The sequence below is a fragment of the Lepisosteus platostomus genome, chromosome 5 (assembly GCF_059453375.1).
Source record: "Lepisosteus platostomus isolate fLepPlt1 chromosome 5, fLepPlt1.hap1, whole genome shotgun sequence".
NCBI classification, from domain to species: domain Eukaryota; kingdom Metazoa; phylum Chordata; class Actinopteri; order Semionotiformes; family Lepisosteidae; genus Lepisosteus; species Lepisosteus platostomus.
In genome coordinates, this window is record NC_142615.1 from 62,165,241 (window position 1) to 62,237,167 (window position 71,927).

Sequence of the window (71,927 nt, forward strand, 5' to 3'; positions counted from 1 at the left end):
ATATACTTTTTGTTTTCAACCCAAAATGCTGCTATTGCATTACACATTATATGAACAGTACCAGTTTTGGTAGCTTCTCTGCATGATTTTTCAAAACTGAAACTAATTACAAAATTATTTAAGATCAACCATGACAAAAAATTATAAATCAGGACTAATATTAATATCAACTGATGTTACTACAGAAAAAAAATATTTAACTGAAATATTAATAAGACTATGCAAGCCTAAAAAGTAGAACAATTAAATTTATATAACTTTTTTTTTTGGAGAAATGGGCTCACACACCGGAAGACACTAACGTTTCTCTTCGTTAGAGTATGTGAATAACAGTTTAACCCAAAATGTTTGGAGTCCAGAGGGAGGACTTGCTCGCTGAATGATCTCTCAAGAAATCCCTGGTGAGATTCAACAGGTGTTTTCTTCAACAGCCACTAAAAGTCTGATGACCTTCTCTGGATTTCCTGAATATGACGTTCAATTAGTTCAAATCATTTGGTAGTTAACAGAACGAAATGCTTTGGAGGTACATTTAAAACAGCAGAACAAGACTGTAGCACTTCGTGTGTGACTGAATTTAATTGTGTAAACCTGGCTCTCTATGAACAGGAGCAAAGAGTTTTCACTCAACAGAAGATTGCGATGAGAGCACAATAACATAAGACATCTGGAGATGCCAGGGAGTGAACTCAGGACTTCATACATGAAAAGCATGCACTTTACCACTAAGCTACATCCCCTACGGCACAGATGTGTGATCAGGTAACACATCTCCTGAAACTTTCATTCGAGGTAGGAAGCGTGCTCTTTAACACCAAAACACTCAAAAAGGAAGAAGCAGATCTCTGTACACAAGACGGTAGTGCGATATTAGAATTTCTGAGTTCTTGACGGATTCAAGCTCCTTCTCAGAGGTCTTTGCTCCCCAAATAACTTTGTATCTGAGGAAGAGCACCACGGAAAAAACCCAACTCAACAAGAGAGCGCGTTGGTTGCTCTTGCTCTTAATGCAAGGAGCTGTTTTTTTTTTTTCTCGCAATAAGCATTATTAACCAGAAACAGCAGCACAGGTAGGTCGCATTTGTGATTATGTCACTTCTCTGCTTCAGCAAGGTCAATAAAAGACTCTGAAAGTAGTAAAGCAAAACTGAACTCAAAATCATATTAGGAATTCTGAGTGATATCTCCATACAGGTAATCCAATAAGAACGTTGAAATATTTGAATATCATCTCTCTGTATATTGCGCCGCTTTTTACCCAGAGTAAAACTATTGGATTGAAAGAATGCTAACCGCTGGGTTAAAATGTATAGTTGTTATTTGGAGAAATCTGTAAACTCGTGATCTTATATGTTTTAAAAGACAGCACAGGAAAAAACACACACACACAGGTACTAATACACGAGGATACATTTATTAATACATAGAATATGCATATAAACCTAACAGATCTTATCGAGAGGGTTATCAGAATACAAAAGGTATATATTCAGTCAGTTACAAAGAGTTACATATATCAAGAGGACATACGTTCAGTATATAATTCATTTAGACCGTTTCGTAAATGCACTTGGTTATAACTTCTACATTGGATACTCAAAACAAGTACATAACTCTTAGGAATTAAATTGATATTAACTGGTTGGAATAACAATTGAATTCTCGAGTTGTAATGCATTGAAGTTGAATACTCATCCAATCTCTGGGGATTCAGATCTCCTGCGGGCACAAAGAAAATGTTGCAGGCTGTTGCTATCCAATCCGCGCTCTCTGGCTAGGTGCCAGACTGTGCTGTGCAGCTTGCAACGGTGCGCTGCTGATGCTCACTGACCGGCTAGTTAGTGTTGGCTTTAACTAGCAAAGTTTGTGCACAGGAGAAAAGATGACTGTGGATCCCAGCAAGTCAGGAAAAGGACCGGTTTGTTCCTGATGAAGAGCTAGTTCTGAATAGTGATTCAGCTGTCCACAGTTCTGACCTGTTCACGAGGCCTGCTGCTGGTGCTAACCTCGGGTGGATCCTCTGGTTACTCTCTGCCAACCTCCGCTCTAGACTCTTAGAACAAAGGAAAGTTCTGGCACTCGGACACACTGGCCGTTCGGTTGGTGTCCAGGCTGAGTCTCAGGATGGTCAGGAGGCGCGCTGCGAGAATGTCCTGCCCTTGGGAGCCTTCTGCTCCTGGGCCGTCCTGCCCTGGAATTCTCCTTTGAATTCCCTTTAGAAAAGTCCACAGAACCCTCTCCAGAATCTTCCTGAATCTCTCAGGCTCTCTGTGTTGCCTGTTTTTACCTGGAGGAACTTCAGCTCATTGATTGGCTGAAAGTTCCATGGGCATCAGAGTCCCACGTGGGTTACTCGGCCCTACCAGTCCCTGATTGGTTGATCAAGGTGAGATATGAGTCACATACTCCTGACACTTAGGAATGCAGTCCAGATGTCCATCTGGCACTCCCTAGACAGATAGGCGCCAATGGATGACCATTGATCATGATAGCCAGGCTTAGCTAAGTGTATCCCCATTTGGGAGCTGTCCTAGGAAACCTTATCAAAGGAAACCTTAAATCAGCCTGCATGAATAGTTTCTCTGTGGCTGCACCACAGAGATGAACAGAGCGATGAGGCCTAATTTGGGAAAGCTCAGAAACACTTAATTCTGCCTTATTAATAAGCCTCGCCGCTACACCGAGCTAATTGATAAAGCCCACCCAGTGGATACTCTAGCAGAACGTCAAAGAACATTCACCTTTGTACCCAAAGAAACCACAGGAACAACATCAGGAAGCACAATCAATTGCCCTTTTAAATCTTTCCTGTAAGGTATGCTATGTGAATTCATGAAGTTAATCCTCTGATCTCTTTTGAGCACAAACAAAGTATTTCTGATGGAGCGCTATGTTCAAAGATTTAATAAGCTTTACCCCTGCCAACGATTCGGCATGAAGAATTAAAAGTTTCACAGACAAAAGCAGCTCAACACCACAGCCAATATTACAGTAAATGTACTTGCCGGTATACTATCATGTGCACTGCCAGAAAAGTGATCTCGGCAGACGTTGTTCCCTACATAAAGCTGAACGTGCCAAAGAGAATTTCTGTAGAGAAAACAAAATATTTTTTCTGCCTTGATGTTAAGCTGACAGCCTGTCTTTTAGAAAGTCTATCTCTAAACACCTACGCAGCCTAACAAAAAGCACTTTTACTGATCGTATTGCAGGTCTTAAAACATTAACATTTGGCAGCAGTGGGATTCAAACCCACACCCCCAGAGAGACTGGAGCCTAAATCCAGCGCCTTAGACCGCTCGGCCACGCTACCTTCCCATGCTTAGCTTCCTCACATTGCTGGCTTGGGAAATGCCGGGGGCTTCAGCTCTTGTCGTTGGATCTAATGATATCATGTGGAAGTGACTGCACCTTTATCTTCCGAGATGCTTTCAATAGCACAAACGCTACTTTCACCGGCACAACCAGCAATAACGAAGGAGGTGGGTTTCATCCTTTGTGCTGTTTATAGGGGTGCAACTCTACAGTGATCTACTGACTTGAAGAGCAAAAATCAAAATCCTCTGCTACTACAGTTGCTTTTTTCATAGTTTCTTCAAATCCTTCATTTGAACGTAGATTTTGAAGGATATTGATGATAATACCACATAAATTGTGGTTTTCTTATGATTGCCAATTTTTTTTCAAATACCAGCCTTTTTTACAGTTCCTTGCGTGTTTCACAAGGTATAATAGCCCTCCTCGCATCCTCAGCTAACATATTTTAAAATTACAATAGATTATACAGCATGCATGTTTACATTTATATTAAAATTAAAGTAAATATACAAGAATACATACAGTGCTAACCCAATAATTCTTGTCAGGTTCTCCAACAAATCTGCGTTGTTATTTTAACATGTTTCAGCTGAGGGTGCAACAGGAGTATAAATTAATTTTTCCGCCAGCCATTCAAAGACCAAATTCCATGAGTGAACATTATTTTCTCAGAAGTTGCCGGCATTGGACTTTGCTGGTGGTGTTGAATTATGTCCACAACTGTTGTAGTAGTTCCTTCTTGAAGTTCGACACGTGCAAAGCACTCGTAATATCATAGGTGTTAAAGTTCGCTGAGTCTATTCGAGTCATGGTGTGTATCCCTGCCTATCACTGGGAGACAGGTAGCTTTTTTACACTCAGATTCCAATCTTCAATGCTTTGTGTGAGAGCTTACATAACTTTCAGTTTCTCACATTTTCTGACGACTGTTCCAAAGGGGCACCCTGTCAATTCCGAATACTTTTCAAAAATCTGCCTACATGTTTGATTATTGTCATTTCATTTCGAGAAAGTTCAATATTGATCATAATTAAAGAAAATAATGATCACGAACAAAAAAGGGATAAAGATGCGAGTCAATCTTGAATCACAGCTGGGTGACACGGGCTTCTGTTCTGATATGGTTGTACGAGAAACAGGAGGAATCGCTAATCTCCTATATAACATGAGTTGAATCAGGAGTGACACATTTCGTATACTCGTGCATATGTCAACGCCTGACCTACATCGTAAAACTAACATTAAGTTGTCAGAGATGTTCATTTATATACAAACAAGAGACCAAGTAATAATTCTACATTAGTTCAGGTGGGTAAACCTGAACTAACTAATAAACCTATTAATAATTCTACATTAACGTGTCCTACACTGATCAGACTAATTGACATGGTCTAATTCTGAGCCTGTGCAGTTCATGCTAATTACAACAAGGACAGTTCTGAACCCTCATCACCGAACTGAGCACAAGTTCAGCTGTTCTCCAGTTTTGTTACGCATGGTTTTTCATTGCAATTGAGTTCAGAGCTGGAGCTGAACTCCAGACAGTACAGTGTTTTGGGTAAGTTGTCGAAATTCGCATGAGGCTGCAGACAACTTACCCAAAGTGTTTTCTATAGCTTTCAGGTGCAGTTCATTTATATAAAAGAATGTAAGTGGTATAAACGCAACAAGCCAGACGGCAGGCCAACCTATAATCTTCTGACGCAAGGCCCGACGCGTTATTCATTACGCCACTGACCCTGCTATTGAAGTGCTAAAAAAAACACGTTTTCTAAATTTTTGTCTGATTAAAAATCACTCTCTAAAAAAGACAAAGGGTTTGTGTGTCGCCCTAAAATTCCGCTTCATTTCGAATGCAAATAAAAACCGTTTTGTTCCAAGAAATCACAAATTTGTCACATCCTTCATACTATACTTCTCTCTTGTATTAGTAAAGCATTTTGATTAAAACTGAATAATATATGAAAGGTTTCATCTATACACTTACACATAATAAGTATACGAATACATTCTCAGAAGAAGCCGCATCTCAGGTATTAGATTTAAAATCGGATCGGAGGATTTAGAGCCCAGACTGCAAACCAACAGCTGACACAGGTCTTTTATAGAACCGTTTTGATTTCCTCTACTTTGTCCCCGTGATGTCTTTGTCCTGATGCAGCCGAGCCCGACACACGTCTAGTTTCTGTCGCTGGGCGCACACCCTGCGGTCCATGCAGATTCTGATACCGCAGTACAATGACGGGGACACTACACTGTAAATAGGTGCCGTCCTTCGGCTGAGACGTAAAACCGAGGTCCTGAATGTGATCATTCAGGAGAATGGTGGTGGTGGAGGGGAGTCCCCGTTACCTGTGAAGCGCATTGAGTGGAGTATCCAGAACAGCGCTATATAAGTGTATGCAATAATCATGATGATGATGATGATTATTATAATGTAAAATGCAATAAAAAAATCAAACTTTGATTCAAAATAGATTAATGTAAAAACTGATAAAGCTAATGCTTTTTCAGGGCTATATCTACTTTTGAGAGTTAGAGAAGGTGTACCACCGGATGCCTTCATATCGTGAGCGTCAGTCTCGCCCGTAGCTGCGAGAAGGTTAAAAGCGCCCAAGTGATCTGTAGACGATGTTCGGGGAAGAAATAATTCTGTTTTCAGCACAGGGAGTGAGAATGAGCTCAGCCCGGCTCCCAGCAGAATCCATTCTGGTTTGGTTACTGTTAGACTGTGCGTCTGAGCCTCTTTGGATCGCAACGTAAAAAAAAAAACAATTGCTCACAACGTGTGACTTCCACGACAGGAAGGAAAGATATCACTTTAAAAAATCAGAACTGAAGATTTGGATCCTTGGCCTCAATTTGATCAAATTATTAAAATAATAATTATCAAAATATCAGATTGTGTTTCTGCAACATTTCGTGCATAGTACGCCATTTTAATCTAAAACAGTCACAACGAGGGCTTTACATGCAGTCTGGGGTATTTTCCCCTTTTAGATTTTTGCCACTTTATATCAAACCTGTTATACTCCCAGAAGTGCACAGTAGCTTGTACTTAATAAAAATGTACAATTCACCGCTGGTATGAACAGATGTGTGCCGTTTTTGCCTTTGTAAGCATTTGTTTAAAAAATAAGTTCACAATACGATAAAAACACAGAAAGCACAAACTTTATAATACAACGATACCAAATCAATACCAAATCATTATACCAATTAAGTAACTATCCTTTGAAAACAGAGAACACCTTTATATCTACAAAAAACTTGACATTTGTATGTTTTTTTGAATTACAAAGCAGACAGTGTAGTCCCTTAATTCAAAAATCAGATCTTGGCCAAAACAAGACAATCAGACGTGGGCTGAATTCGGAACAGGAGCCTTTGCTCCGTCGATTATTGAGCTTTTGATCAATGTCTGAATAAAACAGATTCGCTTTTTTAACTCTTTGATTAAAGTACACGAAAAGCACCTTCCTTTGAGCCAGCATCGAACCAGCAACCTAAGGATTCACTGCTGATTCCACTACAGTCCTCCACTCTACCAACTGAGCTATCGAAGAGATGTCACAGTATTGCTCTCTGGCACATACTGCCCAATGAAGTAAAATGTGAAATGGGTGATTTAAATCCCACTTCGACATCAAGTTTCCAACTCGTTTCCTTAGTCTTGTTAACCTTGAATTTAAGCCACAAACCAGGATTCTACTGTATAAACTTCCATGGATATTACAAAATGTTTGATGGGGCATCAATCATTCCAGGCGGAAATGGACTCTTTTTATTTCTCGAGGGATCATAAACATTTCATTAGTATCGAGAGGAGGATCACCATGAGACACAAAACAAACAGTTTCTTTCGGTCTTTATTAGAAAGTAGCGTTTGTGCTACATTAATAATATTTTCGTGGAAATAAAGAAGTTGTAAATTTTAAAAATTTATATTTGAATCGAAATGTGGTTTTGAGTTAAATATTAGTGTGTTCATGTAATTAGTTTGTGTTTGTCATTACTATATATATTGCCATGTTACTAGAATTTGTAACTGAAGTTTACTAGTTGTGTTTTTTATGATGATTAGATATTTCAATACAATATTGTATATAATGTATAATTTGAACTACATATTGTTCAGGTGTGAATAATTGTATATTTTAAGAATACATTTCTAAAACAAATCATTGGCTTTATTTACTAGTTTCTACACCTATAAAAATCTTTCTTTGATGTATAATAGACATCAAAGAAAGATGTCTATTATACATCAAAGATGAGCAGTGTGTGTCGTGTTCACAGCTGATAACTAGAAGATGTCTGGAAGAGGCAAAGGCAGAAAGGGACTCGGGAAAGGAGGCGCTAAGCGTCACCGTAAGGTTCTCCGTGACAACATCCAGGGAATCACCAAGCCCGCCATCCGCCACCTGGCTCGCCGTGGGGGAGTGAAGCGTATCTCTGGGCTGATCTACGAGGAGACCCGCGGGGTGCTGAAGGTGTTCCTGGAGAACGTCATCCGCGACGCCGTCACCTACACCGAGCATGCCAAGCGGGCGACACTTTTTGCACATTTGTCACTGCTGAGGTTGCTTTATGGGTCTATTTTCTATACTGTGCTGATCAATTGGAAATCAAATTGCAAAAAAGACCCGTTCCCACACCTAAGGTCAAATATTAGGAATCAAAACTGCTCGAGTGTATGGAAGCACACAGCTTTTTCAAGATTTCCAAGTGCAAGATCTTTTTATTCATAAAAGACCCTATTTATGTTGTATGAGCAATATTAATATTAATACAGAATCTTTTTTCACCAAATAAATGGGCTTCCTGACTTCAGAAAGCCTTCTAGACAAATACTAAAAGAGCAAAAATTCAATTTGGTAAATGAAATGAAAACACATTCCCTACCAAACCTTGAGTACATGTAATTCAGGATGATAATACAAAACCATTTATAATTTAACAAATAAAACCTGTCAACTGGTAATCACCACTTATCATAAAAAAATAAGTAGCAATACACAGTAGGGGACTCTTGGGTGCAAGTTAAATCCATGCAAGAAGGGGGTGTAGTGTTATATTTCCAAATCAGATATGCAAATGAGAGATCTGGCCCAGCCAATCTCAAAGCTCCCTTGGTCTGGAATGGAGCTGCTCCCCTCTTCTAGTTATTCACACTGGAGTTAGGTTACATATTAGCACATTTCATCTAACAGTTGCTGCAGAAACAAAAACGTAAACAAATGACCTGGAATGTGACCACACCTATTAGAATGTAGTTCAACAGATAACTTGTAAACCTTGTCATAAGATTTTTTTTTGTTCTACAAAATATACTTTATTCCACAAAAAAAACATCTCAAAAGGAACATCTCACACATATTAACACTCCATGTAATAAAAAACAACGGCGGAACGGAGATTGATTGTCCGTTAACAATCTTTGCAAGTGGGGGCGGATTTGTGCAATTAAGAGAGTCCCTCCAAACCTACCACTCGCTATTGTCCTTTAATCCCTGTATAGGGTCCAAAGTCCTTTCCATCGCTCCCTCGCCGTGGGGAAACCCCATTTGGCGACGTGGTGCTTCGTCCTCCTCCTGAGGTCCGCCAGGATCCTCTCCTCCAGCTCCCTCGCCCCCCACTTTATGTTGTGCCGGATGAGAGTGTTCCTCGCCTTCCACAGTCCTTGTTTTGAGAGGGACAGTAGCAGCCCCCACAGGTCCTGTGTCCCCTTGTCCAGTCCGGTGGGTGCCAGCACCCAGCAGAATGTACTGGTAACTGAGCACCGCATCCTTTCCCAGGAGTTGCATAATGTTGTCCATTCTGCCCCACACCGCCTTGGCGAAGAGGCAGCTCCAGAACACGTGCTCCTGAGTCTCCTCGACATAACACGTGTACCGGGGGCAATGCGGATTCCTGGTTAGCGAGTGTCTGTAGAGGACCTCTCTGGTAGCCAGTCTCTTGTGCACAGCCATCCAGTTGAGGTCCTTCAGTTGGTTGTCAAGTTCTTTGGGCTGTGTCCTTTCCCAGACTTGTCTGGGAACCTGCAGCCTTTCGTCAGTGACCAAATGCCCCCTCACCTCTTTGTACAGGGCTCTGTGGTTGGTGCAGAGCTCTGGCTGTCTCGTGGCCTTGTACCTCCTGCTCCACTTGACAGCGTGGGTGTAGAACTTCGGTCGCCTCTCTGCCTTGGGCCCAGTGTTTGACCACTGGACCAAGTGCCTCATCGGGACGGAGAGCCACAGCCTGACAAAGTACTGGTACTTGTGGCCAATGGGCTCCTGCAGCGCCCGACAGAGGTTGCAGTAGAAGATGCAGTCGAGTTTCAGGGGGAAATGTGGGACATCTCGAACCCCTTCCTCGACCGGCTGACACATCCGGTTTCTCGTGATGTACTCGTAATTGCCGCCCCAGACGAAGCAGAAGATCATCCCTTGCAGCGCTCGTCTGAGTCTGGCCGGCAGCGGGTACACCACCGCCAGGTAAACAAAAGCCGGCAGGATGTCTGCTTTCAACACCATCACTTTCCCTGTGTAGGACAGCGACAGCGTTTTCCACAGACCCAGCTTCGCATTCACCTTGGCGATCCTCTTGGTCCAGTTATTGGTCTCATTGTCCTGGCTCTGGAAGGAAACCCCCAGTATTCTGAGCATCGCCTGCCTCCACCTCCGTCTGCTTTTCTGAAAAGAGCTCCGTGTAGAAAGCGGTGGCCGCTTCTACCTTGTCGCTCTCGTCCAGCACTTCCTCTCCATCTCCCCATCTCAGGCCGTGGATCACCCTCTTTTTTTGGGCTCCTCGGACCTGATTGAGTTTGCGGAGCCTCTCCTTCAGGTCCCCAGCCCGGGCTGAATTGAAGGCTCCTCCCCCGTTAGCCGAGCTGTACTCCTCCTCTAGTTGTCTCTGGAGTCGTGCAGCTTCCTTCCTCTCCCTGGCCGCCTTCCGTCTGCAGTACGTCTGCGCCAGGGTTCAGGTCCTGTCTTTCACCGACTCCCACCATTCCACCAGGGAGCTGTAGCCGTCTCTCAGATCGACCCAGCTCGCGTAGTCTTTACGGAACAGTGCCTTGAAGTCGTCTTCCTCCAGTATCTCCCGGTTCAGCTTCCAGTACCCACGACCGAATGCCGGCAGGTTGGTGTTAGCCACCACCGTCAAGCGCTCGTGGCTGGAATACCACTCCGGGGACACCGTCGCCGACTCCAGGGAGCAGGTCGTGTGCAGAAAGATGTAGTCCAGGCGGCTGCACACTCCCCGGGAGTTTTTCCATGTTGTTCTGGCGTCGTTAGGGCGGCACCGTCTGAAACCGTCTACCAGGGAGAACTGCTTGAGTAGCGACTCCAGCTCTGCCGAGCTAGCATCGCTCCCCTTCTCCCGGTCGACGTTGAAGTCCCCGCCAAGCACCACCTGTCTGTTGGTGGTGCAGCAGCTGGCCAGGTCAGCAAACACTTCCTTCAGGATAGAGGGTTCTGTCAGAGCATAGACGTTAATTGCTCTCAACTTCTGCCCCCTCCAGTCGATGTCTGCGACCAGGATCCAGCCCTGCACCACCAAGAAGGAGGAAACCAGCTTCATCTCTGGGTCTCCGAGGAGAATTCCCACTCCAGATGAGTGGACCCCTCCTACGCTCCAGCATGATTCTCCCTTCGTCCATTCCCTGCTGAATGTCAGCTTGTCACTTTCATCCTTCAGGTGGACCTCCTGTAAGAAACAAACTGAGAAAGACTTTGAGGCCAGATCATGAAAGACTCCCTGTCTTTTCAACGGGTCTATTAGCCCTCTCACGTTAGTTGTTAGAAAGGTAAGTTTCACAATCATGATTAAACAAGTGATAGTTGAACCTCCTCTCTTTGTGCTTACAGTGGAAAACTTGGGAGTCTACATCTGGGCACTGTTTAGCCTAGATGTAACTCCTCTCGTTCGGGTCCTGGGGGGAATATGCTGGGCTCCCTCCAGGTCTCGCTGGGGACTGAAAGGTAAACATGCTGGACAGGTCCAGCTCTACCATCAGTCCCGGCTCCAGGGCAGCTTCAAAGTAGTCCTCGTCTTCCTTGAGGATACTCTCCACCACCGCTTCGGGAAGGCTTTTTTCTTCCCTTTCTCTAGGAGTTTCGGGGACCTCCAGTTGCTCCTGGGCCTTGGGGGAGGGGGGCTCCACTTCCTGGGCTGCCTCTTCGTGTTGTTCATGGGCCTCGGGGGAGGGGGTTCCGACTTCCTGGGCTGCCTCCTCCTGTTGTCCGTTGGACTCGGGGGAGGGGGGTTCTGTTTCCTGGGCTGTCACTTCCTGTCGTCTTTGGGCCTCGGGAGGAGGGTTTCCATTTCCTGGGCTGCCTCCTCCGGTTGTTCCTGGGCCTCGGGGGAAGAAAGTTCCGTTTCCTCTAGGACGAGGAAACGGTTCTCCCTTACCACTCTTTTCTTTTGTCCTTCCTCTTCTGCCAAGAGGCCAAGGAAGGAGAGAGAGGGAGCGGATAGCGCTTCTGAGTCTCGAGGAAGAAAGCAAGCACTGCGGGCAGGCCACGAGTACCTACTCCCAGCCAAGAGGCCAAGGAGGAGAAGCAAGAGAAAGGGGGAGGGGAGAGGAGAGAGCAGAGAGAGAGAACGTTGCTTGATCTTAGCCAAAAGGCCGAAAAAATTGGATTCCAGCTCACTGGCCCTGCAAAACTTAGTTCAAGACTTTAAACTCTCAGACACATATAGATGTATATATCCCACAACAGCAGGATATACATGGTCAGGAAGGAATAGCAGCTCCAGAATTGACTATTGCTTTGTCTCAGAGAGAGTGAAAGTTGTTGGGGTCACTCTTCAGCCTGTCTTCTTCTCAGATCACCAAGCTTTAGGGTGTAGAGTGGAACTCCAGGGCGGGACTGTCTTTGGCCCAGGCCTCTGGAAACTCAACACAAAGCTGCTAGAGAATGACGGGGTAGTGTCCCGCTACAAGGAGAAACTATCACAGTGGCTGTCCTTGCAGAGTCTGTATGGGTCAGTAGGAGAGTGGTGGGAGGAGGTGAAGGTGAGGACAAGGGCCTCTTTCATGGCTGAGGGAAGGAAGGCTGCTGCCAGACGGAGAGGAGTGCTAGCCAGGAAACAGAGGCAGCTGCAGCGTCTCTACACGATGCTGCACAGTGGCTTCAATGTGCTCGAGGATATCACCCTTTTAAAAAAGGACATCCGGAGCATAGCCCAAGAAAGTAGTCGAGGAGTGCTGTTAAGAAGCTGAGTGCAGTTCTTGGAAGAAAATGAGAAGTGTACTCGCTTCTTTTTCAGGAAAGTGGTAGGCTCCAAGTCTGTCATGGAAAGTTTGGTTGATGAGGAGGGAAGAGAGAGAACAGAGCCGAGTGCTATCCTCTCCTGCATCGAGGCCTTCTACTCAAGACTGTACAGAGGTAAAGGATGAAGAAATTCATTTTTTTACCTCAAAGCTAGAAAACGTTTTGAGTGAAGAAGATAGGGAAGTACTTGAGAGAGATTTGACAGTAGAAGAGCTGAGAGGCTATGGAGAGCTTACAGAAAGGGAAAACTCCGGGTGCTGACGGGCTCCCTAAGGAATTTTATTGCACCTTTTGGGATCTGCTTCAGGATCCGCTAATGCTCCTTTTCGAGGAAAGCTATAAGACAGAATTGCTGCCTGACTCCTTAAGAGAAGGCACTATCTCTCTCTTGTTTAAGAAAGGAGCAAAGAATGACATAAAGAACTGGAGACCCCTCAGCCTGTTAGGCGTGGACACTAAGATCCTGTCCAAAGCCCTTTTCCTGTGCTTACAAAATGTAGTGACCTCACTGGTAGGGAAAGAACAGACTTGTGGGATAGCAGGACGCCTGATGAGTGACAACCTGGCCTTTGTTGAGGGATGTCTGTCTGTACTCAGAGGACCGCTCCCTCCCTCTGTGCATTTTAGGTGTAGACCTAGAAAAGGCCTTTGACCGCCTAAACCAGCAGTACTTAACATCGGTACTTGAGCACATGAAGTTTGGCCCCATCATGAGAAAGTGAATTAACCTGCTGTACACAGGTAGCAACAGCAGAGTAATGGTTAATGGCAGTAGATCACGCCCCTTTGAAGTCTGTTCAGGGGTGAGGCAGGGCTGCCCATTATCCCCCTTTTTATTTGTTTTGGCTATGGAGCCCTTAGCCTGTGCCTTGCGCCAGGATCAGGCCTTTAATGGGATACCAGTGCCTGGAAGTGGGGGGGAGGGAGAGGTAAAGACATCTCTATAAATGGATGACGTCACCCTGCTCCTCTCTGACAATGTCTCAATTACCAGAGCTCTGCAGTGCTGTGATCGTTTCCCTTTGGCTTCCTCTGCAAAAATTAACAAATCTAAGAGTGAGATTTTTTATCAGAACTGGAGGGAGCCAAAAGAAGGGCATGATCTCAGGCTGCAAGAGAAGAGAATTAAGGTCCTGAGGGTGTATTTTGGAGAAGAGATGGGAACAGTAAATTGGCAGAACAAATTGGCAATCTTAAACAGAAAACTGATGCAATGGAAGGACCGAGACCTCACAATGACAGGGAAGTGTTGGTCATCAAAGCCAAGCTCTTGCCTATCTTGAATTTTCTGGCTTCTACCTTCCCAATCCCACACCATGTTGCGGCGGTGCTGAGAAGATGGATGTTTCATTTTCTATGGGGTGGGAAGCAGGAAAGACTCAGAAGGGAAATAATGTACAGGCCGCTACTCTCAGGGGGGAAGTCTGTCCCTCATATTGTACGAAGCTGCTGTGCATTTTCCTGGCCTTTGTGCTGAGAGGCTTTGCAACAGCACCTGAAGCGCGTACCTGGACTTATTTTGCCAGGCTCTAGGTAGGTAGGGAGCTGTTCAGAGTGTGGGGTGTCAGACCCAAGCTGGATGTCCCACTCTCTGACACATGCCCTGCAATTTATGGGACAGTTAAAAGTTTTCTAAGATCTCACCCAATTGGCCATATTCCCCTCCGAGATGTCAGCGTCCAAAAACTGGAAGATTTCGTTGCACCCCAGAATAATAGGCAGACCCCTAATTTGTGATGTCCTGTATTTTTTTTTGTGAAAAGAAAATAAAGTTCTTTATAAGTTAAATCGGTTCACCCAGGGTGAGGCTCGGCCATTGCACTCCGGCTGTGCTGACCCCTGCGAATTCCCCAAATGTGGGAATGTCGACTGCATAATTTCTGGTAGTGGGGGACTGCGTTCGTGCTCTCCCCTGATGTGCTTGGTCCAATATCGGATAAGGAAAAGTTACGACACCACGAGCTGCCATAGGATCCCAGTTCGAAAGGAGTCGATGCCACTGCTGGTTCCCGGTTTCTTTCCGTTAGAGGTCCGTAGAAGCATTTCAAGCTGGTTACACTACTCCTTCCGGACATTCATTCCCTTTTCAAAGTCAGTCGTTTTGCTGTAGTCTGCATTATGTATACAAGTGAAGAATTACTCGGCTCCCAGCACTTGAAAAGACCGACAAATGACTCGTTCCCGCCGGAGCTGAATGTACCTGCATGTGTCGTGTCGTCTACTTCCCCCGCCCCACTGTGTTTGCTGTATTGTCTTTGAAGCCGGCCCCCGAGACGAGACGGGCTGTTCCTGTGCCCCAATTAACACTTTACAGGTGCCATTCCCCGGCATTGTGGCCATTGTCGGTGGTCACACGCGATAAGGTGGAGGAGAGCGGGGCATGCCCAGCGCCAGACATTCAAGGAGGGGGCTGTGCGAGGTGAGGTGAGGTGCGACACGCCGGAGCCCCGACGCTGCTAATGCGGAGTACTTGTTGAACTGGCATTGAAAGGACGTGTGCGCACGGAGCAAGCCATCCCTGAGGCGGAGCGTGGAAACCTTCTCCCCGCGCTGCAGGAGTTGTGTGCGCTGCAGCGGTGCCGAGAGAACAGCACAGAAGACAGCAGGCTCTGGAGAGCGGGTAAGAGATGGAGCCTTGTGGGCAGGCGAGCAGGCCCGTTTTTTGGAAATTGCTGAAAAGGCTCTGGTCTTTGTTCGGTGTGTGGCAGGTGCACGACGCGAGCTTGCGTAGTGATCTGCTAGTCTGGTGTTATGCAAATGAGGCCGAATTGCGTCCCGGGACATGCTGCGAATGCGCATTGGCGACTGCAGATGTGTAGGAAACGGTGCGCTCGTTTTCTCGTTTTGCCCACCCTTTTGAGTGTTAGTGTGGCGTGTGAGTGTGCGAAAGAGTGGGCCCAGCAGGAGGCGGTGGTGTGCGGGGCGAGGAGCTGGCCTAGGCTGCGCGCTTTGTGCTGTGGGTGTGGGCCGCTTGCAGGGTCTTGTACAGCTCATACTTACCTGGTAGGGGAGATACCTTGATCAAGAAGGAGGTTCACCCAGAGCGAGGCTCGGCCATTGCACTCCCTGTGCTGACCCCTGCGAATTCCCTAAATGTGGGAATCTCGACTGCATAATTTCTGGTAGTGGGGGACTGCGTTTGCGCTCTCCTCTGATGTGCTTGGTCCAATATCAGACACGGAAGAGTTACGACACCACGAGCTGCGATAGGATCCCAGTTCGAAAGGAGTCGATGCCACTGCTGGTTCCCGGTTTCTTTTAGTTAGAGGTCCGGAGAAGCATTTCAAGCTGGTTACACTACTCCTTCCGGACATTCATTCCCTTTTCAGTCAGTCGTTTTGCTGTAGTCTGAATTATTTAGGCTGATTATCGAGGTTAGCCTTTATTTGGTCATGGGGACCTCGGTACTGTATGCTAATTCTCAAGACAGTTTCACCCGTTTTCTGATTGCTAGGTTCTGTACCAGTGCAGACATGTCAAACAGTGAATGGCTGTACCTCTATTGTATCCGTGCTCAATGAATGAAATCAGTAATAAATGAATATATGTATAGTTATACAAAAAACAAGTGGTTTATCGACTCATCTTCATTTGCAGATTTAGAGGCGGCTTCGATATTCGTTTTACAAACGTTTTTTTTTATATGGGTCACACACATGCCATAGCAACAAAACATCTCTAGAAATGAGGTTATAGATCACCTTTCCATCCTCCAGGTTTTCCTACCAAAGCCTATGGCACCAATGGCGACCCCTGCTGGCCAGGAGAACAAAGCTTGCAGCACCTGGTATTCCCAGGCGGTCTCCCATCCAAGTACTAACCAGGCCCAACCCTGCTTAGCTTCCGAGATCAGACCAGATCGGGCACATTCAGGGTTGTGTGGCCACAAGCAAAAGCCATGGCGCCTGACTCGCTACTTGAAGCTGTGTGTGGCTGGGGCTCCGTGCCCCCCGAGCGGGACTGAAGGATCGTTCGTGTGCAACTCTTTGGAAAGGAGCTTCTTTCCAAATCGCATTGCGTACCTGGATGTTGGCGAATGTGCTCCCTTGTGTTGGCTTGTCCCGCACTGGAGGAGAACAAACAAACTGCTCGGAGGAGCACAAGGCAAGTCTTCACAAGACAAAAACCTCCAGTGCACAGCACTCAAAACATTTCTGGGCTGTCGCGTGTTTATTTCAGCACATAAAGCGCACCAGTCCAACACGTCGGCCGGGCGCGCGGCGCCTCCGCCCTCTTGTGGCCTTGCGGCGTCAGAGCAAGAGGCTCCTTCTCGCTGCCTTTCCGCTGTGTTGCAGAGCCCCGAGAGGGAACCTGGAGCGCACACTTTGTGGGGGGCGGGGGACCACGTTCGCGCTCTGCCCCCGGTCTCTTGCGCGAGTACTAAATCTCACAGCGCCAGCCAGCGGCCAGGAGTACAATATCGCGGGACAGGGGGGCCTCGTCATTGCTTGTTACATATGAGACGGGGATTAGGAGGAGACCCCGACTGATTGGTAAAGGGGAACACTAACACCAGAGTGACACCCCCGGCGTCTCTTTTTGAGAGACACCCTGGGATTTCTTAATGGCCAAGGATGGTCGGGACCTCGGTTTTACGCCTCCCCCGAAGGACGGCGCCTGTTTGTGCAGCAGAGTGTCGCCATCAGGATGCTGGGGCATAAGAAAGCCACACAGACCGCAGGGTGAGCGCTCCCTACTGGTCCCAGTCAGACCTCTTGCAGGAGCAGCAGCAACCTGAGCTTTTCCGGGGGGAATCTCCCATCCGGGTGCCGGCTAGGCTCACACCTGCTGCGCTGCCGTGGGTGAGCCCAGTCGAGAGTCGCAGGGTGAGATCTAGTCACCGGGGAGAAACGATACAAGCGAAGGATTACTCGGCTCCCAGCACTTGAAAAGACCGACAAATGACTCGTTCCCGTCGGAGCTGAATGTACCTGCATGTGTCGTGTCGTCTACTTCCCCCGCCCCGCTGTGTTTGCTGTATTGTCTTTGAAGCCGGCCCCCGAGACGAGACGGGCTGTTCCTGTGCCCCAATTAACACTTTACAGGTGCCATTCCCCGGCATTGTGGCCATTGTCGGTGGTCACACGCGATAAGATAAGGTGGAGGAGAGCGGGGCATGCCCAGCGCCAGACATTCAAGGAGGGGGCTGTGCGAGGTGAGGTGAGGTGCGACACGCCGGAGCCCCGACGCTGCTAATGCGGAGCACTTGTTGAACTGGCATTGAAAGGACGTGTGCGCACGGAGCGAGCCTTCCCTGCAGCGGAGTGTGGAAACTTTCTCCCCGCGCTGCAGGAGTTGTGTGCGCTGCAGCGGTGCTGAGAGAACAGCACAGAAGGCAGCAGGCTCTGGAGAGCGGGTAAGAGACGGAGCCTTGTGGGCAGGCAAGCAGGCCCGTTTTTTGGAAATTGATGAAAAGGCTCCGGTGTTTGTTTGGTGTGTGGCAGGCGCACGACGCGAGCTTGCGTAGCGATCTGCCGGTCTGGTGTTATGCAAATGAGGCCAAATTGCGTCCCGGGACATGCTGCGAATGCGCATTGGCGACTGCAGATGTGTAGGAAACGGCGCGCTCGTTTTCTCGTTGTGCCCACCCTTTTGAGTGTTAGTGTGGCGTGTGAGTGTGCGAAATAGTTGGCCCAGCAGGGGTCGGCGGTGTGCGGGGCGAGGAGCTGGCCTAGCCTGCGCGCTTTGTGCTGTGGGTGCAGGCCGCTTGCAGGGGCATGTACAGCTCATACTTACCTGGCAGGGGAGATACCTTGATCAGCCTGTAGGTGGAGTAGTTGGGTTGTTTTCTTGTTTTGTGGAAGCAGTGTTTGTTTTGCAGATCACGAAATGGCAACTTTTGGATCCTGCAAGAATGCTGTGCGTTTTGAGCTTTTGGATGATCTCTTCATGGATCGTATGCAGTTCAGCAGGAAAGTGTTGCAGAAGGAACTTGGCTTTGAACCTCGGCACTTGGATTTCATCTTCGCTCTCCCAGGTCAGAAAGCATTTGAGGTTGTTTTTGCTACCTATTATCTGTTTGAACAATGTGTGGATGTGTTTGAGGCAAAAAGAGGGAAAGTTCCTGCCCTTGAGAAGATCAACTTGCAGCCTCTGACACAGAGAGAGAGGAAAACGGTTCACCGTCCACCATGGAACTGAGGTTAGAGATGTTAGAGATGTTGACGGTATAAAAACAGGAGCAAGGAAATTCGAGGTTCGCTTGCTACCGGACAATGTAAATGGAGGCTTAAGGCACCTGCCCTCTACAATCCGGCTGGGCGCCTGCAATGGCTATGTTTTTTTTTGTGGGACAACCAAAGGTGTGTCGGCGCTGTGGTGCTGTGGGACACCTGGCATCGTCCTGCACTGTGAAATGCTGCAAGACCTGTGGCAAACAGGGACATTTAGCAGCGTTGGGCCTGGTTAGTACTTGGACGGGAGACTGCCTGGGAATACCAGGTGCTGCAAGCTTTTGCTCTCTCGGCCAGCAGGGGTCTCAAAAAAATGTTTGTAAAACGAATATCGAAGCCGCCTCTAAATCTGCAAATGAAGATGAGTCGATAAACCACTTGTTTTTTGTATAACTATACATATATTCATTTATTACTGATTTCATTCATTGAGCACGGATACAATAGAGGTACAGACATTCACTGTTTGACATGTCTAGACTGGTACAGAACCTAGCAATCAGAAAACGGGTGAAACTGTCTTGAGAATTAGCATACACTACCAAGGCCCCCATGACCAAATAAAGGCTAACCTCGATAATCAGCCTAAATAATTCAGACTACAGCAAAACGACTGACTGAAAAGTGAATGAATGTCCGGAAGGAGTAGTGTAACCAGCTTGAAATGCTTCTCCGGACCTCTAACTAAAAGAAACCGGGAACCAGCAGTGGCATCGACTCCTTTCGAACTGGGATCCTATCGCAGCTCGTGGTATCGTAACTCTTCCGTATCCAATATTGGACCAAGCACATCAGGGGAGAGCGCGAACGCAGTCCCCCACTACCAGAAATTATGCAGTCGAGATTCCCACATTTGGGGAATTCGCAGGGGTCAGCACAGCCGGAGTGCAATGGCCGAGCCTCGCTCTGGGTGAACCTCCTTCTTGATCAAGGTATCTCCCCTGCCAGGTAAGTATGAAATGTACAAGCCCCTGCAAGCGGCCTGCACCCACAGCACAAAGCGCGCAGCCTAGGCCAGCTCCTCGCTCCGCACACCACCGCCTCCTGCTGGGCCCACTCTTTCGCAAACTCACACGCCACACTAACACTCAAAAGGGTGGGCAAAACGAGAAAACGAGCGCAGCGTTTCCTACACATCTGCAGTCGCCAATGCGCATTCGCAGCATGTCCCGGGATGGAATTCGGCCTCATTTGTATAACACCAGACCGGCAGATCGCTACGCAAGCTCGCGTCGTGCACCTGCCACACACCGAACAAACACCGGAGCCTTTTCAGCAATTTCCAAAAAACGGGCCTGCTCGCCTGCCCACAAGGCTCCGTCTCTTACCCGCTCTCCAGAGCCTGCTGCCTTCTGTGCTGTTCTCTCGGCACCGCTGGAGCGCACACAACTCCTGCAGCGCGGGGAGAAAGTTTCCACACTCCGCTGCAGGGAAGGCTCGCTCCGTGCGCACACGTCCTTTCAATGCCAGTTCAACAAGTGCTCCGCATTAGCAGCGTCGGGGCTCCGGCGTGTCGCACCTCACCTCACCTCGCACAGCCCCCTCCTTGAATGTCTGGCGCTGGGCATGCCCCGCTCTCCTCCACCTTATCGCGTGTGACCACCGACAATGGCCACAATGCCGGGGAATGGCACCTGTAAAGTGTTAATTGGGGCACAGGAACAGCCCGTCTCGTCTCGGGGGCCGGCTTCAAAGACAATACAGCAAACACAGCGGGGCGGGGGAAGTAGACGACACGACAAATGCAGGTACATTCAGCTCCGGCGGGAACGAGTCATTTGTCGGTCTTTTCAAGTGCTGGGAGCTGAGTAATCCTTCGCTTGTATAAATAATGCAGACTACAGCAAAACGACTGACTTTGAAAAGGGAATGAATGTCCGGAAGGAGTAGTGTAACCAGCTTGAAATGCTTCTCCGGACCTCTAACTAAAAGAAACTGGGAACCAGCAGTGGCATCGACTCCTTTCGAACTGGGATCCTATGGCAGCTCGTGGTGTCGTAACTCTTCCGTATCTGATATTGGACCAAGCACATGAGGGGAGAGCGCGAACGCAGTCCCCCACTACCAGAAATTATGCAGTCGAGAATCCCACATTTGGGGAATTCACAGGGGTCAGAACAGCCGGAGTGCAATGGCCGAGCCTCGCTCTGGGTGAACCGATTTTCTATTTTTAAGAACTTTATTTTCTTTTCACAAAAAAATACAGGACATCACAAATTAGAAAGGTTTACATTAATATACATACTTAAAACAGTATATATGATCACATCTCATTACATTTTGACACGGTACCAGTTACATAGCAACAATTTTCTTTTTTTCTGGTGCAAATCACATTCTTAAACATGATAATTTTTTTCACAGTTTCTTGAGATATTGACCTATGCTCTCTATTTCCCACAGATATTCTGCTTCCTCCCTTTCTTCTCTCCACAGATCTCTGAGGTGATATTTCTCTCGGGTGATGAACAGGGCCAGGCTACCTACTGCCTTGACTGGGACCTCGATGCCTTTGAACAGCCCCATGTTCCTCGCTCTCCACATGGCGTCTTTCCCAGTGTTCCCCACGGCCCAGATCCTGTCAAACACGTCAGGAGGAAGTTTGACAGGAGAAATGTCGAATATGACGAATGCAGCAGTCAGGGTAAATTGGAGCGAGAGAGCTTGCAACCAATCTTCAAACTGTGCCCAGAAGGCCTTAGTAAAAAAGCAGGACCACAGGAGATGGGTCATAGTCCATGCGGCGTCTGGTACGGCAAACGCCAGTACCGAGTCCTCCTGAAAGAGGACCCAGAGGGCGTCGACAGTTTCCAGCACCCCCCGGCCCGCTTCAACATTGGATCCGACAGGGGTACCTTTACTACCCCAGGATGCCACAAGGAGAACACGTGTGACATCGTCAGATGTCACAACTGTAACAAAGAGGGGCACCTGGCAAAAACCTGCCGGGCAGCCAAAAAGTGCAACGGATGCGGCGCCGAGGGACACCTCCTTCAACAATGCATGGTAAGCAAACCTTCGTTTGCGCAGGTGGTGGAAGTCGGCCGGCAGAAACCGGTCTCAAGACAAAGGGAGACAGGTGAGAACAAAGAACCCGCACCTTCCCAGCAGAGAACCGAAACTGCCGAGGCCACACCCCCAGCCGCACGAGTGCCACAAGATGGCTGCCAGGACGACGGACAAAATGGCTGAAGGGCCCTAATAACTCCCAGCAAGAAGGGAAAGAAAAAGCGGGAGAAGAGATTCAGGGCGGATCCACCTTCGGAAGGACAAAAGAAAAGAGTGGTAAGGGGAGAACCAAGAAGGAACTTTCTTCCCCCGAGGCCCAGGAACAACCGGAGGAGGCACCCCAGGAAATGGAAACCCTCCCCCCCCGAGGCCCAAAGACGACAGGAAGTGACAGCCCAGGAAACAGAAACCCCTCCCCCGAGTCCCACGGACAACAGGAGGAGGTAGCCCAGGAAGAGGTAACCCCCTCCCCCGAGGCCCAGGGACAACAGGAAGAGGCAGCCCAGGAAGTCGGAACCCCCTCCCCCGAGGCCCATGAACAACACGAAGAGGCAGCCTAGGAAATGGAGCCCCCCTCCCCCAAGGCCCAGGAGCAACTGGAGGTCCCCGAAACTCCTGGAGAAACGGAAGAAAAAAGCCTTCCCGAAGTGGTGGTGGAGAGTATCCTCAAGGAAGACGAGGATTACTTTGAAGCCGCTCTGGAGCCGGGACTGATGGTAGGGCTGGACCTGTCCAGCATGTTTACCTTTCAGTCCCCAGCGAGACCTGGAGGGAGCCCAGCATATTCCCCCCAGGACCCGAACGAGAGGAGTTACATCTAAGCTAAACAGTGCTCAGATGTAGACTCCCAAGTTTTCCACTGTAAGCACAAAGAGAGGAGGTTCAACTTTCACTTGTTTAATCATGATTGTGAAACTTACCTTTCTAACAACTAACGTGAGAGGGCTAATTACCGTTGAAAAGACGGGGAGTCTTTCATGATCTGGCCTCAAAGTCTTTCTCAGTTTGTTTCTTACAGGAGGTCCACCTGAAGGATGAAAGTGACAAGCTGACATTCACCAGGGAATGGACGAAGGGAGAATCATGCTGGAGCGTAGGAGGGGTCCACTCTTCCAGAGTGGGAATCCTCCTCGGAAACCCAGAGATGACGCTGGTTTCCTCCTTCTCGGTGGTGCAGGGCCGGATCCTGGTCGCAGACATCGACTGGAGGGGGCAGAAGTTGAGAGCAATTAACGTCTATGCTCCAACAGAACCCTCTATCCTGAAGGAAGTGTTTGCAGACCTGGCCAGCTGCTGCACCACCAACAGACAGGTGGTGCTTGGCGGGGACTTCAACGTCGACCGGGAGAAGGGGAGCGACGCTAGCTCAGCAGAGCTGGAGTCGCTACTCAAGCAGTTCTCCCTGGTAGACGGTTTCAGAAGGTGCCGCCCTAACGATGCCGGAACGACATGGAAAAACTCCGGGGGAGTGTGCAGCTGCCTGGACTACATCTTTCTGCACACAACCTGCTCCCTGGAGTCGGCGACGGTGTCCCCGGAGTGGTATTCCAGCCACGCGCGCTTGACGGGGGTGGCTAACACCAACCTGCCGGCATTCGGTCGTGGGTACTGGAAGCTGAACCGGGAGATACTGGAGGAAGACGACTTCAGGGCACTGTTCCGTAAAGACTACGCGAGCTGGGTCGATCTGAGAGACGGCTACAGCTCCATGGTGGAATGGTGGGAGTCGGTGAAAGACAGGACCTGAACCCTGGCGCAGACGTACTGCAGATGGAAGGCGGCCAGGGAGAGGAAGGAAGCTGCACGACTCCAGAGACAACTAGAGGAGGAGTACAGCTCGGCTAACAGGGGAAGAGCCTTCAATTCAGCCCGGGCACGGGACCTGAAGGAAAGGCTCCGCAAACACAATCAGGTCCGAGGAGCCCAGAAAAAGAGGGTGATCCACGGCCTGAGACGGGGAGATGGAGAGGAAGTGCTGGACGAGAGCGACAAGGTAGAAGCGGCCACCGCTTTCTACACGGAGCTCTTTTCAGAAAAGCAGACGGAGGTGGAGGCAGGCGATGCTTTTCTGGAGGAGCTGAAGGCACGAGTACCGGAGGAGGTGAGGGAGGACTTGAAATATACAATTATTCACACCTTAACAATATGTAGTTCAAATTATACATTATATACAATATTGTATTCAAATGTCTAATCATTATAAAAAACACAACTAGTAAACTTCAGTTACAAAATTATAGTAACATGGCAATATATACATATTAATGACAAACACAAACTAATTACATGAACACGCTAATATTTAACTCAAAACCACATTTCGATTCAAATATAAATTTTTAAAATTTACAACTTCTTTATTTCCACGAAAATATTATTAATGTAGCACAAACGCTACTTTCTAATAAAGACATAAAGAAATTGTTTGTTTAGTGTCTCATGGTGATCCTCCTCTCGAGACTAATGAAATGTTTAATATGATCCCTCGAGAAAAAAAAGGAATCAATTTCCGCCTGGAATGATTGATGCCCCATCAAACATTTTGTAATATCCTTGGAAGTTTATACAGTAGAATCCTGGTTCGTGGCTTAAATTCAAGGTAAATGAGACTAAGGAAACGAGTTGGAAACTTGATGTCGAAGTGGGATTTAAATCACCCATTTCACATTTTACTTCATTGGGCAGTATGTGCCAGAGAGCAATGCTACAGCGTCCCTTCGATAGCTCAGTTGGTAGAGCGAAGGACTGTAGTGGAGTCAATAGGGAATCCTTAGGTCGCTGGTTCGATTCCGGTTTGAAGGAAGGTGCTTTTCGTGTAATTTAATCAAAGAGTTAAAAAAGCGAATCTGTTTTATTCAGACATTGATCAAAAGCTCAATAATCGACGAAGCAAAGGCTCCTGTTCCGAATTCAGCCCACGTCTGACGTTGACATATGTTTTGGCCAAGATCTGATCTTTGAATTAAGGGACTACACTGTCTGCTTTGTAATTCAAAAATACATACAAATGTCAAGTTTTTTGTAGATATAAAGGTGTTCTCTGTTTTCAAAGGATAGTTACTTAATTGGCATAATGATTTGGTATTGATTTTGTATCGTTGTATTATAAAGTTTGTGCTTTCTGTGTTTTTATCGTATTGTGAACTTATTTTTTAAACAAATGCTTACAAAGGCAAACACGGCACACATCTATTTATACCAGCGGTGAATTGCAAATTTTTATTAAGTACAAGCTACTGTGCACTTCTGGGAGTATAACAGGTTCGATATAAAGTGGCAAAAATATAAAAGGGGAAAATACCTGTCATGGAAATATAACTATCAAGGAAGCCACAAGAGAGAGTTCTCACCTGAGTAAGGTCTTTATTTCAATATTGCAATATTGGGAGCCCTGCTGCCACTTAGCCAAGTGCAACCAGAGACTCAATTTGTTACAAGCAGTACAGGGTTTTTATAAGACGTTGCGCTGTAAAAAAGTTCAGCACTTGGTCCCTTCTAAAACTTCCCCTTTCTCTAAGAGAAAACAGATTACATCATAGAGCGAGAGAAGAAAAACTAGATTTGTTATTCAAAGCTTATCAGTTACTTTAGCTAATTCTAATGACCCAGACAGCATATATTATTTTGGTACATTGTCTTCTAAACTAACCTAAACAGTGTACTTTGTTGACGAACTGTTTTCTAAAATTCTGCACGTACTGTAGCATAGCAGTTATATCCTTGAAATATTATCTAAAAGCACCAATATATTTTTTTGTAAAGCTCTCTACATTTTTAAGAATCAATTAACTCATTAGATTTCCACTACAATTCCCTCCTTTTTATTCTTGAAAATGATTAAAAGTTAGATTCTTCATATGGTCTCCCAGGAGGCTCCCATACTTCAGATTCTTGCGTTCTTACCAGAACATACTGATGCGCAAACATATTCATTACCATATTTCAAAGCACTGGAATAATATATTTTGTACAGCAACACAAAAACAGAAAGACAAGTATCACAGCTACTATAATCGGTGTTAGTAACTTAAAGAAAAACATTCCCCCTGGCCCAAACAGTGATTCTAACCAGGAGAGAAATGGGTGAGGCTGTAGAATGAGGCATTAAAGCACATACATAACAAGATGCATTAAATTTCTTTAACTTTACAGTATGATTTATAAATTTGTACCACAAATTACTCATATCCCCCTCATTATCAGTTTCATTCAGCCAGTTTGTATACAAAGAGGCTTCGCGTTTAGATTCTTCCTCTTTCTGGGTGGTGACAGGCTTCCACATAAAAAGGAAAAAGGCTGTGCACATCAGTCCCAAGCATGTGATCCCCATCTATCCCTGTGGAGACATCACTCCTGCTCTTTGCTCAGTTAGTTTGTGACCTTTTTACAGTGGGAAGCATGAATTCAGGGCACCTGGCACGGCCCCCTCCACCTGAGCGAACACCACCTCTTTTTCCTGTCTTTCACCAGAATCCAGTCTCCTTATTTCGCATTAGTTCTTACAGCACAGGTAAATCCCTGTGGGCTGGAGCCCAGCATTTTTCTTAGGGTTTTTTTACAAGATTGGTCAACAGCTGGGTAATAACTCTTAGAAAAATCTACACATTGTTCCACTGCCTCAGCTGTGCCGTTTTGCAGAACAATTCTAGCTGAAGTTGTAAAATTTCTCTTTGGTCCGTTCCTGCAAAACATCTTATTATAAACAAACAAACCATAATAATAATGTGCATCTATGGGAATCACTCCCAAGGGTAACCCCCCTTAAAACTATATTGTTCTACCCATCAGGTTCTGCCACAAGATAAGAGAACCTTTCCCATGAAATCATTTTTTGACCTTCATGATCCCTTCAGGGCGTACAATTAGCACAGAAGCAGCAGCTTTAGTCCACATGTTTTTCAAGCAGGATATTAACAGTATGATCATAACGAATAATACCAGACACACAAATATGTATTGAACCAGAGACCCTCTCCAGGTTCCTAGCACAGACTGTAGCCATGCACCAATGCCCCAATCATCTGGATTATAATTATGATATATATTTTTCTTCATCATAGATGTGCTTTGCTAAGTCATTCATTTGCTAATAATTGTCTAGAATACAAGTACTGTTTAGTCTTTGCTCACCTAAACAGCTGTCTATCACCCTAATAGAGAATGGCCTAAAACTGTGATTATAGCGAGGAGCATACAGTTATTTCCATTTTAATATATCTGAGTTACACTCAGACTAAAAGCAGGGCTATTTACCCATGCCAATAAACCTAAATAATCACCTCTATCAAAGGGGATTACTCCCATGAGCATCTTTTATAGCAATACAATCCCAACATGAGCTCTGATTATTATTTGTGGCTGACTGATAAAGTATTGATTCAATATCCCCATTTTACCAAAGTAAAGCTCCTTACACTTAACAGGTACACGGTCGCCCCCCCTCAGGAAGCTCAACAAACACAGAAACAGTGACAATATAATAATGTTCACTCAGTCTCTGGTGCAGTGGTTCGGTGTCGGCGCAATGCGTATATCCAGCGATCTCGTCCTGTCACTCAGATGGCAGAGTCGGTAGTCAGTTGCGCTTGATATGGTCCTTCCCAGCAGGGTTGTAACATCTGGCAGGGTATATCTTCCTCACCACACCCACTCGCCAGGTATCAGGTCGTGTCTTCCCTCTACTGGAGGTCTCCAAGTGTCCAGCACCTGTTCACCAGCCCCATGCACCACTTCAATTAACAACCTACAATACTACAATAGAGAATTAGCAAATTAAACAATCCATTAGCCAAATTCATCCCTCCAGGAAGTTTTGTTGATTGGCTTGTGATGATATCAAACAGGCTCTATTACACAGTTCTGTTTGATCCAGCCGCATTCCATGGCATTCCTTCAGTCTGATGTCAATCTTTTAGAGTTCTGTTCCTTCATTCCACTGTTCCAGCAGACTGAGGGTGATCTCAGTCCATCTCACCCCGAATAATCCAGCCACAGCCTGTCCCTATATAAGCGGTAGGGCAGTGCCCACCGAGGGCTTATCTCCATCATCAAGTGTTTGGTAGACACAGAGGCAGTGACAGCAACCCACTGGGAAAACAGATTATACGAGCCAAGGTTTCCCTTTACAAATGTAAATTGTAAACATTTGCTACTGCATGAAAGGTTTCTCAGGAGCAGGCCTTTTGAGCTGTAGCACCTGCACCTGAACTGTAGTTGAGTTCCTTTGATAAGCATCACATTGAGATACCACATAAGTGGCTACTGCTTCAAACACGGTCCCCACCCAGGTGTCCGACAGAGTGCATTTGTCGAGCTACAAAGGGCATTAGGCTGTGAGGGCATGCAGAGCGTCCAGTGTGCTGGCAGCACCACACTCTTTTCTAACCATGTCCTTTTCTCTGCTTTAGAGGCCTCAGCCTGAATATCCTGTAGCTGTCCCCTTTTCACCAACAGAGGTCTCACAGGGGTCTCAGACTCCTGTTCTACAAGTACTGCTCACCTGACAGCTACATCTGCAAAGTTGTTCCCTCGAGTTACTGGAAACGTTTCTTTATTATGTGATTTACAGTTTACCACAGCTACTTCAGTCAGCAGCTGCAAAGCTTCTAACAGTTCAGAGACAAACCCAGCATTCTTAACTGGAGTCCCTGCCATGTTGGGGAAATCCCTATTCCTTCACTGCCATCCAAAATTGTGGCATACACCAAATGTATATATACAGTCTATATAAATTGCTACAATTTTCCATTTAGCATATTTACAAGTTTCAATTAAATCTTTTCATTCGGTCTGCTAGTTCTACACCAGATTATTCACAGTTTATACAGCCAGGCAGGTAGCCTGCACAACACATAAACACGGCCCCTTGGCCACCGCATCAAGGGGTCCTGAATAATAATAACCCACCAGACGATGCCTATCTCCATGCCTCCTGCACCAGCACAATAGCTCACGACCCATTTCTTTCACTTACATACAGATTACATACAGATGATCCGTCTGAGGGAATCCAGTCCAGGGCCAGTGCCTGCAAGAAATCTTGTTTCAAAACATCAAAAACGGTTTCTGCTGCAGGGGTCAAGGCAATTTTGTCTTTAGACTGCACTACCCCCCTTAAACCAATACGTCACTAGACAAGCTCGTTCTGAGAAGGCATTCACCCTGGCTGTATCATGTAATTGGTTTTATACTCCTTTTTTTTCCTCTCAAGATCCAATACTTGGAGTAGCCCGGCCTTATGGATTCCCTCATTAGGTAAAACAACCACAATATCACATAACTCTGTTGAGTTAGTTTACATAAATGCTATTTCATGCAGTAATTCCTTATAAATGCTGCAGAGCATCCTAGCCCAATAGGTCTGGGGTGTCCCCCACCCACATCAGTAGTTGAAACTGTACATCTTTACCCAAGCAGACTGTGACAGCTTATATTTGCTTTAAACACAACCCTTGCACTCCTTCTCCTGTAGCCTCCTGTTACCCGTTAGAAAACGTTATATCACATCTTTATGCTGTTTTAGTCTAAAAACAGGACAGCTGTGCTCCTGTGCCCCACAGTTACTGCACACTGTAAGATTATTTCACTTTTATTTAAATCCTGAGATAAATTTAGGAAGGCTACAGAGGGGTTTACTAGATTAAAACTGTTAGTTCACACACGGCTCTCGTTTCAGCTTCTGACAAGTTCTTTAATTGTGAAATCAAGCCTCTCTCTTCCAATTTCTCCAAAAAACACATTTTTTAGTAACTGCACACCAGCTTATTAGTAGTTTTGTCTTTGAGGTTTTATATCTCGGTATAACATTAAAGTCGCACAATAATTTCGACAAACTGGCGGCTCCCTTTTCTCCTCCTTGGGAGTCTTTTTACCTCCCATTTGCAGCGCTCGCACTTCTGCATGCATGCTTCGCGAGTTATTAAATCACATCTGTCTCTGTTCGTAATATCAGGAAAGCATAGTTGCACTATAGTTGGCAACATCAGGTTTTAACCCATTCAAGTAAATTTGTTTTATTACTGTGGAAGTATCTTCATTCATTTCCTTTTCATCGGCTAACCCCGAGTATACTATCCATAAAGCTATAAACCTTTCTGTAAAATCTGAAAACATCCTCACTTCCTTCTGCTGACATGCTGTTACTTTTCTCTAATCAGTTTTCGGTGGGTAATGCTCTTTCAAAAATCTCCACACTAATTCCCACCCTTCTCCCAGATTCTCTCTTAAGGCGTTCTATTTCTTCTTTTGCTTTTTCTTTTTCTACATATACAACTTCGTTTCGTTCAGCCATTGCTTTTAGCTTTTCCATCAGGGATTTTTCCGTCTTATCTATGATATTCTGTTGAATTCTCAAATATTCCTCTAAATATTTTTATCCAAAGGTTCATACACTTTTCTACATTCCTGTTCAGCCTAAATTCCGTCTGACAGTCAATATTTCTTTTAAGTTTCACTTTGGATTAATCAAACTTTTTTTCCCTTCACACCAAACCATTTTCACGTCTCCCACGCGCCCGGCGGAATCCCCCAGTCGAGACAAACTGACGAACTATCACAATACGGGAACACGGACCAGGTTCCAAATCCTGGCTTTAAACACACAGTTGAATCGAGTTACCATTTTCGGCTCTTCTGCGAGTTCAGTTCTAGTTACTACCTTCAGCTGTACTGCAGTCGTGTACCAGGATGCAACACCTGGATTTTTTTGCACGGGCAGGGCGAGATGCTATTCCTTCAGCAATCCCTCCTTTTCTACCCCACCTTCACAAAACAGGCATCTAAAACACATACACCATTAACTCATTTTTCTGTTGTACTCGCTTCAGCTTCAGGAAAACCCTGAACCCACCACAGCAACATGGAGAGGACAAGGGACTTTTTAGAAAAGAGGAGTCCTTACCTCTTTTTAGAAGCGGCCGCCTAACTTTTCCTCTCCATGTCCGTGTGGTTTAATTTAGATGGATACTTCTTCATCATTTGGGTCACGTATCCGCCAATCTGCCTCCTCCTTTTTAGAGGACGTTGTAAACCTTTAGGAACAATATGATCTAGCAACAAGGTTATGTCACTGTAATTGGGCTTAAGACAATCAAGAACAAGGCGCTTGCCTTTCTTCTAAATTCTTTACGATCATCAGGCAATTAAGGAAAAGACTTAATTAATGCAAATAATTCACTAGGAGACCAATGTCAATGTACTGTACATATGCTGGAGTTCCTTCTGGACCTGGAAAAGTGCACATTGGTATTTCACAAACAAGTGGCTCCGGACCGCTTTCTAATTTCGGTGGAGACTTTTTCTTTTTAGTATGCATGGCCATGACTTTAGCTGCAGCTTGCTGTTCTTTAGTTTCAAGACTAGTCTTATTTGAAGCTTCCCATTATTTCTGTGATTCCTCTTTCCATTACATAAGTTTTCCAATTCAATTTCTTTCCTTTCTTCTCCTTCTCTTCTAAGTTTCCCCTTCTTCAGGAAACTTCTTTTTCCTAATTCAACTTTCCTCTGTCCATTCTGATTCACTTACAAAGATCCTTCATAGTTATGGGCCCCTAATTATCATATATAAATTATGTGCAAGTTCCCTTACACCTATTACCCTAGCTTTACAGATCAGGAACATAATTTTTTTCCCTAACCCAGGCTATAATTGTTACTCCGAATTTGTCGTACATGTACTTTTGCTGGACTGCTCGGTCCCATTTTCGTCTTTGAATTTTAATTTCCCATTTTTACTGATCGGTGCCTTACTTAGAACCTTATCACATCAACTACTCCGCAGAGCAAAAACCACACGTCTGTGTTAAGATAAGTTCTTTATATGAGTCCCAGACTCATCAAACCCGCGTGAGAACACCCCTGTGGCTCGCTTCTCAAACTATTAATTTTTAAGGATCACTTACTGACGTCAGACAGCTGCCAATTTTCCAGACGCGTCTCTGGAAGGATAAACAGTTTATCCTATGAGGTTCGTCCAATTTGCTAAAATTGTCCGGGTCCGGATGGAGTTTCAGCAGCCGTTCGCGTTCAGGTTTGTGATCCCGGACGAGCCCCCAAACTGTCATGGAAATATAACTATCAAGGAAGCCACAAGAGAGAGTTCTCACCTGAGTAAGGTCTTTATTTCAATATTGCAATATTGGGAGCCCTGCTGCCACTTCGCCAAGTGCAACCAGAGACTCAATTTGTTACAAGCAGTACAGGGTTTTTATAAGAGGTTGCGCTGTAAAAAAGTTCAGCACTTGGTCCCTTCTAAAACTTCTCCTTTCTCTAAGAGAAAACAGATTACATCATAGAGCGAGAGAAGAAAAACTAGATTTGTTATTCAAAGCTTATCAGTTACTTTCAGCTAATTCTAATGACCCAGACAGCATATATTATTTTGGTACATTGTCTTCTAAACTAACCTAAACAGTGTACTTTGTTGACGAACTGTTTTCTAAAATTCTGCACGTACTGTAGCATAGCAGTTATATCCTTGAAATATTATCTAAAAGCACCAATATATTTTTTGTAAAGCTCTCTACATTTTTAAGAATCAATTAACTCATTAGATTTCCACTACATACCCCAGACTGCATGTAAAGCCCTCGTTGTGACTGTTTTAGATAAAATGGCGTACTATGCACGAAATGTTGCAGAAACACAATCTGATATTTTGATACAGGTAGGCCAGCGCTTCCAAAGCATGCAGGTGTAGAACAGGACTTAATGCATTTTTATACAAAAATTCGTATTCTATATTCTGGTCGCTTGCAGATTAGAATGGCATATGTTTAGCAATAATATTATTTATGGTACCTGAAAGTTTAGGTTGTTGCACAAAGCTAAGGTATGCGTATACGTGATCTGACAACTAGAATCAATTTCCTGTCGTTAAACTCTGTTTATTTTTAAGTTGAGGCCCAGGATCCAAATCTTCAGTTCTGATTTTTTAAAGTGATATCTTTCCTTCCTGTCGTGGAAGTCACACGATGTGAGCAATTGTTTTTTTACGTTGCGATCCAAAGAGCCTCAGACGCACAGTCTAACAGTAACCAAACCAGAATGGATTCTGCTGGGAGCCGGGCTGAGCTCATTCTCACTCCCTGTGCTGAAAACAGAATTAGCTCTTCCCCGAACATCGTCTACAGATCACTTGTGCGCTTTTAACCTTCTCGCAGCTACGGGCGAGACTGATGCTCATGATATGAAGGCACCCGCTGGAACACATTCTCTAACTCTCACAATCGCGACAGACTTCGCTTTTTTTAAAAAAAGTAGATATATCTCTGAAAAAAGCATTAGCTTTATCAGTTTTTACATTAATCTATTTTGAATCAAAGTTAGATTTTTTTATTGCATTTTACATTATAATAATAATAATAATAATCATCATCATCATCATTATTGCTTACACTTATATAGCGCTGTCCTGGATACTCCACTCAATGCGCTTTACAGGTAATGAGGACTCCCCTCCACCACCACCATTCTCCTGAATGATCACAGGACCTCGGTTTACCGGGGTAAAGTTAGCTTGAAGTTCGAAAACGATTTTGGCACGCCTGTAGCGCTTTCACGAAATCTCTTAGAGTTACAAAAACACTTGCTTTGTGTATAAAATACATTGTGGATGATTTCTCAGCCTTTACTTTTTCGTTTTTATGACATTTATTTGACCAAGCACAAATATTCTTTTGTCCATATCTCCGCAATGGAAGCACAGAACGCCGTCAAACCAAAAGCATTATAAAGACCACGACTTTTGGATATTTCCACAGCCTTTACATCAAACTATCGGTGAGCTAATTATCTTTTTTTAAACCTCCGGTTTTTCATCGATGCGTAATTACGCACGAACTGGAACCCGGGGGACCGCTGTGTGCACACGTTCACAACGCGAGAAATACTGTTCAATACGGCTTCGTGCGAAAAACCCGTATATGACCATAGGAAGCAGAACAACGCAGTCTCCCATTACCCAGACTGTAAGCACGGGAATAAAGCTTTGTTTGATTTCTGAAACCCTTCCTTTACATCCTGTTTTCATTCACGTAAGGGTCAACTATATTCACAATACTACTGACAGCAGGAAGATTAAAATATTCTTTTCTCAGCAGCTTATTAAAAACAGCTCCCATGATGTTCAAACCGACGTTTTACACAGAACACTGACACAGCTTTGTGTTCTGAATCTCTTTTTCTCGTGCTTTTATGCACTGGGATAGGGGTATTCTGTTCACAAACCAATAGCATTTAAACCACAGCACCCACAATGCTGCAAGTGTTTTGCACACTAAGCAGGTCCTCTGACTTTTCCCAGCTTTGTTTTGGGTTGTGGAACCTTTCTTTATATTTTTTAGGATTTTCTGAAGATAACAGGTAATACACTGGGATAGGTGGGTCTTCTTCATGGCTCAATAGCATTTCAAATACAGCACCCACACTGCTGTACCCAAGTGTTTTACACACCAGGCAGGCCCCCGAACCTCGTACGACCTTGCTGTGGCTGTGGCCCCTTTCTTTATTTTTTTATGATTTTCTGAAGATAACACTACGGGTAATACACTGGGACGGGTGGGTCATCTTCATGGCTCAATAGCATTTCAAATACAGCACCCACACTGCTGAAACCAAGTGTTTTACACACCAGACAGGCCCTCTAACCTTATACAACCTTTCTGTGGTTGTGGCCCCTTTCTTTATTTTTTTTCATATGAGTTTTGAGTTTTTCCATCAGAAAATTATACTGTAGGTTGGACTGCCGTCTGGCTTGTTTCGTTTATACCACTTACATTCTTTTATATAAATGAACTGCACCTGAAAGCTATAGAACACACTTTGGGTAAGTTGTATTCAGCCTCATGCGAATTTCGACAACTTACCCAAAACACTGTACTGTCTGGAGTTCAGCTCCAGCTCTGAACTCAATTGCAATGAAAAACCATGCGTAACAAAACTGGAGAACAGCTGAACTTGTGCTCAGTTCGGTGATGAGGGTTCAGAACTGTCCTTGTTGTAATTAGCACGAACTGCACAGGCTCTGAATCAGACCGTGTCAATTAGTCTGATCAGTGTAGGACACGTTAATGTAGAATTATTAATAGGTTTATTAGTTAGTTAGTTCAGGTTTACCCACCTGAACTAATGTAGAATTATTACTTGGTCTGTCTCTTGTTTGTATATAAATGAATGTCTCTGACAACTTAATGTTAGTTTTACTATGTAGGTCAGGCGTTGACATATGCACGAGTATACGAAATGTCTCAGTCCTGATTCAACTTATGTTCTATAGGAGATTGGCGATTCCTCCTGTTTCTCGTCTTCAGAACAGAAGACCGTGTCACCCAGCTGTGATTCAAGATCGACTCGCATCTTTATCCCTTTTTTGTTCGTGATCATTATTTTCTTTAGTTATGATCAATATTGAACTTTTTCGAAATGAAATGACAATAATCAAACATGCAGGCAGATTTTTGAAAAGTATTCGGAATTGATAGGGTGCCCCTTTGGAACAGTCGTCAGAAAATGTGAGAAAATGAAAGTTATGTAAGCTCTCAAACAAAGCATTGAAGATTGGAATCTGTGTGTAAAAAAGCTACCCGTCTCCCAATGATAGGCAGGGATACACACCATGACTCGAATAGACTCAGCGAACTTTAACACCTATGATATTACGAGTGCTTTGCACGTGTCGAATTTCAAGAAGGAACTACTACAACAGTTGTTGACATAATTCATTACCACCGGCAAAGTCCAATGCCAGCAACTTCTGAGAAAATAATGTTCACTCATGGAATTTGGTCTTTGAACGGCTGGCGGGAAAATTCATTTATACTCCTGTTGCACCCTCAGCTGAAACATGTTAAAATAACAACGCAGATTTGTTGGAGAACCTGACAAGAATTATTGGGTTAGCACTGTATGTATTCTGGTATATTTACTTTAATTTTAATATAAATGTAAACATGCATGCTGTATAATCTATTGTAATTTTAAAATATGTTAGCTGAGGATGCGAGGGGGGCTATTATACCTTGTGAAACACGCAAGGAACTGTAAAAAAGGCTGGTATTTGAATAAAATTGGCGATCACAAGAAAACCACAATTTATGTGGTATTATCATCAATATCCTTCAAAATTGACGTTCAAATGAAGGATTTGAAGAAACTATGAAAAAAGCAACAGTAATAGCAGAGGATTTTGATTTTTGCTCTTCAAGTCAGTAGATCGACGTAGAGTTGCACCCCTACAAACAGCACAAAGGATGACACCCACCTCTTTAGTTATTGTTATGTTTGTGCCGGTGAAAGTAGCATTTGTGCTATTGAAAGCATCTCAGAAGATGAAGGTGCAGTCACTTCCACATGTCATGATATCATTAGATCCGACGACAAGAGCTGAAGCCCCCGGCATTTTCATAGCCAGGAATGTGAGGAAGATGGGTATGGAGGAAGGTAGCGTGGCCGAGCGGTCTAAGGCGCTGGATTTAGGCTCCAGTCTCTCTGGGGGCGTGGGTTCGAATCCCACCGCTGCCGAATGTTAGTGTTTTAAGACCTGCAATACGATCAGTAAAAGCGCTTTTTGTTAGGCTGCGGGAGGTGTTTAGAGATAGACTTTCTAAAAGACAGGCTTAACATCAAGGCAGAAAAAATATTTTGTTTTCTCAACAGAAATTCTCTTTGGCACGTTCAGCTTTATGTAGGGAACAGCATCTGCCGAGATCACTTTTGAGGCAGTGCACATGATAGTGTACCGGCAAGTAAATTTAATATTGGCTGTGGTGGTGAGCTGCTTTTGTCTGTGAAACTTTTAATTCTTCACGCCGAATCTTTGGCAGGGGTAATAGCTTATCTTTGAACAGAGCGCTCCATCAGAAATACTTTGTTCGTGCTCAAAAGAGATCAGAGGATTAACTTCATGAATTCACATAGCATACCTTACAGGAAAAAATTAAAAGGGGAATTAATTGTGCTTCCTGATGTTGTTCCTGTGGTTTCTTTGGATACAGAGGTGAATGTTCTTTGACGTTCTGCTAGAGTATCCACTGGGTGGGCTTTATCAATCAGCTCGGATAGGTCGTCAGTGCTCCGCCTCCGGAAAATAATCAGCACTGTTGTTTTTTCCTGTGCTGTCTTTTAAAACATATAAGATCACGAGTTTACAGATTTCTCCAAATAACAACTATACATTTTAACCCAGCGGTTAACATTCCTTCAATCCAATAGTTTTACTCCTGGTAAAAAGCAGCGAAATATATAGAGAGATGATATTCAAATATTTCAACATTCTTATTGGATTACCTGTATGGATATATCGCTCAGAATTCCTAATATGATTTTGAGTTCAGTTTTGCTTTACTACTTTCAGAGTCTTTTATTGACCTTGCTGAAGCAAAGAAGTGACATAATCACAAATGCGACCTACCTGTGCTGCTGTTTTTGGCTAATAATAGTTAAAAAAAACAGCTCCTTGCATTAAGAGCAAGAGCAACCAACACGCTCGCTGGTTGTGTTTGGTATTTTCCGGGGTGCTCTTCCTCAGCTGCAAAGTTATTTGGTGAGCAAAGACCTCTGAGAAGGAGTCTGAATCCGTCAACAACACAGGAATTCTAAGATCGCACTGCCGTCTTGTGTACAGAGATCTGCTTTTTTGGTTTTTAAGAACACGTATCCTACCTTGAATGCTAGTTTCAAAAGACATGTTACCGGATCACAGATTTTCTTGAAAAGATTTGGGGATGCACTTACCGGGATTCAAACCCGGCTCAATAATTTAGAAGGCACCTATACCACCAACACACTTCTGAGAAACACTGGCACATTTCCGCAATCCTCTCTCTCACCTACAAAGTTATGAAGAGACAGACGTCCAATGAAAACTAATTTGATTCACTCAAGGCTCCGTTCTTTTATTGTGATGTCATTTTAATTAATGTTAGCTGCGAAAAGGTGTTGTTTCTGTCTCTTAAAGTTTAAGTCTGCTCCTTTCTTCCTGGTTTAGAAATAACATGTTTCATGATTGTTTACAAACACCACTATCAATTATTTGTCCAGCTCTAACGCCTGTGTGCGTTGACAAGGCATCTCCAAAGGACATATTAAATAACATGATCCTTCCTGTTACCATTCCTGTGGTTGGAGCGTTGTTTTGCCCTTTTTTGTTCTTCTACAATATTTGCAGACAGGACTTTATCACTCGAGTTGTACAAAACAAGTCGGTCCATGAAAATCATCTGTACTGCTGTTGTTCTATGCGTAGTTTAATCAAGGTAGTCGAGTGAGGAGGTAAAAAAGCACTCCCAGTCGATAAATCAATCATCGTCGCCCGTGTGACTGGATATAAAAATAACGGATTAATTTTAACCAATCTCTGGAAGCTTCGATGTGGTTATTTTTCCTTCCTTATTTCTTCATTCCTATGAATTTACTCTGTAGTAGAGGAAACACAAAAGTGATACCTCAGTGGTAGAGCGCATGCTTCGCATGTATGAGGTCCCGGCATCTCCAGGTGCTTTATATTTCTGTGCTCACATTGCAGTCTTCTGTTGAATGTGAACTCTTTGGTCATGTTCATAGAGAGCCAAGTTCACACAATTAAACTCAGGCACACTCGAAGTGCTACGGTGTTGCTCTGCTGTTTTAAATGTACCTCTAAAGCATTTAGTTCTGTTAACTACCAAATGATTTGAACTAATTTTATGTCATATTCAGGAAATCCAGAGGTCTTCAGATGTGTCGTGGCTGTTGAAAAAGACACCTTTTGAATCTCACCCGGGATTTCTTGAGAGATCATTCAGTGAGCGAGTCCTCCCTCTGGACTCCACATTGAGCTGAAAACTGCGCGAATTCCATTGTACAACCGAGAAAAAAACTGATGGACCAAACAACGACGTTTGATGATTACAAGAAATTCAAGAAACACAACAGTCCGAACACAGATTTGAATCCCGAACGCTTAATTTAAAAGACAAAGCGAAGGATACGACCTGTAAACTCTCTTCGTGTCTTACAGTTTATGATATAAAAAAAACTTACTTTCATAATAATTTCTTGCTGCTGATAGACTATTTATTGAATTTTAAGAAATTCACAATTGCAAACATTTTGGGTTAAACAGTTACTGACATACTTTAACGAAGAGAAACGTTAGTGCCTTCCGGTGTGTGAGCCAATTTCTCAAAACAATATTTGTTAGTCTCTCGGGAGGCTGCCCAAGGTGTTTAGAGATAGAATTTCTAAAAGGCAGGCTCCCTGAGCTTAACATCAAGGCATAAAAAAATGTTTTTTCTCTACAGAAATGCTCTTTAAATTTCAGCATAGTTATAACTCCCTTTATAAAGGGTGTGCAGACATATACAACGAAGGCATTGAAAGTTTTTTTTAATTGTTGTTCCAAAAAATGTTCCATTTGTTTTCGTTCTTAATGTTGTTGATTAAAAGATCTTATTAAATGCGAAAAAATCTGAATGTGAAAAAAGGTCAAAATGCTATTGAAAAAAAATCAGTAATGTGAGGAAAGATGGATTGTGGGAGCCCCTTACCTCCCCATGTCATGCTGTATTTCTCACTCATTCTTCTGGGAGTGGTGCCGTCGCTTCTGGATAAGTCTGTCAGTAGACATTCCAGACGAGTCAGGTACTGTATGACTACATGGGCCTGGATAGCTCAGTTGGTAAAACATCAGACTTCGACTCTGAGGGTCCAGGGTTCAAGCCCTTGTTTGGGCGTTTGTGTTTTCCTTAAGTGTATTATGAATTTCATTATAAATCGTATTTTATCTTCCACTCTTCTAGCTGTACTGTCGATCATCACTTGTATTTTCTTTAGTGTTTCCTTTCACAAACCGAAAATGTTCAAGACTATTTTGTCATCGCACTCCACGTAGATAATCACAGGAAAAGAAAAGGAAACGCAGTGAGGAGCTCACACAGTGAGTACTCTTGAATACAACAAGAGGAAAGGCACACTGTACATCTGCGGAACATCACGTCCGAGTTTACAGTGACAGCAGAGATTGGATATTACTTGCTCGCTGAACGATCTCTCAACAGGTGTCTAATAATCACGTTCAGAAAGGTGACGATACATTTTTATTTTAACTAAGTAGCCTTAATGGCAACACAGTGTTAGGAGTCCGGCTTTTCTTATTTCTTCTGCAGAACCAGCGGTATCGGAATATACTGATACGCAAAATAAGCACTTTCGGTTTCTGATCGTTTTTATTGCGCGCTGCTCTAAACTTTATATTTGCTTGTGCTGGTTTTCCTCATTAAAAAAGACATTTCTCTAATTACATGATTTCATGATCAACGAGGAGAAAGAAATAAAATATATAATTAATTATAAGAACCACAGGCAAGATGGCTGGTGGTCTAAGGCGTTCAGGTCGGAGTTTCCTCTGGAGACGTTTGTTCAAATCGTACTTCTAATGAGTACTCTTTTTCTCGTTAGAGTAGAAACGATAGAAGCCTTAAGTGGGAAAAAAATCACAACATCTCGCATTTCACGTGTTTAATGTAAATTGTCTCAGTGGTTGGCCTCAGTGATTGATGGCTCTTCGCTCTTGCAGGGTGACGACAAAGTTCTTGAGAGAGGGAGTCTCCCACGCACGGCTTTTCTTCATCAAGAGCCGAGGCAACAGAGACAGACTTCAAACTGACATGAATTACTTCATGAGCGTTTATGACCGTCTTTAAAAAACTGAGAGAAGTCGAAAACGTCTTTGGAAAAGAGGAAATGTCTGCTGACAGTAAACAGAGCTCACGCTCAGCTGTGAACAAGCACTCCTCGTTAGTACAGTGCTGAGTAACCCCGCTTGTCGCTCGAGAGACTCGGGTACGTTTCTGTGACAGGGCGCTGGTTAAATTTTTTAACAACCTGACTTCATTTAGAAAGTGTGTACTGTGTACTAAGTTTCGGACTAGTTAGTGCAGTAGAATATGGAGATCATCTCCAGCTCTGAGCTCAACTGCAACAAACAGTCGTGCTGAACAAAGTCAGAGCCCAGCTTAACGTGTGCTCAGTGTGGCGCTCAGGACTCAGGGGTATTGTTATGGTTATAATTAGTACAAACTGCAGGGGCTCTGAATCAGAACATTTAAATTTATCTGATCAGTAAATTAAAATGCAGGATACGTTAATATAGGATTATTACTGTGTCTCTGTCCCGTTTGTATATAACCCAATGTCCCTCACAGATTAAAAGATACCAGTTAGGACACCTAAATCTTAATTTGGTACTCATTGCAAATAGTCCCAAAACAAGCACGTCCGACAGCTGCGGGGTTGAAGGTGAACATGTATCGTATTGTAATGGCTTCTATTTCCACTGATGAATGAGACAGATTCATGAGGAGATCCTACGCACAATTAAGCAAACACATCGCTATTTCGGTCTGATGTAGAGGCTCCATTTGTGTCAGCAGTACTATAAATGTAAGTCTTATAGACTTTCAGGGGCTGCATCTGTAGGGCTTCATCTAAGAGGACTGTTTTACTTTACCGCACGGTTACATTCACCCACCCAATTTATTCTCAGAATACCCAATGGCTCAATAACCCTGTTTTCCCCTGGGAACCACCAGTGTACAGTCCCACTCCATTCAAAAATATAACAAATATATTCAATTAATATATTCAATGAACTGTGTAACACAGAGCTGGAAAGGTGAAACCAGGATGGCTGAGCAATCGAGCAGCTGAAACTGTTGAGCAGGATGGCTGAGTAGTTAAGGTGTTGGACTTAAGGCCCAATAGGCAAATATCTATGTGGGTTCAATCCCTGCTACTATAATTTACTTCTGAAGTGACAGAACACTTTGAAGATTTACACTCTATTAAAATATGGATTTACTAAATTTCAGTTCTCTTCACTCCCTGGGATAACTGAACTCTCACAATCGCATCCTGAAGGCTTTACATGCATTAACTGTGATACAGCTCCTAATAAAGACAGAATGAAACTGTATCAATAATAAATGACATGTTTTAAATAAACGTGTATTGATAAACTTCATTATGAATAAAAAGGGTGTGACGGGAAAGCAAATTAAATATTACAATGATATTCCAAGCAACTGTTGTATGCCGGAGCCAAATGTTGTCCACTGTGGGCTTTGTAAATTGTTTAAAAATTGTAAGTGAAGTTGAAATAATTAATTTGTTGAATTCTGCAGTTACAGATTAAAATGTGAGAAGATTTTCTCTGGGTTTATCTTTGTCCGAGTGCCTGATGTGAATATGCTGAACACTGTGTCTTTGATTTACCCAGTGGGCATTGATTCGTCGAATATATGTATAGCCTGTTAGGTATTTGTTGGAGATCCGGTCTAAATTAACATCAAAGGAACAGGTAAAGGTTTATTCCACGTCACACCCGAAGAAGGGTCCACGTTGTGTTTCCTTCTCTTTTCAGCATGGAATAAACCTATACTTTTTCCTTTGCAGCTGATGCAGGTCACTACTTAATTTCCCATCAGCTGTGTAAATTATTTTCGCAGTAATTAATTTACACGTGTATAATAAATATAGTAAATATAATAAATTAATTACTGCGAAAATAATTTACTTCGTACACTGTGCAGAGTGCCGTATACTCCTAGTTGCGGCACACACGATACATACAGTAAAAAGCCTCAGGCACTGTGTTAGATGTGTTTTCGACGTTATATATGCGTTTATTCATGTCGTCGATTTTACGGTTGCAATTCGACGTTGATTATACATCGAGGCAACGTATATATACGTATAGCCGTATTTTCGCTGTAAATATACGTATATTCGACGAATCAATGCCCACAGCTTGGCATACAAGGGTTTTGCTGAGGGGGTCTTGCCACTTGCCTGAAAAAAAACAGTAAAATGTTTGAGTGCCTATAGAGTTTCTATTTTTATTTTCTTGACAAAAGTTGATACCATTTCCTGGACACCCCGTCCCCCATCAGTGCGCGGTGCCCGGGGAAAAATCTGTAGGGGGGCGTCTGAAATTCTGAGGGGGGGTGATATTTCGGTTGAAACGGAGCTGTACGGTGCAGCTACCCAAATGAAATCTCGCAGCTATGCCATTGATTAGTGCTTCATGATAGAAGATAACGACTAGCAATCTGGTATTTGCGATGAAGTTCAGTTTCACATTTTTCGTCACTCTCACGGTTTGTATTGCCTGGAGCGAAAAGTACCATAAGCATTCATTTTTGCAGCTACATGGACGTTCTGAATCGTTAAGAAAAACATGTTGTAAAACCAACAGAAAGCACAGACTGCTATAACTAGTCCTAGTTATATAACGATTTTAAGTATAATGATAAACTACTGCAAGGAATCGGTCCACCTGAGCAAACAGGATCGTAATGTTGACACTCAATAACGACACTGATATGTGCAGTTCCTGGACGGATAGCCCTCCTGCCAATCAAACAGACTGAGTGACTGTTTGTGTCATTTAGTGTTGTCTGACCATTGACAAAGTACAACTTTTTTTAGGGCGCAAATTAAGTTAGGTAAATCTTTTTGCCCAAAACTGAAGGGGCGACACTCCTCCCTCCCCCCGTGATGCCAGGCCTGTCCCCATCCTATTCCATAATGTCATTATATATAATACCATAAAACAGTACGATCCTTACTAACTGCATGCGTTAAAATTACACATCAGCACATAGCAGGGGGCACATAGCCGCAATGTATTACCAATGTTAAATTTCAACCATATCGACAACATTAATAAACGAATACGTTGAGAAAATATCGAACCCAGCATATTTTCCGTTTATATACCACAATGCATTGGTAGTATTCGTTGGTCACCATTTTGGACACGTTTTTCAAATGTAGAAGTATATCCGCAAATATCTCAGCAATCCTGTTTTGACGAGTAAGTATGAACAATAATAATACTATCTGAATACATACAGATCTTTCTTAATATTATTTTGATTAAAATAGTACGTGAATAAGCAGAAAATGGCACATAAAAATAGTGTGAATGGGGAAGATGACACAAAATCGTTTTGCCATTTCTCTATTCTTATTCTATGTTGTACTTTCAAACTTTGGGTACTCTTTGATTAGGACAGACTTTATTGCTCAACTGCTATGATGCAAGCCAAATTTTATACATTTATTTCAGCTTTGAGCTTAGTAAACCGTTCATTTTTTAGATTATACTAAAGAAGATATTAATCATCATTTATTTGGGAAGTAATATTATATAATTTTCTCCTAGCTGCGGTGCTAAAGTCCCACCCTACATCAACGGAAAAAGAAATAAAGGAGCACGCAATGTGTTACGTGAAGAATGTATATGCAAGGCAGGGGGCCAGGAGATCTGGACACTGAAAATAATAGGTTTTTGGTTCTAACTGTTAGGACAATTAGACAGGGTTTGCAAATAGTGGACAAAAATCGTCTTAACTTCCATTGTAATATTTTTTTTTCTTGGAAATATAGAAGTTGTACATTTTAAAATGTATATTTGAATCAAAATGTGGTTTTGAGTTAGTGTGTTAATGTAATTAGTTTTGTGTTTGTCATTACTATACTGTATATTGCCATGTTGCCAGAATTTGTAGCTGAAGTTTAAGACTAGTTGTGTTTTTTATGATTATTGCCCATATGTTGATTGTTGATTGATTGTATACAATGTATAATTTGAAATACATATGTTTCAGGTGTGAATGTGTATTTTCAGAATAAATTTCTAAACCTAATCATTGGCTTGGTTTACTTGTTTCTACACCTATAAAACCTATCTTTGATGTATAATAGACCTCTACCCATATACGTATAATAGACCTCTAATGTTATCCGTATAATAGACCTCTAACCATATACAGTGCCTTGCGAAAGTATTCGGCCCACTTGAACTTTTCAACCTTTTGCCACATTTCAGGCTTCAAACATAAAGATATAAATTTTTTATTTTATGTGAAGAATCACCAACAAGTGGGACACAATTGTGAAGTGGAACGAAATCTATTGGATTTTTGAAACTTTTTTAACTAATAAAAAAATGAAAAGTGGGGCGTGCAAAATTATTCGGCCCCCTTGCGTTAATACTTTGTAGAGCCACCTTTTGCTGCGATTACAGCTGCAAGTCGCTTGGGGTATGTCTCTATCAGTTTTGCACATCGAGAGACTGAAATTCTTGCCCATTCTTCCTTGCAAAACAGCTCGAGCTCAGTGAGGTTGGATGGAGAGCGTTTGTGAACAGCAGTTTTCAGCTCTTTCCACAGATTCTCGATTGGATTCAGGTCTGGACTTTGACTTGGCCATTCAAACACCTGGATACGTTTATTTGTGAACCATTCCTTTGTAGATTTTGCTGTATGTTTGGGATCATTGTCTTGTTGGAAGATAAATCTCCGTCCCAGTTTCAGGTCTTTTGCAGACTCCAACAGGTTTTCATCCAGAATGGTCCTGTATTTGGCTGCATCCATCTTCCCCTCAATTTTAACCATCTTCCCTGTCCCTGCTGAAGAAAAGCAGGCCCAAACCATGATGCTGCCACCACCATGTTTGACAGTGGGGATGGTGTGTTGAGGGTGATGAGCTGTGTTGCTTTTACGCCAAACATATCGTTTTGCATTGTGGCCAAAAAGTTCGATTTTGGTTTCATCTGACCAGAGCACCTTCTTCCACATGTTTGGGGTGTCTCCCAGGTGGCTTGTGGCAAACTTTAGACGAGACTTTTTATGGATATCTGTGAGAAATGGCTTTCTTCTTGCCACTCTTCCATAAAGGCCAGATTTGTGCAGTGTAAGACTGATTGTTGTCCTATGGACAGACTCTCCCACCTCAGCTGTAGTTCTCTGCAGTTCATCCAGAGTGATCATGGGCCTCTTGGCTGCATCTCTGATCAGTCTTCTCCTTGTCTGAGCTGAAAGTTTAGAGGGACGGCCAGGTCTTGGTAGATTTGCAGTGGTCTGATACTCCTTCCATTTCAAGATGATCGCTTGCACAGTGCTCCTTGGGATGTTTGAAGCTTGGGAAATCTTTTTGTATCCAAATCCGGCTTTAAACTTCTCCACAACAGTATTACGGACCTGCCTGGTGTGTTCCTTGGTCTTCATGATGCTCTCTGCGCTTTCAACAGAACCTTGAGACTATCACAGAGCAGGTGCATTTATACAGAGACTTGATTACACACAGGTGGATTCTATTTATCACCATCAGTCATTTAGGACAACATTGGATCATTCAGAGATCCTCGCTGAACTTCTGGAGTGAGTTTGCTGCACTGAAAGTAAAGGGGCCGAATAATTTTGCACGCCCCACTTTTCATTTTTTTATTAGTTAAAAAAGTTTCAAAAATCCAATAGATTTCGTTCCACTTCACAATTGTGTCCCACTTGTTGGTGATTCTTCACATAAAATAAAAAATGTATATCTTTATGTTTGAAGCCTGAAATGTGGCAAAAGGTTGAAAAGTTCAAGGGGGCCGAATACTTTCGCAAGGCACTGTACATATAATAGACCTCTAACCATATACGTATAATAGACCTCTAATGTTATCCGTATAATAGACCTCTAACCATATACATATAATAGACCTCTAACCATATACGTATAATAGACGTCTAAAGTTATCCGTATAATAGACCTCTAACCATATACGTATAATAGACCTCTAAAGTTATACGTATAATAGACCTCTAACCATATACATATAATAGTCCTCTAAAGTTATCCGGAACTCCAACCATATATGTACAGTATAATAGTCCTCTAAATTTATCCGTATAATAGAACTCCAACCATTTATGTATAATGAACGTCTAAACATAGACGTATAATTGACGTATAACTTTAGACGTATATTAGAATTTCATTCTAGACGAATTGTAGACCACATTTAGACGTCTAAGGTATGCGTTTAATAGACGTATATTATACGTCTTTTGCCCACTGTGTTGGTTCACAACGATCTTGAAGACACGGCCATGTAGAGCACAGTGTGATATTTGTACTATAAAAGACCAAGTGCTCAAAGTGACGTCTGCGTTTACCTTTGAAACTTGCTTCAAAGTAAATCAAGACGTATGTCTGTCTCGCTGTGTGTGCTCTTATCTGTCCATCTCTCTCTCCTCTTCTCTCACTCTGTGCAGTCTGTGCAGAGTATCTGAAGGGGATGCAACACCACTTGGCAAAGAAGAAAAATTCTCAGAGGCAGAATAAAAAATCATTATTCTCTTCTCAGTCAGATTCACAGCTCAGACTCACACTCAGACAGAAGCTCAATGCTGTACTGCTCTCTATCCTCACAATCCAGAACCAGAAGATATTCAGACAATCAGTGCTGCTACATGAACAATATCAGACAGAACAGCCTGGACTCAAGTCACATTTCCCCCTTTTCCCCTTTCTCCCAGCCCTCTTAGAGACATAAAAGAGCTCCTGATTCTCCTCTCTGTGAACTGGGCTCAGGGGTCACTGATCTGGCAGCTGTGGGCTCTGTTCCAGGGCAGAAGCAAGAAACTTCAATAAACCCTTTCCAGGACTTCCAGCCCTTCAGTATTACTTTCTTTAATGTATATCAGCCTCCAAACATGTTTTTTAAGTGTTTTATAACACAAGTGAGTGTGGAATTATTTTTGTATTTATGTAATAAACACCAGTATTGACACTCTGATCAGTATATTGATTATTAGTAGCCAAAGGCCGATGGTCGTGACTAAAATAGTGACCAGTTGACCAGTCTGTAGCTCTGAGCAGTGGGACTCAGATCACACAGAAGAAGATCTGTCTGTGTGTGATTCCACACCAGCCCTGGGATTCAGCTGCTCTCACAAGTGTCTCACAGACAGTCTTATAAATGTACAATTAGGTGAAGTCTAGTTACAATTATAAAGTTAAGTGAAATCATCAGACTACCTATAGAAGTGAGAGCTTGGTGGAAATAAAACCAGTATACACCTCCAGGATCAGGAGTCTGATCCTCCTGGCTCTTTTACTCTGAAGATTCGTGTAAAACCCTTAAAAGCGCTTATTTCAGGGACTCGTGCTCGTTCTCTACTGCTCCACACGGGTACGCTTTGTAAGGCATTAATCTGTGAAGTAAACTATTTTTTTTCTGTTTAATGATTTTCATTCCTCGGTTTGTCGCTCTCCTTCTCCAACTGTTATAAATCGCCTCTCTTCACAGCCCGGTTTAGTTTTTTGGAGATGTTATATTTGTATGAAAACCAGGAGTCTCCTCCAGCAGAGATGCACTACTTTTTAAAACTTTTTTTATTAAACGTATAGAATTTACAAATTTAACTACAACCAGAAGATTAAGAAACATGTACAAGAGAAAAAAACACAACAGAAAAAAAAACATATAACCACCAGAGGTAATGAAGTAAATTATGTGATCAAATTGTATTTTTACATATATCATGTTTTCCTTGCTTTATTATTTCTCAGTTATTTATAGAATTTAAATAGTGTTTCAACATGCATGCGTTTCCTGTATAAAATAAAAATCAGCACTCACTTTTTTTCAAAACAAAAAAAAACGCTTTTCTTTTTGCAACATTGTACCTCTGGCATTCATGAAAAAGACACACAAAAGCAGCAGAGACGCGCTCTGCTCTGTCAGAATAAGCGCTGTGATGTCACAGACACCAGCCAGAGCACCGGGATCAGAGAGAGAAAGAGCGTGGGAGGTGCACGGAGCGCACGGAGAAGAACCGTAGAAAAATCGATTAACTTCACCGATTGGTGAGTACTGATTCTTTTCTTGACCCTGTTTAAGTATCTAGAGAACAGTTAATAAAGACTGTATCGACCAATTACCATAGTGCGTTTAGGGTTAATAATGTTCAATCCGAAATTAAACAATGATTATTCATATTATTATTTAGGTAACTGTATCCTAGAGCTAGAAAATGATATTTCAAGTTCATAAATGTATGTAACAGTTTAAATGCATTTTTCCAGTGTTTGTAAATCATAAGAATGGTAACCACGGCGACAGGCGCCTCGTCACTGCACGCGTCTAAGTGTCTCGCATTTGTCACAGAGAGCGGTGTGACGTCACGAGCAACGAGCAGCAACTAATCCTAATATCAGTGTCTTCATGTTAATATTAGTGAGATTACAACTGGTAGTTTTAATGCTAGTGTTCATGTGAGTATTAATGACAGTGGCACTACTGATTGTTTTAGTTTTAATGTTCATATTCATGTTAATATTAATTATAATTATAGTGTTACTGTTGTAGTATTAGTAGTATTTATATTTGTGTTATAGTGTATCTGTAGGTAAGTGAGTTTGTAGTATCTGTGCGTGTGTGGGTGCGTGTCTGGAAGTGTGTGGTGTCTGTGTGTGTGGGCTGTGTGTCTGTGAGTGTGTAGGTATGTGTCTGTGAGCTTGTTGTGTCTGTTAGTGTGTGAGCGTGTGGGGTCTCTGAGTGTTTGGTGTCTATAAGTGTGTGTCTATGAGTATGCATAGTGTCTATTTGTTTCTGTGAATGCATGCCTGAGAATGTGTGTGTATGGTTTGTGTCCGTGAGTGTGTGGTGTTTGTCAGTGTGTAGTTTTATATTTGTAAGTGTATGTGTGGGCATGTCTGTCAGTGTGTGTAGTGACTATGTGAGTATTAATGATGATAGCATTACTGATAGTTTTAGTTTTAATGCTAGTATTTATGTAATATTAGTGATACTTATAGTGTTAGTGTCAGAGTATTAACACTCATCATCATCATGTTAGTTTTCATGAGAGTATTACTGTTATTATAAGTATTATTAGTCTAGTAGTAGTTTTTGTCAGTGTTAGTAACAATGATAGTGTAAGTTTTGGTGATTGTGTTACTGTTGTAATATTAGCAGTATCTGCATTAGTGTTAGTTATAGTGTGTCTGTACCTAAGAGTGTATGTAGGTGTCTTTGTGCGTATATAGTGTCTATTTGTGTATCTGTGAGTCTGTGAGTGTATATATGTGAGTGTGTGAGTGTCTTATTGTGTGTATAAATGTGTGATGTGTCTGTGAGTGTAAATGTGTGTGAGAGTGTAGGTGTACAGTATATCTGTTAGTGTGTGTGAATGTGTGTGTAGGTGGGCTTGGGTTCCACTGATGTGTCTGACAGAAGTGACCCATCAACAGGTGTTGAGTTCCAGAGCCGCTTGCAAATAAAAACACTTTCTAGAGTCCAGGCCAACTTCCAGAGAGCTGTGAGTTTTCTGTTTTTATCAGTATTAGTAATAATGACAGAAGTAATTCCCACGCAAATGATTATTAACCAAGACAGACATCAGAAAATATCGCCTTTGCAATGATGTCACTCCTCTTCTTCATGAATTTTCTTTAATGACAGGACATTTCTCTGTCTGAGTGCCTGCTGCAAATAGTGTGACTAGCCATTTCTCTCCAATATTTTCTAGTTCAGTTATTTATCGCATATGAAATATTATTCTCATTAAGAATATTTTACCTGCAAAGTCACAGTGAAACTTCTACAGCGAATGAACGTTTTTTGGGTGGAAAACGTTCAAAAGACTTAATGCTCCAGGGAAGGCTTGAACACACAACCTCATTATAACTCCACTGTGCACAGCTACATGCATACCACACACTGACCAACTGTGCTACTGGACTTCTGTAAGGCAGGCTCCTACACCGATTGTAAAACTGGCACAAACGTAGGGCGAAACACGGGGTTTTCGCTGTGGATACATCTCCACATGGGTGAAAGGGACAGTAAAATAGTAAGGTAAATAAAAGATACTGAAATATACAGTATGTGCTCACTGTAATGTAGGAAGAGGTGGTCAGACAAGCAAAACAGCTTTGTGGATAAGGTGAAGTGACATTGTTTTGTGTCAATTAGCCCACGAATTGTGCTTCATGTGCCTTAAGCTGTGCAATTTGTATGGTTGTTGAATGAGATTGGTTTCTTCACAAGCCCGGTCAATTGCCAGAGGAGAGCTTGCCGACACACTCCTTCATGAAGACTCTCTTTAAGATGATTACACCTTTCATTGTCAAGTCGCCTCCTTTGCATACAGTAGTAGCACCAACACTAAGAGAAAGGATGAGAAATGGCATTTATCAAATGATTGCAGTGTTTGTTTGAATGAGGATCCTTGTGTGCTGAACTGGCCTCTGGAGAAGTGTAGTGCAGTAAAGGAGAAGATTTGTGTCACTCAAGGCTGTAACGGAACAGAACAATACAATTACAATATTTTTATGAGAGTAAATAATACTGGTGCATCACAGTTCTTATAATGGTGAAAACAGGAGCAACTTCTCTACAGTTTTGACTGAAGTATTTAAACGGCAAGAAATAATATCACTATGCAATTAATTAATGCAATTGAGCTCCTCTAAATGTTCTAGTCTGATGAAACAATGTATAGAATTAGGTGACAATATCAGAATTCATTCAAATACACAAGATTAATTTTCAGCAGCAAAAATACGCTCGAAAATATTTTACAAGAAAGAAACCTTACATTCACCTAAATCAACATTCACCCTCTACGTTAGCAGAGAACAGTAGGACAGTTAGTTAGTGTCACTGGACACTCTCTCACAGAGGCTGATCTCTTCAGACTTCAATGAGTCTTCCAACTTGTCATAGCTGTTGAAGAAGCACCTGTTGAATCTCAACCGAAATTTCCTGAGAAATCGTTCAGCGAGCGATTCCTCCCTCTGGACTCTGCACTGAGCTGAAAGCTGCGCGAATTCCTCACTGTATGTCCTTTACTGTTACATGCGCTCTTGTGTAGATTATCTACTTGGAGAAATGTGACAAGAACACATCAAACTTTTTCCATATGTGAAGGAAAATGCTAAAGAGCCTGAAAACTTTGAACATTTAGGTTTGCGTGCTTTATATACTGTATATTCTTTACTATACTTTACTTTCCATATTTAGGGTGGAGCAGTGGCTCTGTGGCTAAGGATCTGCGCCTGTGGTTGTAAGGTTGCTCGTTCAAATCCCTCTGCCAGCAGAGGAATCCTACTCCACTGGGCTCCTGAGCAAGGCCCTTAACCCCAACTGCTCCAGGGCACCATACAATGGCAGATCCTGTGCTCTGACCCCAGGCTCTCTCCTTATCTGTGTGTCTCATGGAGAGCAAGCTGGGGTATGCAAAAAGATCATTCCTAATGCAATAAATTGTAAAGGGTTAATAAAGTGATGTTATTATTATTATTCCTTACAGCAGAGCAAACAAATTGTTACAAAAAACACCAGCTAATGTCCACCAGCGGAATTAACATTAATATACTGTAAAGTGCTGTTACTTGGGAGTGTTAATCTACAAATAAATTTAAAAAAATGGCATTTATAGCTCTAAAGAGGTTGACATAGATGTCTGTAACAGATCTTTTCAGTTCATTGCTGTTCCTCTGACTTGGTGAGCCTTTGGAATTTTAAAAGCGTTTTGCTTGCCTCTCATGTGGTCTGTGTACCAGTCCATTAAGAGCCGCACTATCACTGTGTCGTGTGTGGTCCTACAGAACTACACAGCTATCTACTGGAGTCGTCTTCTGTCCGTTGCAGTTGAGAACAGATTTAATACGGAGCTGCGCAGAAATTTCTGCGGCAAATATCACTGCAGAACTAGCCCGTGCACAACAACGAAGAGAAAAAGAAATACCACAGGGTCGCCCATAAGAGGGAAAAATAGAAATCAATTGTTCAAACAATTACAACACTCGTCCTCTTACAGTGGTCTCATGTTATTTTTCTTGCCATAAGAACAGTGGGATTATTCAACTGTATTGTTCCCCAAATGGTTGAATAATAATAATAATGATGATAATAATAGTGGTGGTAGCTGATCGTTCTTGTCTGTGGCCGAGTGACCTGTGTGAATACAGTATGTTGATTTATTCTCCTCAAGGCATCGCTTTAGCAATTCAAAGAGTGTGGGTTTTAACCCATTCAGTGCTTATTTCAACTAACGCCATGTTCCTTTTTCTAGGTCTTCAAATAGTTTACAATGTAGAGGTATCTTTAGTAATAAGAAAAAAGCTGCACCTCGGAGATCCATCTCACAAAAGCAGACTTCTTAAAGTGCACTTGAGCTGTAGAACCTGAAGGAGTTCTCTCTCCTGGATATTAAACATGCAGATAATGAAATCAGTGATTTATGATTTCTGCAACCTTCCAGTAAATACATCTAAGACATGTAACAAGCCCATTGCACAGCTCCAGTGGCACAGTTGGTCAGTGCCTTGTACTTATATAGCAGTACATAGTGAAGTCATGCTGAGGTTGTGAGTTCAAGCTTGTGGCAGTTTTGCCTGTGATTTCAGCTGCAGAAACTTTCTGTTGGATTTAGGTTGGTTCTTCTGTTACTTTTTCCGCTCGGTGGAGCTTTATTAATGCAGGCACACCTGCTTCCTCGGCATTTTATTTTATCGCTGCTCACAAACCAACATACTGCAGACACCTCTGATACTGTCACTGCTTGTGGGCCACATGTTCCTGCTGTCAGCCTGCTATACCATGCTCATGCGCATCTAGAAACATTACTGCTCTAGTAAAAGAGCGAAAGACTAAACGAAATCTCACCCACTTTGAAAAAATCACGTTTGACAAACCATAGGATGACAAGAATGGGATTCTTTGGTTGTTTGAGTACATAAATCAAAGACACTGCGTTCAGCATATTCACATCAGGCACTCGGACAGAGATAAACCCAGAGAAAATCTTCTCACATTTTAATCTGTAACTGCAGGATTCAACAAATTGTTAATTATCTCAACTTCACTTACAATTTTTAAACAATTTACAAAGCCCACAGTGGATGACATTTGGTTCCGGCACACATCAGTTGCTTGGAATATCATTGTAATATTTAATTTGCTTTCCCGTCACACCACTTTTATTAATAATGAAGATTATCAATACACGTTTGTTTAAAACATATCATTTATTATTGATACAGTTTCATTCTGTCTTTATTAGGAGCTGTATCACAGCTAATGCATGTAAAGCCTTAAGTACGTGATAGTGTGAGTTCAGTAATCCCAGGGTGTGAGGAGAACTGAAATTTAGTAAATACATATTTTAATAGAGTGTAAATCTTCAAAGTGTTCTGTCACTTCAAAAGCAAATTACAGGAGCAGGGATTGAACCCACATAGACATTTGCTTATTGAGCTTAAGTCCAACACCTTAACCACTCAGCCATCCCGAAAAACAGTTGCAGCTCTGTGTTACACAGTTCATTGACTATATTTGTTCATTGAATATATTAATTTAATATATTTGTTATATTTTTGAATGGAATGGGACTGTACACTGGTGGTTCCCAGGGGAAAACAGGGTTATTGAGCCATTGGGTATTCTGAGAATAGATTGGGTGGGTGAATGTAACCGTGTGGTAAAGTAAAACAGTCTTCTTTGATGAAGCGCTACAGATGGAGCCCCTGAAAGTGTATAAGACTTACATTTATAGTACTGCTGACACACATGGAGCCTCTACATCAGACCAAAATAGCGATGTGTTCGCTTAGTTGCGCGTAGGATCTCCTCATGAATCTGTCTCATTCATCAGTGGAAATAGAAGCTGTCACTGTAAACTCGGATGTGATGTTCTGCAGATGTACAGTGTGCCTTTCCTCTTGTTGTATTCAACAGTACTCACTGTGTGAGCTCCTCACTGCGTTTCCTTTTCTTTTCCTGTGATTATCTACGTGGAGTGTGGTGACAAAATAGTCTTGAACATTTTCGGTTTGTGAAAGGAAACACTAAAGAAAATACAAGTGATTAACTTTTAAAATATCGACAGTACAGCTAGAAGAGTGGAAGATAAAATACGATTAATAATGAAATTCACAATACACTTAAGGAAAACACAAACGCCTGAACAGGGACTTGAACCCTGGACACTCAGATTAAAAGTCTGATGCTCTACCGACTGAGCTATCCGGGCTCTGAACAGTGAATGATACTGCTGTGATCCTCGCAAGTCACATGTCTCGTCTTGTGCCGAAGCGCAGTCATACCTGACCCGTCTGGAATGACCACTGACAGACTTTATCATGAAGCGACGGCACCACTCCCAGTAGAATGAGTGAGAAATACAGCATGACATGGAGGGTCAAGGGTCTCCCACAATTCATCTTTCCTCACATTACTGATTTTTTCAATAGCATTTTGACCTTTTTTCACATTCAGATTTTTTCGCATTTAATAAGATCTTTTAATCAACAACATTAAGAACGAAAACAAATGGAACATTTTTTGGAACAACAATTAAAAAAAATCTTTCAATGCCTTCGTTGTATATGTCTGCACACCCTTTACAAAGGGAGTTGTAACTATGCTGAAATTTAAAGAGCATTTCTGTAGAGAAAAAACATTTTTTTATGCCTTGATGTTAAGCTCAGGGAGCCTGCCTTTTAGAAATTCTATCTCTAAACACCTTGCGCAGCCTCCCGAGAGACTAACAAATATTGTTTTGAGAAATTGGCTCACACACCGGAAGGCACTAACGTTTCTCTTCGTTAAAGTATGTCAGTAACTGTTTAACCCAAAATGTTTGCAATTGTGAATTTCTTAAAATTCAATAAATAGTCTATCAGCAGCAAGAAATTATTATGAAAGTAAGTTTTTTTTATATCATAAACTGTAAGACACGAAGAGAGTTTACAGGTCGTATCCTTCGCTTTGTCTTTTAAATTAAGCGTTCGGGATTCAAACCTGTGTTCGGACTGTTGTGTTTCTTGAATTTCTTGTAATCATCAAATGTCGTTGTTTGGTCCATCAGTTTTTTTCTCGGTTGTACAATGGAATTCGCGCAGTTTTCAGCTCAGTGCGGAGTCCAGAGAGAGGACTCGCTCACTGAATGATCTCTCAAGAAATCCCGGGTGAGATTCAACAGGTGTCTTCTTCAACAGCCACGACACGTCTGAAGACCTCTGGATTTCCTGAATATGACATAAAATTAGTTCAAATCATTTGGTAGTTAACAGAACTAAATGCATTAGAGGTACATTTAAAACAGCAGAGCAACACCGTAGCACTTCGAGTGTGCCTGAGTTTAATTGTGTGAACTTGGCTCTCTATGAACACGAGCAAAGAGTTCACATTCAACAGATTGCAATGTGAGCACAGAAATATAAAGCACCTGGAGCTGCCGGGACCTCATACATGCGAAGCATGCGCTCTACCACTGAGGTATATCCCCAACAGACTTATTAACGTAACTGAGATGTGCTGATGCTCCCTGAACACAATCCACCACTAACGAAGGATGCCTGCAGTTTTCCACTTTTGCGTTTCCTCTACTACAGAGTAAATTCATAGGAATGAAGAAATAAGGAAGGAAAAATAACCGCATCGAAGCTTCCAGAGATTGGTTAAAATGAATCCGTTATTTTTATATCCAGTCACACGGGCGACGATGATTGATTTATCGACGGGGAGTGCTTTTTTACCTCCTCACTCGACTACCTTGATTAAACTACGCATAGAACAACAGCAGTACTGATGATTTTCATGGACTGACTTGTTTTGTTCAACTCGAGTGAAAAAGTCCTGTCTGCAAATATTGTAGAAGAACGAAAAACGGCGAAACAACGCTCCAACCACAGGAATGGTAACAGGAAGGATCATGTTATTTAATATGTCCTTTGGAGATGCCTTGTCAACGCACACAGGCGTTAGAGCTGGACAAATAATTGATAGTGATGTTTGTAAACAATCATGGAACATTATTTCTAAACCAGGAAGAAAGGAGCAGACTTAAACTTTAAGAGACAGAAACGACACCTTATCACAGCTAACATTAATTCAAATGACATAACAACAAAAGAGCGGAGCCTTGAGTGAATCAAATTAGTTTTCATTGGACGTCTGTCTCTTCATAACTTTGTAGGTGAGAGGGAGGATTGCAGAAATGTGCCGGTGTTTCTCAGAAGTGCGTTGGTGGTATAAGTGCCTTCTAAATAATTGAGCCGGGTTTGAATCCCGGTAAGCGTATCCCCAAATCTTTTCAAGAAAATCTGTGATCCGGTAACATATCTTTTGAAACTAGCATTCAAGGTAGGATACGTGTTCTTAAACACCAAAACACTCTATAAGGAAAAGGCAGATCTCTGTACACAAGACGGCAGTGCGATCTTAGAATTCCTGTATTGTTGACGGATTCAGACTCCTTCTCAGAGTTCTTTGCTCGCCAAATAACTTTGCAGCTGAGGAAGAGCACCACGGAAAATACCAAACACAACCAGCAAGCGTGTTGGTTGCTCTTGCTCTTAATGCAAGGAGCTGTTTTTTTTTAATCATTATTAACCAAAAATAATGATAGGTCGCATTTGTGATTATGTCACTTCTCTGCTTCAGCAAGGTCAATAAAAGACTCTGAAAGCAGTAAAGCAAAACCGAACTCAAAATCATATTAGGAATTCTGAGCGATATATCCATACAGGTAATCCAATAAGAATGTTGAAATATTTGAATATCATCTCTCTATATATTTTGCTGCTTTTTACCAGAAGTAAAACTATTGGATTGAAGGAATGCTAACCGCTGGGTTAAAATGTATAGTTGTTATTTAGAGAAATCTGTAAACTCGTGATCTTATATGTTTTAAAAGACAGCACAGGAAAAAACGACAGTGCTGATTATTTTCCGGAGACGGAGCACTGATGACTTATCCGAGCTGATTGATAAAGCCCACCCAGTGGATACTCTAGCAGAACTTTAAAGAACATTCACCTTTGTATCCAAAGAAACCACAGGAACAACATCAGGAAGCACAATCAATTCCCCTTTTAAATCTTTCCTGTAAGGTATGCTTTGTGAGTTCATGAAGTTAATCCTCTGATCTCTTTTGAGCACGAACAAAGTATTTCTGATGAAGCGCTATGTTCAAAGATTTAATAAGCTTTACCCCTGCCAACGATTCGGTGTGAAGAATTAAAAGTTTCACAGACAAAAGCAGCTCACCACCACAGCCAATATTAAATGTACTTGCCGGTACACTATCATGTGCACTGCCTCAAAAGTGATCTCGGCAGATGTTGGTCCCTACATAAAGCTGAATGTGCCAAAGAGAATTTCTGTTGAGAAAACAAAATATTTTTTCTGCCTTGATGTTAAGCCTGTCTTTTAGAAAGTCTATCTCTAAACACCTCCCGCAACCTAACAAAAAGCGCTTTTACTGATCGTATTGCAGGTCTTAAAACACTAACATTTGGCAGCAGTGGGATTCAAACCAACGCCCCCAGAGAGACTGGAGCCTAAAATCCAGCGCCTTAGACCGCTCAGCCACGCTACCTTCCTTCAAATCCATCTTCCTCACATTGCTGGCTTGGAAAATGCCGGGGGCTTCAGCTCTTGTCGTCGGATCTAATGATATCATGACGTGGAAGTGACTGCACCTTCATCTTCCAAGATGCTTTCAATAGCACAAATGCTACTTTCACCGGCACAAACATAGCAATAACGAAAGAGGTGGGTTTCATCCTTTGTGCTGTTTGTAGGGGCGCAACTCTATGGTGATCTACTGACTTGAAGAGCAAAAATCAAAATCCTCTGCTATTACTGTTGCTTTTTTCATAGTTTCTTTAAATCCTTCATTTGAACATAGATTTTGAAGGATATTGATGATAATACCACATAAATTCTGGTTTTCTTGTGATCTTGTGTTTACAGTTCCTTGCGTGTTTCACAAGGTATAATAGCCCCCCTCGCATCCTCAGCTAACATATTTTAAAATTACAATAGATTATACAGCATGCATGTTTACATTTATATTAAAATTAAAGTAAATATACCAGAATACATACAGTGCTAACCCAATAATTCTTGTCAGGTTCTCCAACAAATCTGCATTGTTATTTTAACATGTTTCAGCTGAGGGTGCAACAGGAGTATAAATGAATTTTCCCGCCAGCCGTTCAAAGACCAAATTCCATGAGTGAACATTATTTTCTCAGAAGTTGCCGGCATTGGACTTTGCTGGTGGTAATGAATTATGTCCACAACTGTTGTAGTAGTTCCTTCTTGAAATTCGACACGTGCAAAGCACTCGTAATATCATAGGTGTTAGAGTTCGCTGAGTCTATTCGAGTCATGGTGTGTATCCCTGCCTTTCATTGGGAGATGGGTAGCTTTTTTACACTCAGATTCCAATCTTCAATGCTTTGTGTGAGAGCTTACATAACTTTTTCTCACATTTTCTGACGACTGTTCCAAAGGGGCACCCTGTCAATTCCGAATACTTTTCAAAAATCTGCCTCCATGTTTGATTATTGTCATTTCTTTTAGAAAAAGTTCAATATTGATCACAACTAAAGAAAATAATGATCACGAACAAAAAAGGGATAAAGATGTGAGTCGATCTTGAATCACAGCTGGGTGACACGGGCTTCTGTTCTGATATGGTTGTATGAGAAACAGGAGGAATTGCCAATCTCCAATAGAACATGAGCTGAATCAGGAGTGAGACATTTCGCATACTCGTGCATATGTCAACGCCTGACCTACATCGTAAAACTAACATTAAGTTGTCAGAGACATTCATTTATATACAAACAAGAGACAGACCAAGTAATAATTCTACATTAGTTCAGGTGGGTAAACCTGAACTAACTAACTAATAAACCTATTAATAATTCTACATTAACGTGTCCTACACTGATCAGACTAATTGACATGGTCTAATTCAGAGCCTGTGCAGTTCGTGCTAATTACAACAAGGACAGTTCTGAACCCTCATCACCGAACTGAGCACAAGTTCAGCTGTTCTCCAGTTTTGTTACGCATGGTTTTTCATTGCAATTGAGTTCAAAGCTGGAGCTGAATTCCAGACAGTACAGTGTTTTGGGTAAGTTGTCGAAATTCGCATGAGGCTGCAGACAACTTACCAAAGTGTTTTCTATAGCTTTCAGGTGCAGTTCATTTATATAATAGAATGTAAGTGGTATAATCGCAACAAGCCACATGGCAGTCGAACCTATAATTCTCTGACGCAAGGCCTGACGTGTTATTCATTACGTCACTGACCCTGCTATTGTAGGGCTAAAAAAACACTTTTTCTACATTTTTGTCTGTTTAAAAATCACAGTTTTTTGAAGACTTTGAAACTAAAGGAAAGCGGTGACAAATGAAACAGGCACGGGTGGGGTTTGAACCCACAATCTTTGGTTCATGAGACCGACGCCTTACCACTTGGCCACCACACCTTCGTGTAAACATGGGAATAATGTTGTTCAAATTTTTTTTTTCTGAATCTGGTTTACATCACCTGGAGGTAGCAACAGCATTAAAAGGGACATTTAACAAGGAGATACGCTGTAGCAGTGTGACTCCAACAGATGCTCCTGAAGAGACTGGAGGTTTAAGCCAGCTCCTGCTTAGAACGATCGGCCGCGTTACTCTGAACAGCGGCTCTTCAGCTCTTGTTGTTTGACCTAGTGGTTTTATAATGCGTGGAAACGACCGCAACTTCGTTTTCTGAGATGCTTTCTCTCACGTGGTGAAATCTCTACCTCTTTGGCATCTCTGGCTATAGTTCTTCTGTAGAGCAGGCTTTCACACCTCTGCTTATAGTGCCCTTGAAGTTATTTTAGTTTTACAGGTAGACGCATTCCCTAACGATCTCTCCTGTTTTAGAAATGCTTTATAAGGCGTGTTTGATTCAACGGACAAACAGTATACTAATTGTACAATGCAGATCTATGCGGCATTCGTACTGGATTTGACTGGGATTCTGAAATACTTCTTGCAAAGGTATTCAGACTTTCTTGAACCTATAATAAAAACACAGACCTGAAACTCCCTAGCTTCCAATCTCTGATGTTGCTGTCCTTAAACTCGGACGTGATGTTCTGCAGACGTGCAGTGTCCCTTTACTCTCGTTGTTTTCAAAACGACCTCCGTTGTCGGGCGCAGTTAAAGTGGAACTGGCCTGACTGCACAGGAAATTACTGAATGATAAAATGTTTCTACGGCTCAAAATGGCCCTTTAGACCCTCGTCATGTCTCTGCTAGGAACGGGCAGGTAGAGAGGTTTAACAGATGCTCATGATGTTTCTCACGGGGTGTTACCTGTTGTAGTGTTTCAAAAGATGTGTTAGCGGACCACAGATTATCTTGAAAAGATTTGGGTTTGCACTGGCTGGGATTCAAACCTGACTCAATTATTTGGAAGGCGCCTGTACCACCAACGCACTTCCGAGAAGCACCTGCAAATTATCACAATCCTCTCTCTCACCTACAAAGTTATGGAGACACAGACGTCCAATGAAAGCTCAAGGCTCCACTCAAGGCTTTATTCACTCAAGGCTCCACTCTTTTGTTGTGATGTCATTTTAATTAATATTAGCTTTGACAAGGTGTCATTTTTGCCTCTTAAAGTTAAAGTCTGCTCCTTTCTTCCTGGTATAGAAAGAACGTGTTACATCTTTGTTTAAAAACACCACTAAAAGTAAATTATTCAGCTCTACCGCCTGTGTGCATTGATAAGACATCTCAAAAGGACATATTAAATAAGAACACAATCCTTCCTGTTACCATTCCTGTGATTGGGGGCGTTGTTTCACCCTTTTACGTTAAATCACCAGTACTGCTGTTTTTCTATGCATAGTTTAATCAAGAGCACTTAAAAGATGCAAAAAGCTTTCAAATAAAATAGAATTGAAAGACAGTCGAGTAAGGAGGTAGAAAAAAAGCAATCCTCCGTCTGGGAATCAACCACCGTCGCCCATGTAACTGGATACAAAAATAACAGATTAATTTGTGCCCAGTCTCTTTAAGCATCGATGCGATTATTTTTCCTTCCTTTATTCTTAATTCCTATGAATTTACTCTGTAGTAGAAGAAACGCGAAAGTGGGAAACTGCAGGCATTCTTCGTGAGTGGTGCGATCAGTGAGCATTTGCACATCTCTAAATCTGTTCCATAACCTTACCCCTCAGGGATGTAGCTCAGTGGTAGAGCGCATGTTTCGCATGTATGAGGTCCCGGGTTCAATCCTCGGCATCTCCAGGTGCTTTATATTACAGTACTCACATCTCAATCTTCTGTTGAGTGAGAACTCTTTGCTCGTGTTCAAAGAGAGCCAGGTTTACACAATTAAATGCAGGCACCCTCGACGTGCTGCAGAGTTGCGCTGCTGTTCTAAATGTACCTCATTTAGTTCTGTTAAATCCTAAATTATTTGAACTAATAATTTAGTTCAAATTCAGGAAATCCAGAGATTGCTTCACACTTGTCGTGGCTGTTGCAGAAAACACCTGTTGAATCTCACCCGGGATTTCTTGAGAGATCATTCAGCGAGCGAGTCCTCCTTCTGATCTCCGCACTAAACTGAAAGCTTCACGAACTCCTCACTGCGTGTCCTGTACTGTTACAGGTGCTCTCGTGTAGATGTGAAGCACAGCCATAAACACACTTTGAACTTTTTCCGTTTAAGGAAAATGCAAAAGAGCATGACAAGTATTGATCGTATAAAATATCCATGGCACAACTCGAGAAAGTACTGAAGGACTACACATCGACTTTTGATGATTACAAGAGATTCAAGAAACACAATCATAAGCGACAGATATGACCTATAAACTCTCTTAATTGTCTTATAGTTTATGAAATAAAACAATTTCTTAATAATTTTCTTACTGTTCATAGACGATTTATTGAATTTGAACAAAATCACAATTACAAACTTTTTCGGTTAAACTGTTAAACTGTTATTCACATACTCTAACGTAAATAAACGTTAGTGTCTTCCGGTGTGTGAGCCAATTTCTCCAAAAAATATTTGTTAGTCTGTCGGGAGGCTGTGCAGGGTGTTAAGAAATAGAATTTCTAAAAGACTAAGCTTAACATCAAGGCTGTTTTCTCTACAGAAATGCTCTTTAAATTTCAGCACTGTTGCAACTCCCTTTATAAACGGTGTGCACACGTATACAACCAAGGCATTTAAAGTTTTTTTTAATTATTGTTCCAAAAATGTTCCATTTGTTTTCTTTTTAATGTTGTTGATTAAAAGATTTTATTAAATGTGAAAAAAATCTGAATGTGAAAAAAGGTCAAAATGCTATTGAAAAAAATCAGTAATGTGAGGAAAGATGGATTGTGGGAGCCCCTTAACTGCCCATGTCATGCTGTATTTCTCACTCATTCTACTGGGAGTGGTGCCGTCGCTTCATGATAAAGTCTGTCAGTGGTCATTCCAGACGGGTCAGGTATGACTGGTCTTCGGCACAAGAGACACGTGACTTGCGAGGATCCCGACAGTGTCGCCTTTCTTTCAGAGCCCGGATAGCTCAGTCGGTAGAGCATCAGACTTTTAATCTGAGGGCCCAGGGTTCGATACCCTGTTCGGGCGGTTGTACTGTTCTTAAGTCTATTGTGAATGTCATTCTAAATAGTCTTTTATCTTTCACTCTTGTAGCTTTATTGTGGTTATTTTAAATGTCCATTACTTGTATTAACAGAAGTGTACTTAGTGTTTCATTTCACAAACCGAAAATGTTCAAGTAGATCTTGTCACTCTACTCCACTTAATCATCTAAATTAAATCACAGTAGAGTACAGAACACACAGTGAGGAGCTCACACAGTGAATACTCTTGAATACGACAAGAGGAAAGACACACTGCACATCTGCAGAACATCACGTCCGAGTTTACAGTGACAGCAGAGGTTGGAAGCGAAGTAGTTTTTTATAACTCGCTCGCTGAAAGATCTCTCAAGAAACCTCGGTTGAGATTTAATGGGTGTCTAATAATCACGTTCAAAAAGGTGACGATACGTTTTTTTTTAACTAGGTAGCCTTAATGGCAACACGGTGTGAGTAGATCTTAAAGCAGCTGCAGACAGAGTACCCGTAATGGCAACACAGTGCTTTGAGTTCGGCTTTTCTTATTTCTTCTGCAGAACCAGTGGTATCGGAATATACTGATCCGCATAAGAAGCGCTTTCGGTTTCTGATCATTTTTATTGAGCGCTCATTAGAGTAGAAACGATAGAAACATCTCGCATTTCACGTGTTTAATGTTAACTGTCTCAGTGGTTGCCTCGGTGATTGATGGCTCTTCTCCCTCGCAGGGTGACGGCAAACTTCTTCAGAGAGGGAGTCTCCCACGCACGGCTTTTCTTTATCAAGAGCTGAGACAACAGAAACAGACTTCAAACTGACATGAATTACTTCTTGAGCGTTTATGACCGTCTTTAAAAGCTTAGAGCAGGTGAAAAAGTCTTTGGAAATGAGGACATGACTGCTGACAGTAAACAGAGCTGACGCTCAGCAGCAGACAAGCGCTCCTCGTTAGTATAGTGCTGAGTACCCCCGCTTGTTGCGCGGGAGACCGGCGTACGATACTATGGAAGCCCGTTTCCGCCAGGGAGAAAAAAAATCGCACTATGCTATCTCAGAATTCCGACTTAGCAACTCAGAATTGCGACTTAGTAAGTCAGAAATCTGACTTAGTATCTCAGAATTGTGACTTAGCAACTCAGAATTGCGACTTTATATCTCACATTTGTGACTTCGAAATAGCCGTATTCCATTGTCTGTCCTTTTGTTATTGTAACGGATTCGGGTTCTAGGGATTGTGCCCTCACCACCCCCACCCATATGATCATGAGTAGATCTCCCTCGATTCAGACAAACTCTTGCTTGCCCAATACTTTCAGAGCAATATCTGAATCGAGGCTCAAAGTGGAAAGAAAGCTGTAATACGCAAAAGGTCATACAGATGCAGCCATGCACCCATGCAACCATTCAAAGTGCGCGGTACACACACGTACCGGAGGTAATTGGCTACGGCGTCGAGCAATTGTGACGCACGATGACGCGCGGTACCGCGGTACGTGATTGGTTGACCGACAGGGGCACTTGTGGTCCGTTGGTCTGTCGTAGAAAGATTTACAGTAAACGTCTTTACTGTGCCCGTTGTAGTATTGAATATTTATATGGAATTTTACCACTGAAGGGAAATCTTAGTGCCTGAGCATAAAAAGAATAGGAGCATACTTCAACGCGTGTGAAGGCCATAAACGATATTAATTTTGGAACTTAAACATACAGTATATGGCTGGTCTCGGTACTTTAAAGAAAACATACACACCAGTATTCCATTTCTCCCTAAAGATTTTAAGCATTGAAGTCTTTAACTAACGTGATACCGGAGTCAACAAGCATACTTTTAGAATTTGATTAAAAGGGAATATAATATGGAATCGCGTATCTAAAGAATTTAATAACGATATGATTATATTCGTGTACTGCGACAGGGCTGTGTAGGGCTGTTTCGCCTCTCCAAGCACCTTCCTTTGTAGCCCACTGGTCTATGTGCCTGATTACCAACTCATGGGTTGTGTGTTCAAATCCAGCTGGTGCTGGACTTTTCTTTTAACAAACATTTCTTCAAAAAATAGAATAGCAATAGTATGGACAATCAATTGACTTTTATATTTCAAAATGTCACAACATGATCGATTCTAAGTCATTTTTGATAGCAATGAATAGTCGCCTTCTTCCCTTCTGACAACGGTCCCTGCGTCCGCTTCCTGCTTCTATTGTGTGTGTGTGTGGGGGGGGATTCCTTCAGATCTCCCTTCAGATTTAAAAGGTTATTAATCATATCTTCGGTGTCGCATCTTACAAGTGCAGCTGATCATTTGCTGCCTGGGTGGGTCAACTATCACAAAGCTTTAGAGAACCTAACATTTCTATTATCAACAAATTGTAAATTTGTAATAGAGTAAATCTTTATAGAGAAATGGAGGCTGGACAGTATGCGTTGCAATATAAACATTTGTATTGATTTAAATCGTGTTTTGATTTAAATCGCAAACACGTGTTTAATTATATGTGTTTTTTTAATCATAATCAGACTAAGGCAACATAAATTGATACAGTATCTTTGTCTTCTAAGTATCTTAATAAACTTTCAGCATAGCTTTCTACCCGTTTAGATTTATTTTTCTTGGGATTTTGGGATCAAACGTGGAAGGATTAGATTGTAATCGTTTTTATTTTTCAAATACGTTTTAGAAAAGTGTAATCTATACCTGCCCAGACTGTACGCCTTCCTAAATCCCACCCTGACCACTTTCACTCCTGTTCTGCTCTTCCCCGCGCACCCCAGCCGGGCACTCTTCGGCCTCTTCCCGGGACGAATGTATATTTAGATATTTACACCCGGCGCGGCACCGAGGGAGCATATGCATTTATAACTTAGTTTTTAAAATTAGTCAAGCAATATGAAGCATCTCCTTTTACTTTTAAGTCCCTTAAATACATTGAGCACAGCTTTCTCACCACTTAGATTACTTTTTGATACCATTGTTACACAAAGCAGAAACTTCTTGTATTTTCCGATGACATACAGTACAAGTGGAAAGATTACAGATTTTAATCATCTTTAATTTTGTTACGTTATACGTTTTAGGAACGTTTCATCTATACAAACACCACAAAACTATTCTCGATTGTATTTCTGAATGTTATGTTACACCTACAGTAGTTCACTGCTTTAAATACATCGAATTAAGAAAGTTAGGTGTAGCACTTTAGATCTTTTTTTCTGAACCGGGGAAAATCGGATCATGTTTCTCTATAACAATAATAAAAGACATTATTTTACATATCACTTTTAAAACTGGCATCTCAAAGCAATAAAGAAGATGGAAAAACAGTTAAAAGGGACCAAAGTAAATACCAGACAAACGCAAACGCGTTTTTAATAAAATGCTTTTATTCATTCAGCAGAGAGTGAGAGGGACATCCAGCAGAGAGAGACACACACACCGGTTTCCATCGACAAAAGTCTGCATTTTCAGGAGTGTCTCTAGCCTCCCAATCCTCCCCAGTAATGCATCATACTGCTCCCGCTGCTGCCGAAAAGTCTCCACACAGGTGCCTTTTGCCGAAGTCGGGAGACATTAGAGGCTTGCCACATCCAGACTGTTAAACCAACGCATTAGCACGTCAAAGCCCATTGAGGATCCGGGCACAATAACTGTTTTGTCCCTTGATTTACTGATCTGCATTAATTACAGAAATCGAGTTCCTGCTATTTGCAGACGACCTGGTCCTGCTGTCGCCCACAGAACAGAGGCTGCCGCAGAACCTGGCGCTGCTGGAGAAGCACTGTCAGACCTGAGCGCTGACAGTCAATCTGGACAAGACCAGAGTTAAAAGAAAAAAAGCCAGACCCCCATTAGTCTTCCTGAGATTGTCAGATTATGAACGAATAAAAGCATCTTATTAAAAAACGCGTTTGTGTTTGTCTGGGTATTTACTTTGTAATCTGTGGTTTACATCTACTGTATTGTTTTGAGATGCCACTTTTAAAGGTGATATGTAAAATAAAGTTTTTTATTATTGTTATAGAGAAACATGATCAGATTTTCCCTGGTTCAGAAAAAGGACAATTAAAATCTGTAATCTTTCCACTTGTATGTCATCGGAAAATACAAGAAGTTTCTGCTTTGTGCTAAGACATTAACGAGTACAACCCCCCTCTCTGCGGGAGTGCTGGCTGTGACGAATTAAACCGGTTTCACAGGTATTTTCAAAGTAGGAAGTACAGTACTTACTAGTTAAAAAAGCTAGGCTCCTCAATGAAATCGCTTTAACATGCTAATGCGTTGGTGTAACAGTCCGGGCGTGGCAAACTTCTAATGTCAACTCGACTCGATTGGAAGACAATGAACATATTCTAGCCCTAAATGAATTAATAGCAAACATGGTTTACATAAAAAACATTTTTCCAAGAAAGTTTATAATAATACGATCTATAGTTGAAATCTGAGCCTAAATATAAAGAAAAAGCATTTTCAGAGAGCAATCACGCTGTGTTTATGTAGAAAAAGTGATTAGGTTTATGAGCAATCTAATTACTTATTCGTTTAAAACGCTATATAAAAGTCTATTTAAAGTTGAATGATAAGTGTCGCAGTTTAAATAAATTTCGTAGTTGGCAATTATGAAACGCTCTGTTAAAAGGAAGGGAGTTTTTATGTCCGTTACAGTTTTTTTTAAATTGAACTTGTTTGAATTGACTGAGCTCCGTGCTGTACCACACAATGTCTGTTTTTTTTGTTCTGTCCTACTGTACACTTTTCTAAAACGTATTTGAAAAATAAAAACGATTACAATCTAATCCTTCCACGTTTGATCCCAAAATCCCAAGAAAAATAAATCTAAACGGGTAGAAAGCTATGCTGAAAGTTTATTAAGATACTTAGAAGACAAAGATACTGTATCAATTTATGTTGCATTAGTCTGATTATGATTAAAAAAACACATATAATTAAACACGCATTTGCGATTTAAATCAAAACACAATTTAAATCAATACAAATGTTTATATTGTAACGCATACTGTCCAGCCTCCATTTCTCTATAAAGATTTACTCTATTACAAATTTACAATTTGTTGATAATAGAAATGTTAGGTTCTCTAAAGCTTTGTGATAGTTGACCCACCCAGGCAGCAAATGATCAGCTGCACTTGTAAGATGCGACACCGAAGATATGATTAATAACTTTTTAAATCTGAAGGGAGATCTGAAGGAATTCCCCCCCACACACACACACAATAGAAGCAGGAAGCGGACGCAGGGACCGTTGTCAGAAGGGAAGAAGCCGACTATTCATTGCTATCAAAAATGACTTAGAATTGATCATGTTGTGATATTTTGAAATATAAAAGTCAATTGATTGTCCATAATATTGCTATTCTATTTTTTGAAGAAATGTTTGTTAAAAGAAAAGTCCAGCACCAGCTGGATTCGAACACACAACCTGTGAGTTGGCAATCAGGCACGTAGACCAGTGGGCTACAAAGGAAGTTGCATGAAGAAAGAGACGAAACAGCCCTACACAGCCCTGTCGCAGTACACGAATATAATCATATCGTTATTAATTTCTTGAAATACACAATTCCATATTAAATTCCCTTTTAATCAAATTCTAAAAGTATGCTTGTTGACTCCGGTATCACGTTAGTTAAAGACTTGGTTAAAGAAGATGGAATACTGGTGTGTATGTTTTCTTTAAAGTACCGAGACCAGCCATATACTGTATGTTTAAGTTCCAAAATTAATATCGTTTATGGCCTTCACATGCGTTGCAGTATGCTCCCATTCTTTTTAAGCTCAGGCACTAAGATTTCCCTTCAGTGGTAAAATTCCATATAAATATTCAATACTTAAACGGGCACAGTTAAGACATTAAATATACATATACATACTGTATACAGTGCAGTTTGCATACGGTAATATATTTATGTTCCTAAGTCAATCTCTTTTATGAGCATGTGAAAGGCATGGTGAATCGATTCTCAAAAATTACTGTACTTTGCATGATTGGAAACAAATGCATGATTGCGAAATGCTGTGGTGTTACTTTTACAAAGACGGTCAATGAAAAAAAGAATGTGGACCAGGGCAATACTTTGAGTTTACACTTACAGCTTGTCCAAGGTCATTCATTATTAATACTATTAGTAATATCTTCGTTAAAGACTTTGATGGCGACAGCTCAAACATGAGAGGTTGAGCTTTATTAGCTCCACCTTGCGGAAATTCCGGATACTATTATTTTTATTGCCGTATTATAGGAGAATTTACGGTAACTAGCGGTATTTACCGGTAACTCGATGTAGACTGCGTACAGCGCACCCGAAAATAATGCGGTATCGCCCGCACATTTTGAATGGCTGCATCTGTAAGGCACTGGGGATCACTGTAAGCCATCAGGTCATGCTAGGAGGATTGGGAGGATCAAATTGACACAGAGGGACCCAACATGGGGGCTGAACCCACAGTTCTGAGATTAAGAGATTCAAACTCTATCGACTGCGCCTATTTAACTCCTGTGCTACAGCAGTAACGTTTCGGGCTGTTGGTGAACATGACATAATATAACAGCAGGAACACGTGGCCCAAAAGCAGTGACAGTATCGCTGTCACATTTGGCTGTAGACAGAGTAACAGGAACCGACCTAAAGTTTCGGCTGTGGATCTGTCTCATGTGAGAAAGAGACAGTAAAATAGCATGGAAAATACACGAGAAGATACCGAAAAAATTTGTGCTCACTGCAAAGTAGGAAAGAAAGATGATCAGACATGTAAAACAGCTTGGTGATAATTTGCAGGGACAGTTTTATGTTATTTAGAACACGGATTTCTGTTCATGTTCCTTAAGATGTGTAATCTGTATGTTGGTTTTATGAGAACAGTTTCTTCTAAAGTCCTATCAATTGACAGTTGAGAGGTAGATAGTGCACGTCTTCAAGAAGACTCTTTAAGGTGATTACAAGTTTCTGCGTCATAGTTTTAAAATAGTTTAGCTAAAGAGCAACGGGAGTATAAATGAATTCCCCCACCCTCTATTCGAAGATAAAACTCCATGTGCGAGTCTAAGTTTCCTTGAAGCTACTGATGTTCGTCTTTATTGGACATCCCCGGTGATATTGACTCAGGAGCTCAATGTTTATGTGTATGGTTCGACATGTGCAAAACACACATATTCCCTACAAATATCGGCAAGGTCATGATTTTCTAAACAGTTTGTGTCATTGCAATTTGAACCGTACTTTTTTCCTAATGTATGCTTACCTGCCATGTTCAGAGGGTCATATTTAAAAAACGGTACATTAAAATTTCTTATACTTCAGGATTTCGATAGTGTGTTACATTGTCTTTCACACCTTGGTGTCAGAATTGTGAGACGTTCTTATAATCGGGGGGGGGGGGGGGGGTGGCGTAGCAATAGGCAGAAAGTGCAATCCCCTTTTTCCAGGGTAAGTCCATGTTATGGTGAGTTTTTAAAATTGGCTTTCGATTTTCTGAAATACATTCCATACAAAAATATAATTTGGACAGTTGCTATTTATTTGGATACTCCCTCACTGAGGATGTCCACAGTATTCCAGCCGGATTAGTACTGATCGAAGAGAGCCATCTACAGGCGAAAGGCGACATAACATCACAGCAGCAGCATTTAAGGTGGAACAAATAATAATAATAATAATAATAATAATAATAATTAATAATAATAATTATTATTAATAATAATAATTGCTTACACTTATATAGCGCTTTTTCTGGACACTCCACTCAAAGCGCTTTACAGGTAATGGGGACTCCCCTCCATCACCACCAGTGTGCAGCCCCACCTGGATGATGCGACGGCAGCCATTGTGCGCCAGAACACTCACCATACATCAGCTATCAGTGGGGAGGAGAGCAGAGTAATGAAGCCAATTCACAGAGGGGGATTGTTAGGAGGCCATGATTGATAACGGCTGATGGGGAAATTTGGTCAGGATGCCGGGGTTACACCCCTACTCTTTTCGAGAAACACCCTGGGATTTTTAATGACCACAGAGAGTCAGGACCTCGGTTTTACGTCTCATCCGAAAGGACAGCGCCTGTTTACAGTATAGTGTCCCCGTCACTATACTGGGGCATTAGGACCCACATGAGCCGCAGGGTGAGCGCCGAATAAGGCGAATAAGAAGCCAACTTCAGCCTCGTAGCAGACCCTGGGAGGCACGCTCAAAATAATCATCTTTCCCAGTACTTCAGAGTCATATTTAGATCGCTTTACTGCACTTTTATGTGATCGATGGAAGATGTGAAGCCATCGAGCCTGTACTGTGCTTCACATTGAACTTTTATCTGGCACATGCAAAGTACCAGATAAAAGCCATTTCTTATGCTTTCTTTTTAGAATTTTTTATTAAATGTATGAAGAATTCACAAATACAAATACAACCAGAGGATCAAAACAGGTACAAGAGAACAAACACAAACAGAAAAAAACATTTAACCGCCAGAGGTAATGAAGCAAATTATGTGATCAAATTGTATTTTGTATATATATCATATGTTTTCCTTGCTTTCGACAGTAGAACCCGACCTGCCTACGATAGGTCCCTCATTAACCAAGACTGAAATCTTTTTGTAGTTTTATCTAAAATAGGTGTAAAGTTCAATTTACATCTTTCATCTTGGTCTTTACTGACTATAATACCCAAATAACGAACCACTTTCTTCACAGGTATATTCACTATTGCATCTGAATTAGAATCCTTAAGAGAAAACAGTTCACACTTGTCAATATTCAAAGACAATCCCGAGACTGCTGAAAACACATTTAAAACCTCAATTGCTTTAGAGACCTCTTTACTATTCTTAAGAAAAATAGTAGTTTCACCAAAACCATAAAATTCTAAACACTTAAACATAAATGTATGTTCTACTGTATCAAAAG

At 42.2% G+C, this 71,927-nt stretch overlaps 12 non-coding genes and 2 pseudogenes across 12 annotated transcripts; 7 read left to right on the forward strand and 7 right to left on the reverse strand.

Moving 5' to 3' along the window:
• Window positions 1-3,231: 3,231 nt before the first annotated feature.
• Window positions 3,232-3,313, reverse strand: trnal-uag (transfer RNA leucine (anticodon UAG)). Its single transcript has one exon. It is a non-coding gene; the product is annotated as a tRNA-Leu (tRNA).
• Window positions 3,314-8,133: 4,820 nt separating this feature from the next.
• Window positions 8,134-8,189, reverse strand: LOC148670764 (U7 small nuclear RNA). Its single transcript, XR_015938970.1, has one exon. It is a non-coding gene; the product is annotated as a U7 small nuclear RNA (small nuclear RNA).
• Window positions 8,190-14,360: 6,171 nt separating this feature from the next.
• On the forward strand, window positions 14,361-14,496 carry LOC148670765 (U1 spliceosomal RNA; annotated as a pseudogene).
• A 1,077-nt stretch (window positions 14,497-15,573) lies between these two features.
• On the forward strand, window positions 15,574-15,735 carry LOC148670766 (U1 spliceosomal RNA). The gene has a single exon (XR_015938740.1). It is a non-coding gene; the product is annotated as a U1 spliceosomal RNA (small nuclear RNA).
• Window positions 15,736-16,353: 618 nt separating this feature from the next.
• LOC148670767 (5S ribosomal RNA) lies at window positions 16,354-16,472 on the reverse strand. The gene has a single exon (XR_015938336.1). It is a non-coding gene; the product is annotated as a 5S ribosomal RNA (ribosomal RNA).
• A 3,074-nt stretch (window positions 16,473-19,546) lies between these two features.
• LOC148670768 (U1 spliceosomal RNA) lies at window positions 19,547-19,710 on the reverse strand. Its single transcript, XR_015938294.1, has one exon. It is a non-coding gene; the product is annotated as a U1 spliceosomal RNA (small nuclear RNA).
• A 1,077-nt stretch (window positions 19,711-20,787) lies between these two features.
• LOC148670769 (U1 spliceosomal RNA) lies at window positions 20,788-20,922 on the reverse strand (annotated as a pseudogene).
• A 3,555-nt stretch (window positions 20,923-24,477) lies between these two features.
• Window positions 24,478-24,565, forward strand: trnay-gua (transfer RNA tyrosine (anticodon GUA)). The gene is given in 2 exon segments: window positions 24,478-24,514; window positions 24,530-24,565. It is a non-coding gene; the product is annotated as a tRNA-Tyr (tRNA).
• An 11,633-nt stretch (window positions 24,566-36,198) lies between these two features.
• Window positions 36,199-36,280, forward strand: trnal-uag (transfer RNA leucine (anticodon UAG)). Its single transcript has one exon. It is a non-coding gene; the product is annotated as a tRNA-Leu (tRNA).
• Window positions 36,281-39,398: 3,118 nt separating this feature from the next.
• On the forward strand, window positions 39,399-39,471 carry trnar-ucg (transfer RNA arginine (anticodon UCG)). The gene has a single exon. It is a non-coding gene; the product is annotated as a tRNA-Arg (tRNA).
• Window positions 39,472-54,542: 15,071 nt separating this feature from the next.
• Window positions 54,543-54,615, reverse strand: trnak-uuu (transfer RNA lysine (anticodon UUU)). The gene has a single exon. It is a non-coding gene; the product is annotated as a tRNA-Lys (tRNA).
• A 5,188-nt stretch (window positions 54,616-59,803) lies between these two features.
• trnam-cau (transfer RNA methionine (anticodon CAU)) lies at window positions 59,804-59,875 on the reverse strand. Its single transcript has one exon. It is a non-coding gene; the product is annotated as a tRNA-Met (tRNA).
• Window positions 59,876-61,607: 1,732 nt separating this feature from the next.
• On the forward strand, window positions 61,608-61,679 carry trnaa-cgc (transfer RNA alanine (anticodon CGC)). The gene has a single exon. It is a non-coding gene; the product is annotated as a tRNA-Ala (tRNA).
• A 1,269-nt stretch (window positions 61,680-62,948) lies between these two features.
• Window positions 62,949-63,021, forward strand: trnak-uuu (transfer RNA lysine (anticodon UUU)). Its single transcript has one exon. It is a non-coding gene; the product is annotated as a tRNA-Lys (tRNA).
• Window positions 63,022-71,927: the final 8,906 nt, after the last annotated feature.